General features: G+C 47.9%; 3 protein-coding genes across 6 annotated transcripts in view; 1 reads left to right on the top strand and 2 right to left on the bottom strand.

Annotated features, from left to right (window-relative positions):
- The window catches only part of Chp2 (calcineurin like EF-hand protein 2), a 3,750-nt gene extending 2,796 nt beyond the window's left edge, over positions 1-954 (bottom strand). Inside the window, exons 1-2 of one of the 2 annotated variants that reach the window (XM_075972107.1) lie at positions 889-954; positions 497-714 (exon numbers count right to left, since the gene is read on the bottom strand). In XM_075972107.1, the coding sequence (XP_075828222.1) occupies positions 497-563 (67 nt within the window). In that variant the 5' untranslated portion in view covers positions 564-714; positions 889-954. Of the gene's footprint in view, positions 1-496; positions 790-888 lie in introns of those variants that run through there. The other variant, XM_075972106.1, reaches the window with a different exon arrangement.
- Positions 955-27,750: 26,796 nt separating this feature from the next.
- Ern2 (endoplasmic reticulum to nucleus signaling 2) lies at positions 27,751-45,853 on the top strand. 3 transcript variants are annotated; one of them, XM_075972103.1, is made up of 22 exons: positions 27,751-27,882; positions 29,807-29,912; positions 30,817-30,850; positions 31,096-31,168; positions 32,158-32,230; positions 32,379-32,486; positions 32,770-32,871; positions 34,311-34,575; positions 37,084-37,162; positions 37,252-37,399; positions 37,510-37,631; positions 38,437-38,592; positions 38,795-38,933; positions 42,302-42,386; positions 42,551-42,740; positions 42,822-42,921; positions 43,002-43,198; positions 44,083-44,230; positions 44,322-44,449; positions 45,246-45,369; positions 45,445-45,512; positions 45,595-45,853. In XM_075972103.1, exons 1-22 carry the CDS (start codon positions 27,793-27,795, stop codon positions 45,841-45,843), a joined length of 2,784 nt encoding a protein of 927 aa, XP_075828218.1. In that variant the 5' UTR covers positions 27,751-27,792; the 3' UTR covers positions 45,844-45,853. The 3 variants fall into 3 exon arrangements, with proteins under 3 accessions (XP_075828218.1, XP_075828219.1, XP_075828216.1); XM_075972104.1 differs by having other exon boundaries at positions 38,792-38,933; positions 42,305-42,386; XM_075972101.1 differs by having other exon boundaries at positions 38,792-38,933.
- Positions 45,854-45,967: 114 nt separating this feature from the next.
- On the bottom strand, positions 45,968-56,708 carry Plk1 (polo like kinase 1). Its single transcript, XM_075972105.1, has 10 exons — positions 55,609-56,708; positions 54,766-54,934; positions 53,674-53,818; positions 52,952-53,045; positions 51,313-51,532; positions 48,093-48,248; positions 47,255-47,332; positions 46,891-47,045; positions 46,609-46,791; positions 45,968-46,462 (listed from the first exon to the last, which is right to left on the bottom strand). Exons 1-10 carry the CDS (start codon positions 56,014-56,016, stop codon positions 46,256-46,258), a joined length of 1,815 nt encoding a protein of 604 aa, XP_075828220.1. The 5' UTR covers positions 56,017-56,708; the 3' UTR covers positions 45,968-46,255.
- Positions 56,709-57,469: the final 761 nt, after the last annotated feature.

Raw genomic sequence — 57,469 nt, 5'->3', positions numbered from 1 at the left:
GTTACACCACCACCACCACCACCCCACCCCACCCCCCACCCCACCCATCCCACCCACCCCACCTCCTCCCCGCCGCCGCCGCCGCAAGCCCAGGTGCGAAGTAGACCCGCCTAGAAGAAGCTTGACTTAAGGAAGTCCTATACTGGAGACCCAAGAGGTTCCCAGAGCCCAGGTTCCAATCGAAGTCAGCCCCCTGCATCCGTCGTGTGCTCTGCCTTCAGCCTCCCTCGGAGCTCGAGGATGCCTGAATGAATCTGATCCATCAATCCGAGCTGCCACAAATTTGACTCTCAAAGACCTTAACTTCCTGCCATCCGGGACGCCAGGGTCTCGGTTTCTCAGCTCCGAAGGCTCGAATTCCTGGACTCAGACTCCAAGTCCTCTAAGTCCCTGCGATCTGGGATATTCTCCATTCTGGGAACCCCGTACACCACACTAAACCTCCTCCTGTGCCCTTTTACCAACTACTGGACTGCCCCTACCCCCGCACACTCACAGCCGGTCTCTCTGAGAATTTGGTCCACATCGGGAATGCGTGCAACGTGGGAGCTGCACGAGCCCATAGCGGAGTCACGGCGGAAGCTAGCAGCCAGAGGAACCAGGCGTCCTCTCCTCCCGTCCAGGAGGCGCGGCCGGCCAATGGCCCCAGGGCCGAAGGTCACGGGCCTGGCCAGCAGCCAGAACCCAGGCGTTCCTCGCCTTCCACCTACGACCCTGGAAAACAGAAAACAATGCCCGGGGTAGCAGGTCAGAGGGGAAAACTGAGAACAACCGGTCGTTTCAGCCCGGAGATTGAGGTCGCCTGAGGCTGGGCGATGCCAGGGCCCCGCCTTCCTCACACCCCGTGCTAGCCAGCTTTCTCCCAACCCTCCCCAGACACAAACCCACCTCCTCGACGGGACCTCCCAGATCCTCTCAGTCAGCAGAGCTCAGTTCTTGTCCCGCTGGGTGGGATGAAGACCTTCTTCTGGGGACAGGAAGAGTGGGCAGGGAGAGGGGACGGCTCCCTGGGCAGGAGGGGTGGTGATGGGAAGTCCCGGCTCCACTAAGTGGGAAAGCTTAGACAAGAATCCTACCTACGCCCCCTTTACTCCACACAAGCCCACGCATGATGGGTCTGTAGTGTTTCCTTTTGTTTACACAGGGTTATTGTGTGGCTGAGCCAATTCTCAAGATCAACGAAGTCATGTGACACCATCACTTCGGAGGCTGAGGCAGGAAACTAGGCATGAATGCGTGGCTACTCTGAACTACTAGTTCTAAGCCAGCCTGGGCTTCATTGTTTGACCTTGTCTCAAAACAAACAAACAAATGTGCAAGATTTACCCCAAATCCAGGTTCCTGGGTTCTCTCAGAAATCAGAAGTTCTGGGGGCTAGTTGCGTAGCTCAGTGGGACAGCAACTGCTTGCCATGCAAGCCCAGGGCCCTGGGTTTGATCTAGTGCAGTGGAGGAGAGAAATTTCTACAAGTTTTACTATCTCTCACTGGAGGCTATCTGCCATAGGCCCCCACGGCCCTGTTCTCTCCCAGTGTGCCCCGTGGGGCCCCACAGAACAAAAGGTGTGTAATGCCTTGGGCTTCTGACCAGTGCCCAGCACCAGCGAGCTGAAGTCTGTGACTTGGCTTAAAATACTAAAGACAGAAATCACGCCTCTGGTTCAATCAGGGTGTACACAGGACTTGCTGTGCACTTTGTGTGCCCCGGCTGGACCTTCGGTTCACATGTGTTTTGTGAAGTACTGGAACACACACCGTCCTATTTTCTTTCTATTTTAGAGTTGTATTTGTGTTTTATGTATATGAGGGCTCTGATGTATCTCTGCAGGCCAGAAGAGGGCACCAGATCCTATTATAGATGGTTGTGAGCCACCATGTGGTTGCTTGGAACCGAACTCAGGTCCTCTGGAAGAGCAGCCAGTGCTCTTAACCTCTGAGCCACCTCTCCAACACACAGTGCCCTATTTTTTTTATAGTTTTATGGGAACATCACAGCTGAGTCATTTATAAAGAAAAATGTTTAGGGCTGAAGAGATGGCCCAGCAGTTTCTAGCTCTTGCTCTTTTAGAGGACATACGTTCAATTCCCAGCACCCACATGATGGCTCACAACTGTCTAAAGCTTTAGTCACCAAGGACCCAATGCCATCTTCTGGCCTTGGGGACCAAGGCATGCTTGTGATACACAGACACACAGGTAGGCTCAACATCCATACACATAAAAATAAATTTTTAAAAAAGAAAGGACAAAATTTAGGTGTGGTGTGGTATCACACACCTTTAATTCTAGAAGAGGGAGGCAGAGACAGGTAGATCTCTGTGAGTTCAAAGCCGGCCTGTTCTACCTGTTCTCTACATCAGGTTCCAAGTCAATCACGTGTACACAGTCAGAAGCTGTCACAAATAATAATAATTAATGTGAAGTGGTGCACACCTGTAGTCCCAGCAAATAGGAGGCTGGGGCAAGAGAACTATCAATCCAGAGTTGTGGGTTATCCTGTGCTACATAGTAAGTTCTGGACTAGCCTGGGCAACAGAGTGACCTTCTGACTCAAAAAATTTAAAAAAAAAGGAAAGAAAGAAAAGATAAAGAGGCCATTCAGCTCTGGACTGGGAAAGTCAAGATCAGGTGGCTTCGTCTAGAGTGTCCTTGATGGCACAGCTCAGGGTATCACACGACAAGACCAACAGACCATCCCAGCCTGGTGTTGCCCTGTTCTTCTCATAAAGCCACAGACCCAACCTAGATAGCGCAACAGGTCTGTCATCTTGACCTCTCAGGAGGCTGAGGCAGGAGGATCACAAGGCCAAACTGGTCAACTTAAACGCTTTTCCAGGATGTAAGCATAGGGGGCTGGAGAGGCGGCTCCGTGGGTCAGAGCACTCGCTGTGCAAGGGTGAGCACAAGGATGAGGGCCTGAGCTCAAATCTCCAACATTCACAAAAACTGCTAAGCATGGCCACACGTGTAGGAACGCCCATGCGTATATACACACTCTATTTGATTTTCCTTTGTAAAATAAGAAGAGTGGAGGGCGGAATTCTGGGCCAGAAGAGTACTTACCAGCAAGCGCGTGGCCTTAAGTTCAGTCCTCAATGCTGCAAAACGTAGGTATCTAGTTTTGAAACTACCCCGCCATCACCATTTTCGTATACATGCACATTTTCATGGGAGAAGAGTGCAGGAATTTCGTTACAGGGGTTCAAGCTCAAATATCCATTTGGAAGACAGAAGCAGTCTATTAGTCTCCAGACAGAGATGGAGGCTTAACTCCAAAGAGACTTGAAAATATTGATCTAAAAAGTGCTTCTCTTTCAGGCTAAATAACTGACAGAAGAGATGCTGATTCCCTTTCAGATTTCCCCCAAGGACTAAAGAATGTGGGAAGCCACCCTCTTCCCCCACAAAGCCCAACAACTCTTCAAGCCAGAGTTGGGAGTCGGACTGAACCTGGGAAGCAGTGAGTCCCTGATCGTGTGCAGAAGTCTCCTCCACACACACACACACACACACACACACACACACACACACGCTCAGAATTTGTTTTAAGGTTCCTGCCATGCTTTATGATGTTCCAGTTAAAAAAACAAACAAACAAACATCCAAGAATATTGCAGAAAACATAAAACTCATATCTCTCAATGAATATGCCAACTAAAAAAATGGACAGGTGGGCAGTGGTGGCATACACCTTTAATCCCAGCATTCAGGAGACAGAGCAAGCAGTGAGTCTGAGGCCACCCTGCACTACAAAATGAGTTCCAGCACAGTCAAAGCTACACTGATAAAGAAAGAAAAGAATATCAGTGCCGGGATAGGGCACTATGAGTTCCTGACCCTGAGGCTCCTAAAACACGAAATACAAGCCAGGCAGTGGTGGCACACACCTTTAATCCCAGCACTCAGGTGGCAGAGGCAGTCAGATCTCTGAGTTCGAGGCCAGCCTGGTCTACAGAGTGAGTTCCAGGACAGTCATCACTACACAGAAAAAAAATCAATAATAATAATAATAGTTATTATTATAACAAATGGACAGAGGACTAAAATGGAAATTTCTTCAAAGAAGATGTATAAATGTCCAGATAAATGCAGAAAAAGACTCTCAATATCCCTGGTCATCAGGAGATTAAGAATCAACCCACAGTGAGATATCACTTCACGCTCACTGGAATGACTAGAATTAAGACCAACAGAAGCAAAAGAACCTTGCAAGTCTCAGGGAGGAGATGGAGAAGTCAGACCCCATGCATTGCTCGTAGAAGGTAAAACGGTGCAGTCATCATGGACAACAAGACCAAGATTTCTCAGTAAGTAAAAACTATCACGTGCTAAATAATCCTCTCCTGGGTATACACCCAAAAGAATTGAAAAATGCGTGTTCACTGGTCAGTAGGCACAACAGCAAAGAGAACGACCATGTGACTCAGCTCTATGCCTTCTGGGTATTTTTTGCCTGGAAGATTCGAATCTGCTCATCACAGAGATGCTTCCGCATCCATATTTATCAGTGCACTGTTCACAAAAGCCAATATGGGAGCCAGCTTAGGTGTCTATCCACACATGAGGATGAAGAAAATGTAGTGTATCTGTGTACAATGGAATTTTATTCAGTCATAAGAAATTTGATATTATGACATTTCCATAAACGTGGGTGGAACTGGAAATCGTTATGTTCTTTAAAATAAACCAAGCTCAGATAAACAGATACTTCATGTTTATTACGTGTATCAATTATTTATTGTGGGGATTCTGTGTATGCACATGCCATTGCATGTATATGAAGGTCAGAGGATGACTTGGAGCAAGCCATGAGGGTCAAGCCAGTAAGCAGTATTCCCCCATGATCTCTGCTTCCATGGAGGCTTAAGAGTTCCACCACCTCCCATCAGTGCCACAATCTGGGGACAAAGTCTTTAACACAAGTGTTCCACACAGCATTAGACCAAGCAGGCCTGAAACTCACAGAGATCCACCTGCCTCTGTCTCTTAGTGCTGGGATTAAAGGCGTGTGCCAGCCAGCTTAAATTTATTTTTATTTACGTGTATGTATATGCAGCACACACGTGCCAGTGCCTACAAGAGGTCATAAGAGGGCAGTGGATCCCCTGGAACTGGAGTTACAGGCAGTTGAGACCCACCCAATGGGAGTGCAGGATCTCACTAATAGCCCAGCTGTCCTGGAACTTGCTATATAGACCAGGCTGACCTGGAACTCACCAAGATCCACCTGTATCTGCCTCCCGAGTGCCATGATTGAAGGCGTGAGCCACTGACACGGAAGCAGGCCTCTTATTTAAGGACACTGATGCTTTGGTGGCCACCAAAGGTTGTCTGATGGCGGCTTAGTGCTTCTGAGAGGACACAGAGCCTTTAGATGATGGGAGCTAAGGATAGTAAGTTAGGTCACTGAGAATGTGCTCTGGGAGCAGTATTGAGACACCAAGACTGTCTGTCTTTCAGTTCCCACCACAGTGAGGTGAACAGTTTTGATCTGCCACAAACCCACGGACTGAAACCTCAGAGACTGTGAGCCAAAATGAACTTTCCCTGCTTTAACTTGGTTCATCTGGGTTGTTTGTCAAGTGATGGAAGTACAATACTAGGCACAGACACAGACGGTTAGTACTGCCCTAAGGCCCTATTTCCTGCTATCATTAACACCAGGGATTAGTATAAGTAGAGTTTTTCTTTGGGACTTCCTGCTCCCAAATAACCACACAGAGACTTATTAATTATGAAAGCTCGGCCAATAGCTTAGGCTTATTTTTAGCTAGCTCTTATAGCTTAAGTTAACCCATTTCTATTAATCTATGTGCTGCCCTAGACTCAGTTACCTCATCTATGTAGGTCCATGCTGCTTCTTCCACTCTGGCTGGTGACCCCTGTGCCTTCCCACCTTCTTCCTCCCAACATTCTTTCTGCCCCAAAAATCCTGTCTAGCTATTGGCCATTTAGCTGTTTTATTAAACCAATCACAGTGACACATCTTCACACAATGTAAAGGACTATTCCACAGACCGGGCTTTAGATTTTTGAGGGGACCCAAACATTCAGACCACGGTGGATGCATCGCATACAGAAAACCTACAAGCCATGCCCACTGGGCTTCCCACCTAACATTTATGCGCCCTTCTCTCCCTCTTGCCCCCTCATCTCCCCAGTGCATTGTATATCATATATAGATACATATATCTATATATGATATATTTATATCTTCATATTCTATATGAAAACCAATGAACCACACCAACAGCTTCCGGTTAGGAAATTTCGGGTTTTCGGTGTCAGGCACTAACCTGAACCTATATTAAGAAGAAAAGAGCTGATTGACTGAAGCCTAAGGGAAGTTGAAGGGAACGTGTTTTAGACGCAGCAGCATCCAGGGGTTCCAGCCACGTCATTGGATTCTGTCACTTTCCCCCTTGATGAGCCTCACGGGCACGCAAGCTCACATGGCCAGAGTTTCTCTACATAAAACTGCTCCTCAGCTCATCAAGTAGAAATTCCCTTGATCGCTCAGTGTTCACTTTGTGTTGCTATAACAGGATAGCACAGGCTGCGTCATCTATAAACAATAGAAATGTATTCAACTTGCAGTTCTAAAGGTTGGGAATGCCCAGGAGTGGGCACCGGCCAGTGGTAAGGACCCTCTTGCTTTCTTGTTGTGTCATCCCATGGCAGAAGGACAAGTGACAAGTCAGGGGGCTGGGAGGGAGCAGGGTATGTGAATGAGAGGGAGAAGGAGAAAGAAAGAAGGGAAGAGGGAGGGAGGGAGAGAAAACGAGCGCACACTCTGCTTTTATAACCAGCACACTCTCAGATAGACTTCCAACAACAGCTAACCCATTCATGAGAACAGAACCCTTATAAGGTAAAACACCTCTCTTTAAGCGCCACCCCAATGGCTGTTGCCCTGGAGATTAAATGCCCAACTCACAAACTCAGAAGAACATTTAAATCACAGTTCCTAACATCCAAACACACCCTGAAAAAGAACCCCCACCGACGTCTGCAGGAATCACTGAGGTGGAGCTCTGGCCTCTCTCACCTTGCAGTGAAGGTGACATGGGCCTTGTGACCCACAGGCCACAGCGACAGGGAGAGGCAGTTCCTGAAAGCAACATTTTTTAGCCTAAGAGGAAAGGATGCTGAGCAGACTAAACAGCAGATGTCAACAGAGTGGACCCAGTAATAACACAATGTTTACACTCGTTGCTCCACAGTTTCCAAGCAGGGGAGCACGAGACTCAGCAGGAACTGTGAATTGGGTTATGCAAGAAACAAGAGGCCCAATTTGCTTCAAAGATGCCTCCTGCCCTGCCTTGAACACCCTCAAGGTCACTCATGTTTAGAACCTCGGTAAGCTGCAGGAAGAGTTAGAAGGGACTGGGGAACTGCGAAAGACTCTTAAAAGAATGTAATAGGGGCTGGGGAGGTGGCGCAGTGGTGAAGAGTGCTTGCTGAGCAGCTAAAAGGACTTGTTTAGATGCCAGCACTTACATAATTAGTCAGGCATGATCTCCCACGCACCTGTAACCTTGCAGTGTTTTGGAGCCACGGGATGAGGTGGGACAGGAAGACTGCTGATACCTTCCTCTGGCCTCTACACAACCACACACCACACACACACAATAAAGAACACAGTACAGGCAGGCACAGTGGCACATACCTGCAATGCTAGCATTCAAAGAGACTGAGGCAGGAAGACCCCCCAAGTTCAAGGTCACTTTGGGTTACGTAGCAAGATACTTTCCGAAGTATTTGTGTGTGGTGAGGGAGTGGCATGCTTTCATGGTTTAAATTAATGCAAGCAATAGAAAGTCTGCAGTAAAAAGTGCCCCTCAATCCTATCAAATGCTCTTTCCAAGAGGATTGACAGCACATTTGCGGAGCCTGCTTGTGCTTCTTGGCCTCCTGGCTAAGATCCAGTGCAGAGGTTTTCCTCACACCCTCATGCACAGAACCGTCAAGAGCAAGGAATCTCACAGCCTTGGAGTCTCCTGGTACTCACCAGCTGCAAGACGCTCGGGAGAAGGCTGGACTTGGTAAACATGAGCACCTGAGCGCTGAATCTCCAGCACCTGTGTAAGCCACACGTGGCAGCCCATCTCTGTAATCCCTGCACAAGGGAGGTAGAGGTGAGCAGATCCCTGGAGATTGCTGACCAACCAGCCTAACTGAATTGGTAAACTCCGGGCTTAGGGAGAAATCCTGCCCAAATAAATGGCGAAGAAACAATTGAGAAAGACAGCCTCTGGCCTCCCATGTGCACCCTCATACCCACATGCATATAAACACGTGCAACACCCACAAACATACATACATACATACATACATACATGTAAGCATCTCTATAGAATAAACATTTAGAAATACGAGATGCTAGGGGCTCAATTAAAAAGAGTTCAGAGGCAGTGACAACTGACAGAATGCCTAAAATCCAACCTAGGGTCACCTTCTATAGTTAAGGAAGAAAAGAAGGGGAAAGAAAATGGAGGGGAAAGAAAAACAAAATGGGTCGAGAGAGACAGGAGAGGGGGCAGTGAGCAGCAATTATATACTGTCCTCTGGTGGATTCGAACGGCAGTGCCCTAACTCAGTTCTCACAATGATTTGTTTGAGAGCCATGAATTGAGCAGGGTTCTCTGGACAGTGAGATTAGAGAAGAAAGCAAAGTAGACACAGACTCAGAGCCTAGAGTCATGGGGAAGTGCCAGACATTAAATCTGTTCATCCATTCATTCATCCATTCCTTCATTCATCCAACAAAGATTTACTGACCATCTACCATATACCAGATACTGTGATAGAAGCTGGGGATACAGCTATTAACAAACACACAGCGACCTCTCCCCCTTATATGATGCTTATAGTCTGACAACACACACAGACACAGACAACACACACACACACACATACCATTATACAGGAGACTAGACTGTGAAAGTAGATATGAAGGAGAGAAAAGTAAAGCAAATAGAAAAGTTGGGGAAGATGTGCGGTTTTAACAGAGAAGTTAGGACAGGTTTCAACTAGGTAATATATGAGCAGAGCCTCAGAGGTGAGGAACCTAAACAGGCAACTCCCCAGAAGTATTTCAGGCAGAAGAGAAAACACTTCGTGTGCAAAGGCCCTGTGGTGAATGGGCAAACGCCTCCACGGGCTATCTAAATGGAACGTTGGGAATTTAGGAAACACTGAAAGGAGTGGGCCTGGGCTGAGATGAGATCAGAGCCCCTACCCCAGGAAATGAGTTAGTAAACCCCTCTGGGGGCTTTGTTTCTACTCAGAGTGAAACAGGAAGTCGTGGATGGTTTGAGGAACAGGAGAAATGAAATACACAAGTAATCACTTTGCAGAGGGAGTTCATCTACGGTCTCCTCAACAAATCACCACAGACTTTGGGGCTTGGAGAGATGCCTCAAAGATGACTCAGAGGTTAAGAGCACATGTTGCTCTTGCAGAGGCCTGGAGTTTAGCTCCCAGAGCCCACCCATGTCAGGAAGCTCACATCCTCCTGAAAGTCCAGGTTCACTCAAGAGATCAATGCCTCACCTGACCTTCACAGGCACCTGTGCACGTGAGGCAATCGCTCACAGAGGCATGCATGCATAGACATAAATAAAAGCAATTGGGGGGAGGGTTGGTTTTTTCAAGACAGGGTTTCTCTGTAGCTTTGGAGCCTGTTCTGGAACTAGCTCTTGTAGGCCAGGCTGATCTCAAACTCACAGAGATCCACCTGCCTCTGCCTCCTGAGTACTGAGATTAAAGACGTGCATCACCACTGCCTGGTGCAAATTCCTTTTTAAAAGACAGTCACTATAGAGTTGACAGCTGTTCTTCACAATACAAATTCATCATCTTGTATTGGGGCTCACTGGGCTGGAATCAAGAAGCTGGCAAGCCTGAAGCCCTTCTGGATCGAGAGGAGAAACTTCCTCCGTGTTTCCTTCAACTTCTAAAGGTTGCCCACGTTCCTTAAGGCCTATCGCCCCTTCATCCACCCTCAAAGCCAGCACCTACATTACTCCAACCCTTTCCTCCATCCTCCCATGTCCAGCTACAATGGACCTGCCTCTTTCCCCAAGGATCCACTGGTTCTGTTGGACTCATAAAGAGAATGCTAATCTCCAGGTCTGGAAAACATCTGCAGTATCTATCCCTTTGGCCATGTGAGGTATCATATCTTCAGGTTCCCAGAGCATGTCCTGTCTATTACACAGTTACAGCACAATGAGAAGATAATATTAGGAGAGAATGAATGTGAGCAATCTCACCTGCTGGGGGATGAGAGAGTGTCTCGGAAAGGGAACAGCTTCAAAAATGTGCCCCTAAGCCAGGTATTGTAGCACATACCTGAAGGCAGGAGGCAGGAGGACTATGAAATTAAGGCCAATCTGAGCTATCCAATGAGATCCTGTCTCAAAAACCGAAAAACCAGGGCTGGAGAGATGGCTCAGAGGTTAAGAGCATTGCCTGCTCTTCCAAAGGTCCTGAGTTCAATTCCCAGCAACCACATGGTGGCTTACAACCATCTGTAATGAGGTCTGGTGCCCTCTTCTGGCCTTCAGGCATTACACACAGAAAGAATATTCTATACATAATAAATAAATATTAAAAAAAAAACCGAAAAACCTGTCAGGTGGGGGTGGCACATGCCTTTAATCCCAGCACTCAGGAGGCAGAGGCACTCTGTGAGTTTGAGGCCACTTTGGTCTACAGAGAGAGTTCCAGGACAGTTGGGGCTACGCGGAGAACGCGGAGAAATCCTGTCTCTAGAAACCAAAACAAATAAACAAAAAAGAAGAAACTGAAAATCCAGATCTGCATCCCCAAGAAAGGGGCCATCCCTCTCCAAGCCAAGTCCCCTTCAATGACCTGAGTGACTGCCAGCTGGGTCCTGGTGCCTCTGGACTTTCTCCGTCACTCTCAACCCGTACCAGTTCACTCTAGTACAGAGGGAGCAAGGGCGACCTTCTCCCTTAGCCATCGGAAAACCAGATCGGAACTAGAACACAGCCCTACCTGCAGATACAGACGAGGAGCACCAGCTGTGTCTTCCCTGGTGCTGCAAGGAGGCTCCTGTGCAGCCTATAGACACCGGTACCCAGGGTCTGGCTCACTTCCCACAGGTGCCCATCACCATCCTTCCACATCTGGCTCCAAGGTTACAGATGTTCTTATGCCATAGAATTCATTCCTGTATGTGACCCACAGACTCCAAGACTGGATGGTAAGCTTGATCCAAGCCACAGAGCCTCCCTAGAAGCTAGTCCCAAGTCACAGTAAAGTCAGACAAGGGGCATCTGGCCAACCACAGTACTCATTCTAGAACAACACTTTAGGAAAACCTTTCTCCAGTTCTCTCAGTTCTGATGAAGGTACTGGCTTGCATTAGGAGATTAGGCAGCCTATCCACATGCCTTGAGATTAGAGTGACTGCATCATTTTCACAGGTGGGGCATTTGCTCTGTTTGCAGGGAGCAAGGGTCTCATTCAGAATCCACTCCAAAAAAAAAAGTCTCTACCACTAACATAAATCTAATGACAGTAATTTCAAAATGTGTGTGTGTGTATATACAAATAAGATTGATTTTTCTTCATAAGCACACCTATGACCTCAGCATTAAGAAGGCTGAGGCAGGAGGATCACAAGTTTAAAGTTAGCCCGAACTATATAATGAGAATCTGACAAAAAGAAAGGAGACAAGAGGAGAGGGGAGAAAAAGGGAGAAGAGGGGAGGGAAAAAGAGAAAGAAGAGAGATGAGGAAAAAGAGAGGGGGGAAGGGAAGGAGAAAGAAAGGAGTTAAAGGAAGGGGAGGGGAGAGAAGGGGAAGAAAGGACAGAAGGAAGAGGAAAATTCTTCTTCAGCGAGGACCACTGTGTGAATTTGCTGGTGTAAGTCAGGGATCCACATACTTTCTCTGTAGAGGGTCAGACCGTAAACACCTCAGCTTTAACAGCCTCATGTTCTGCTCGGTGTTTACCCAGCTCTGCCCTTGCAGCATGAGAAGCCATAGACAATAAAAGAGAATGCTAATCTCCAGGTCTGGAAAACATCTGCAGTATCTATCCCTTTGGCCATGTGAGGTACCATATCTTCAGGTTCCCAGAGCATGTCCTGTCTATTACACAGTTACAGCACAATGAGAAGATAATATTAGGAGAGAATGAATATGAATTATTATAGGTAATAAAACGGCATTCCAACAGAACTTAGATTTTCCAAAGGAAATGGCCCTCTTTCCAGGACAATGGATGGCAGTCATGTGGAAATCAGGTTCCTAAGACAATATGAAATTAAAACAGCTAAGTGCAATCAAAGTCACCCATGTTCACACAACACAGCTGAGCAGAGACGAATGAATCCTGTGTTCCTAAAGCAATGTAGACTTGGATCCATGATCGTATGAGTGTGGTAGCCTGTACATGAAAGTCCAGGAGACAGAATTCAGACATCCAGCATCACCATTCTCATGGAAAGGTCTAGAAACCTCCATCTGCAACACTGGGCATATTTCACCCCTTAAGAGTTTAGATAATTTATGAAGTTATCACAACCAACAAGACTTTTTAAAGAACAATTGAGTCACATGTGCTTGCATGTGTGTTTCTGTGACACACTGTGCATGTGTAGGCTAGTGCGGGTTGGTTCTCTTCTTCCACCCCCCGGGGCCCAGAGACTGAATTCGGTCATCAGCCCCTTGGAAGCCCCTGTGCTCACTGAGCTGTCTCACCAGCCTAGCAAGACATTTAAAAACAAAACACACAATTCAATTTCCATCTTAGTAAAGGAAATGCAAATTAAAGCTACACCACGATGATTTTTTTTTCATTTTTGAAACTGGAAGGACTCCAGGTGTTGAATAAACACATTTGTGAGATCCCGGGGCATCTCACACAGGCAGTCTCTTGTCCATCAGCTGTAAGGGGTGAACGGGTGACTCGGCCTCACTCTTGCGGAGTTAGTTACTGGGGCACGAAATGACAGATGCGCACTAGAATCCTAACACTAGAATTCTAGGAATTCGCCCTAAGGAAACCTTTACCCACTTGTAAGACAACTTGTGAGCAAGGCTGTCTGATGCAGGGCTGTTCTTTCCAGCAAAAAATAAAAACAAAAAACCTGGAATCCACCCAGATAGCCATTAGGCTAATGGAATACGATGAAGCTGGGGGAAGAGGGGGTGCTTTCTACAGATTTTTATGGAAACACCTCTAAGATATACCAAGAGAAAAAAAGCTAGCTGTGGGCCAGTGTGTGTTCTTAAGAACCAATATTTTCCTTAAATGCTGGGAAAGCACGCAAAAATATCTACGTTTTTATACATGAAGGACTGAATCTGAAAGATACTTCTGATAAAGTGGGAAAGGACCGCCCAACTTAGACAAATGTGGGGTAACCATTAGCAAGGGTCTTTCTACGTCACACCTGTTTTTGTGGCTAAGTCTCAGACTACACTCTAAACCAGGCATGGTGGCAGGGGCCTGGAATCCCAGGACCCAGCAGGCAGGAAAAGAGAGTGTTTCGAATTCAAGGCTGACCTAGGTTTCGTAGCAAGCCCCTGCCTTACAAATGAATGACAGCAGAGGAGATGGCTGAGTCAGGAAAGGAAGCGTGAGCACCGAGGACCTACCTGAGCCCGCATCAAACACAGTGGCATGTGGTATAACTCAGGGTGAGATGGGACGGGACAGACAGGCAGGGCCCTGGCAGCTTGCTGGCCAGCTAGTCTCGCCCAGTTAGTGAAGTCCCACTCCCCCCACACACACGCACTTTTTTCTTTTTATTTATTTTATTCATTTTTTATTTATTAAGACTGTATAGCCCTGCCCAACCTGGAATTTGCTGTACATACCAAACTGGCTTCAAATTCACAGAGATTCACCTGCCTCAGGCTCCCGAGTGCCTAGATTAGCGGTGTGTGCTGCCACACCAAGCAGGAGGACCCTTTTTAAACAAAAGATGGCAGATGCCTGAGAAATAATACTCAAGACTATCCCCTGACCTCCATACAAATATCCACATACACAAGTGTACCCATCCACCCAAGAACATGTACACATCCACCCACATATTAAAAAAAGAATAAATTAATTTTTAAAATTTAAATTCAAAGGGATATAAGCTACCTAATAATACCTAATATGATCCTATAGAAAGAAAAAAAAGAAAGATTGGCTCCAATTTGAGATAAAACTATGTATTTTCAAAATGAAAGAACATAAAACTTCAAATGTATTTTAAAAGATACAGTCTGAGAATTTTATGATTTAAAAAATTAGAATACATTTTAGTCATAGGCTAATATATTTGACAAAAAAATGAATCATGTGTATATAACATTAAAATAAACATTCTAATTCTCAAAAAAAATTAAATTCAATTGAAAAATAAAGGTATTTTCACGCTATTACAAACCAAATGTTATTTTTAAGGTAACATCGCCAATATTTCATCCTCAATTTCATCTGTAAATATGAAACTTAAAGGAGATGTGCTAAATAAAAAGCAGTCAGAACAAAAGAGAATCCACGCTGGGGCCAACGAGATGGCTCCGCGGGTGAAAAGCCTGGTGGCTTGCATTCAATTGCACGAGTTCATTCGGTGGAATTAACTCCAGATGTTATCCTCTGCCCTCCACACACATGCTGGAGCGTGTACACATCTGTGCAACCGTATCCACATACTCCCAAGTACGTGAAAGTAAGCGAATGAATGCAGGAAGATAGTTTAAATAATTATGCTACATATAAACCTTGACAAAATGTGGAGTCAGTGAGACAGCTCAGCAGATGAGTCCACTCGCCGCCACCAGGCCTGAGGATCTGAGACTCTGAACTCATCACCTTAACCCATGCGGCGGAAGGAGAGAGCCAGCTCCTCCTGCAAGTTGTCCTCTGGCCAACACCAATGCACAGTTGCCGCAGGCACCCACACCAGCACGTACACACACACACACACACACACACCACTAAAAAAATGTTTTTAAAAAGATATGAACTCTACAAGATACAAATTAATCCATAGGGACAGGAAGCAGACTAGATGACCTTTGTTTCTGATGGATCTTAATGATATAACATGTTCATGGTGTCAAAACATACCAGTCTCTCTCTGTCTTTCTGTGTGTGTGTGTTGTTGTTGTTGTTTGGTTTGGGTTTGGTTGGTTTTTCAGATTTGTTTTAGGGAGCCGGACATGTGGGTCAGCAGTTACAAGTGCTAATTGCTCCAGCAGAAGCCCTTGTTTAATTCCCAGCACCCACAGCAGAAGGCTCATAATTACTTGTAACTCCAGTTCCAGGGGATCTGATGCTCTCTGACCTCTGTGGGCAAATGCAAATAAATGAAACTTATTTAGGCACCCATATATTAAAATTGTGTAGTTTGAATGAGAATGGTCCCCACAGGCTCCTATGTTTGAATACTTGGTCCCCATTGGTAGAACTCTTTGAGAAGCATTAGAAAGCATGGCCTTGCTGGAGGACATGTGTCACTGGGGGAGGGCTTTGAGAGCTTCGAAAGACTCTAGCCATTCCCAATGTGCTCTCTCTCTACCTCCCACATAGAGATCAAGATGCGAGCTCTCAGCTATTCGCTCTGCCATGCCTTTGCTCCGCCATCGTAGATGCTGTCCCTCTGAAACCAAAAGCCCAGTGAAACGCTTTCTTCGATAAGTTATCCTGCTTGTGATGTCTTTTCACAGCAATAGAAAAATAACTAAGACAATAAGAAATAAAATACATAACTCTGTTGTTAAAAGGTTAAATTTTTAATGTGTATGGTTGTGAGCCTGCAAGAGTATGCGGATAGCACCTCTGTGCAGGAGTCCTCAGAGAGCAGAAAAGGGTGTTGGATCCGTAGTTACAGGGGGTTGTGAGCTACCATGCAGGGGCTGAAGACTGAACTCAGAGCCTCTGTTTGGAGCAGTAGTGCTGAACCACCGAGCCCTCTCTCCAGTCTAGGTTGTGTATTTTTAATATGTGCAATCGATTGTCAATAAAATATGTTAAGATGAATTTCATCTTTTTTTATTTCAATTTCATTTTATTACATTCTATAATATACACATACATAATATTAGGACAGGAATCATGTATAAATTAAAAAATAATAATATAAGCATTGAAGGGTGCACAGTCAAAAAGTTTCTCACTGAAAAAAGCCTGTAATCATATAGGAATCAAAGATTAAAATCAATTTCAAACCCAGTTACAGTCACAGACACTTATCCGCTACATTGTACTGCCCCCTGCTGTAAGTAAATGATGCTACACCCTTGACCTCCAGCGTACGTACACACAGAATTGTAAAGATGGGAAAAGAATCCTAAGAAGCTACTTAGAACCTCTGTGGGGGCGGGGACGGGTGACAGAGCGCATGAGCCAAGGGTAAAAGGGTAGCTCTAGATCTTTCTAGCACGCCATCTCAAGGGAGACAAAATAAAAACCATTCAAAGCCGTGCCATAAAAAACAAAAATGAGGAGCTGGGGAGATGACTCAGCTGTTCAGGACACTTGCTGCTCTCTCAGAGGACCCCAGCTCCATCCCCAGCACCCGCAGGGCGGCTCACAGTCATCTATAGCTCCTGCAGAGCCAAGCTCTCTGGTGCCCTCTGTGCAGGCGAGATTTTCATACACATACAATAAACCTTTAAAGAAAAAAATGTGAAACCAATAGACCAAACTGTGAACTTAAAGCGCGCAGACCTGGAAGGCCTGGCCCAGGAGGACACAGAGAGAAAGTGGCTTCCGGGAACCAAACATGCTGCCACCTTCGTCCTGGCAACGCAGAACTTAAAGTGCAGCCTTTGCAAGAAAAGATTGCTGTAAGAACCATTCATGCAGGAGCTAGAGAAATGGCTCAATGGTTAAGAGCACTGGCTCTTCACATGTCCTCATGTCTTCAGAGCAGGGTATGGCCGCTCACAGTCCTGAATTCTATGCCCAGCAACCACAGAGGGCTCACAAACGTCTGTAATGGGATTTGGTGCCCCCTTCTGGCATGAAGGTGTACATGAAGATAGAGCATTCGTGTACATAAAAGTAAAGCAATAATTTAAAAAAAAAAAAAAAGAAAGAAAAGAAAAGGGAAAGAATTGCTCGTGTTACAGTCCAAAGGGTCCTGAAACACTGGGTTCGAGATACTCACAGAGTTTTAGACATTATCTGTTGGCTATCGTGTCCACACACTGATGAGTCAGCTCGTTTGCTCTGTTTAGGGTACGCTATGGCACACGGCTGAGAATTCACTCATGTCAGATACTGCTCTGTGGTGGTGTCCAGTACAAGGCAGGGACCCAGCCTACAGGGACCGGCAATGAGCCTAGGACAACCCTGGAGCCTACGAAAGAACAAGCCTATAATGATCACGAATAAACACTACCCCTACATAATCCATTTCCTGCTTCCACATATAACACTCACAACAATGCTGTTTAGTCTGAGAGAGAGAGAGAGAGAGAGAGAGAGAGAGAGAGAGAGAGAGAGAGAGAGAGAGAGAGAGAGAGAGAGAGAGAGAGAGAGAAGGAAAGCAGAACATGTCCAGAGAGTCTTCTCATTGAGAACTTTGGGGCAAGGTAATGGCAGGTCACAGTTAACCCCAGCACTCAGAAGGCTGAGGCAGGGGGTACAAGTTTGAAGACAGCCTGACCTACATGGGGAAATCTTTCAAAACAAAAAGATAGGGGAAGAGGTTTGGAATGGGGTCCACTAAGGGTCCAGCCTGGCTCTATAATTTTGCTTCCAAATAATGTGTGAACTCTAAACATCTCTGGAACTCAGTTTTGTTGTCTATAAAAATGGGAACAATAGCGGTGATTTTTCTCATAGGATTGTTTTGAGAAAACTCAAAAGGTACTTATGAGAGGCTCTTTACACAGAGCCCGGCACAGGCTAAGCACTTGGCATTATTGTTGTTATTATTGTTGTTGTTGTTATTTTGAGACAGAGGTTCTCCGTGTAGCCCTGGCTGTCATGGAATTCGCTTTATAGACTCGGCTGGCCTTGAACTCAGAGATCTGCCTGCTTCTGCCTCCCAGGTGCTGGGATTAAAGGCCTGGGCCACCGCATCCAACTAGTCATCATTATTTTTTTATTTTGTTTTTTGTTTGTTTGTTTGTTTGTTTGAGGCAAGGTCTTGTTAAGGAACCCAGGCTGACGTCAGACCCCCACACCTGAGCCTGAGCCCAAGTGCTGGAACTGTGGGCATGTAGCCGTGATTAACCAACCACTCATAAAATGTCTGAAAATGTAATAATGGACACCCAGGCACACGGAAAAAGTGCCCAGACACCAGCATCAAGAAATGCAACATAATCAGACCTCCCACAGCACAGTCTTCCTGGTGCCTCGGGTTGCCAACCCCTGCGCCTGTCTCTCCCTCCTTTCCCACCCATGCCCAGGGTGACCAGTCTTCTTGATTATAGCAGCCTGAAATTTTTCCTTCAAAAGGATAATCCTGCAGTTTGAGAAGTTACCACTAGAGGCCTCCCGTGAGGCAAGGCAGAGGCTCTGCAGAGGTCAAGAAGAGCTGGATTTGATTCACACTACTTAGGTAAATTACTAAATGTCTCTGCAACATGGTTTGTTCGTCTGTAAACTGAGGACAATAAAACTTCCCCTGTAAGTTAGTTAACTGATATGTACATATATATATATATGTACATATAGGTATGTGAAGAGGAGGACCTAAGTTATTTTTCAGCAATGACTTCTTAACCTAAATATCACAGAGATCCGACTGTTGGGATTAAAGGTGTGCCCCACCATGCCTGGCTAGTGATGACTGTTTTGATGTGCAAAAGGTGTAAGGGAGATTGTGCAAAGACGCTCTGAAGGGTGCCCAGGTGTTCGAGCAGTACTGGCTGGGTTTGGAAGCATGGATGGATGTGTTGGTTTGTTTTTGTCAACTTGACCCATACTGGGAAAAGAGAACTTCAAATGAGAACTGCCTTCATCTGATTGGCCTGTGGACAAGTGTGTAGGGTCGTTTTCTTCATTGATGATTGCTGTGAGAGGACACATCCCACTATCAGCTGTACCATTGCTGGGTTCACGGTTCTGGGCTGTAGGAGAAAGCAGACTGAACAAGTCACAGAGAGCAAGCCCATAGGCAGCATTCCTCTGTGGCTTCTGCTTCCATTCCTGCCTCTAGGTTCCTGCCTTGGCTTCCCCTGATAAACCTGTGAGGACAGACATACCCTTTCTCCCCCAAGTTTCCTTGGGCCATGCTGTTTATCACAGCAACAGAAACAAGACTAGAACAATGTATTTTCCTTCCTGGTCTTTTGTTTTGTTTTGTTTTGTTTTGTTTTGTTTTGTTTTGTTTTTCAAGACAGGGTTTCTCTATGGCTTAGGAGCCTGTCCTGGAACTAGCTCTGTAGACCAGGCTGGTCTCGAACTCACAGAGATCCGCCTGCCTCTGCCTACCAAGTGCTGGCATTAAAGGCGTGTGCCACCATCGCCCAGCTGGTCTTTATTATTTTTGTTATCTAAAATACCCAGAGGCTGGCTGGGTTTATTTAAAACAAAAAAAAGAAAAACAGGCTTAGGGGCCAGCAAGATGGCTTAGAAGATAAAGGCACTGCCACAAGACCCAAAGACCTAAATTCAATCCCCAGAGCCTACCTGGTGGAAGGAGAGAAGGAACTCCGGCAAATTGTCCTCTGACCTCCACACATGTGCATGGCACATAGGGACACACATACACAAATAAATAAATGTGCTTACAATTTTTTTAAAAGAAATGGTGTTCAGCTCACAGTATTGGAGGCCACACAGTGTGAGGCTCCAGCAGGAATCTATGATAGGTTATGGGGTATAGCCAAGAGAAAGGATTACACCTCACATCACAAAGCCAGGTACTGAGGTCCCACAATCCTTCCCTGAGCCACTCTCCAAATGGCCAGAAGACTTGTCACTTAGCCCCATCTCTTAAAGCCCTCATCATTCACAAAATCACCATTCTGGGGACCAAGTCTCCAAGACATGAACTTCTGGATTGACAGACCTCCACACCATTGTGATGGACATTAATATTGTAGCAAACAGCTCCTTCACTGGGTGAGGAGCACAGCTGCACATCAAAGCCACGTAAGCGCATAGTGATGGGTGCAGAAGGAAAGCATCTTCTGCTGTTTTTGGTTGACTGGTTTTTTTCAGAGGTCTCATTGTGTGAGGCTTTAACTTACAATCCTCCTGCCTCAGCCTCTCAAGTGCTGTGATGGCATGCATGTGCCACTACTTCCAGTTTTATTTTCTAGTTTTGAGGAACTGTGATTTTTTATTTGCTGTTGGTTTTGCCCTTCATTCCTATAGTACACTCCCTGTACCTACTAAGGCACAATAGCAAGCCAGTACATTCCATTTCATGTTTCTCTCTCTCTCTCTCTCTCTCTCTCTCTCTCTCTCTCTCTCTCTCTCTCTCTCTCTTTCATAAATTCCATTTCTAGGAAATGAACTGTCCTATGGAAAGTTCCACTGGCAAGGATCAGAGGATGGACTCCAACCTACAGCTCTCAAGGAATTTAGTCCAACACTCCACAAAAAAGAATTTTTTTCACAACCACAAGAAGGAGTTTGGAAACGCCTTCTTCCCTGGTGAATCTTTTCAACCTCAGGCCTGCAAGCACATGGTTACTGCATTGTGAAGCTCTTAAACAAGAACCCAACTGAGCCATGCCTATGCTCTGGATTCTAAAACAACTGTTGTTTGGTTCTGTCTCTGCTGCTGTTTGATAAAAGGTCTCATTATATAGCTTAGGCTGGCTTCAAATTCCCTACGTAACCCAGACTAGTTTTAAACTCTAGCTTTCCCTGCTTCCATTTCCCAAGGAGGATCACAGGCACATGATACCATACCTGGCTCAATATCGTTGCTCTGACAGAAATTTGCTATGATATGTCTATGGGGAAATCTCTTGATGGCATTAACTGAGGTGAGGAGACTTGCCCACTTCAGGTGGCATCATTCCCTAGGTAGGTGATCCTGAACTATGTATAAAAGCAAACTGAGCACAAGCATGCATGCATTCCTTGCTCTCTGCTTTTTGACTATAGAGGTAACGTGACCAGCTGTATCAAACTCCTGTCCCTGTAACCTCCCCACTGTACAGACTATAATCTGAAACTGTGAGACAGAGTAAACCCTTCCTCCCCTCAATTGCTTTTGTCAGGGTATTCACACTAAGACGGGGAGGAAGGGTCTGGGCTCATCATTTCAGAAGCTTCCATTCACACTTACCTGGCTCCATTGCTTGAAGGCCTGTGACAAGGTAGGCTACCATGAGAGAAGGGCATGGCGAAGGGAAGCTGCTCACCTCATGGCGAAGGAAGCAGGGAGAGATGGGGAGTGTGCTGGCTACTCTTGGCTGTCTACTTGACTACATTTGGAATGAACTACAGTCCAGAAACGGAGGGCACACCTATGAGAGATTATTTTTGCTTGGTTTAAAGTGGGTGAATCCTCTTCTAGTCCTGACCTTTGAGGTCAGGTAGAAAGACACACACCTTTGACCTGGACTAATTCAGGCCACACCTTCTGCTGGGAGTCTATATAAGATGGAAGCTTTTCTCTTTGCCTACTTGCTCTTGCCTTACTAGTAAGTGCATTCCTTCATTGGCATTAGAGCCTACTTCTTAATGCCTTAGAATTCTGTGGATGGGTGGCAGGAGGCCGCCAGTTCATTCCTGGCTGCTCAACCCCAAAATAATCACACAGAGGCACGCATGCATATACATAAATAAAAGCAATTGGGGGTGTTGGTTTTTTTCGAGACAGGGTTTCTCTGTAGCTTTGGAGCCTGTCCTGGAACTAGCTCTTGTAGACCAGGCTGGCCTCGAACTCGCAGAGATCCGCCTGCCTCTGCCTCCCGAGTGCTGGAATTAAAGGTGTGCACCATCTGCACCAGGCCAATCCTCTCATATCTTAACTAGGGTACAAGACGTAGACTGTCCAGAATGGGACGACTATTGGAATAATCTCTGTAACTTGCCAATTACCTATGACCTGGATATTTAGAATGTGTTTCTCACTTAATGTTGTTCTTTGCTTATGTTATTACCTTTTCTTTCTTCTGCACAATACTTGATAGTTGTTCTTATTGTAGATAGTTTTATAGTATAGGATTATAACTTCTTATTTTGAAAAAAAATGGGAAAGTGTTGTGGGATTTTGATCTGTTTGGCCAATGACCTTTGGAGAAGCAAGCCCTAGGGCATGGTCTTGTCTGCCTACATGACCACTTAAAAGCTGAGGGGAAAGCCAGGTAGTGGTGGCACATGCCTTTAATCCCAGCACTCAGGAGGCAGAGGAAGGAGGATCTCTGTGAGTTTGAGATCAGCCTGGTGTACAAGAGCTAATGCCAGGACAGGGGCCAAAGCTACATAGAGAAATCTTATCTCAAAAAACAAAACAAAACAAAAAGAGCTGAAGGAGAGGGGTCATGGGGTCATGCACGCTCTCACTTTCTCAGTTGAATGATTGGACCTCAGCTAGCTCAGTTGATAGGGCGTGAGACTCTTAATCTCAGGGTTGTAGGTTCAAGCCCCACATTGGGCACCACTCTGTTATAAAAAGGAGCGGTAGGCTTCTTCCCTGCCACCTGGCATAGCTTATGCCCGAAATAATCACACAAAGATCTGTATTAATTAAATTGCTGCCTGGCCCATTATCTCCAACCCCTTATTGGCTAACTCTCACATATTGATCTAACCCATTTCTAATAATCTGTATTGCCACTTGACTGTGGCTTACCAGCATGAGTCTAACCAGTGTCCCTCTCGGAGAGGAGAGCCATGGCGTCTGCCTGACTCTGCTTTCTTTCTCCCAGCATTCTGTTTGGTCTATTCCACCTATCTAAATTCTGCCCTATCAAAAAGCCAAGGCAGTTTCTTTATTTGACCAATGAAAATAACACATAGAAGACCCTCCTACACCAGTACCCAATCTCCAGGGGTGGGGACCAATCCTTAAACACATGAGCCTCATTTTAGAGTACTTCCTACCCAGGTATTTCTCTAGTTTTCTCAGCACAATTTATATACTAAAATGATGCTAATAGTATGGCTTCATCATATTTTTTGACATCTAGTAAGACAAGGTCCCCTCTAGTCTTCATTTTCACTTTCCTTAACTATTTTCTGTAATTTCCTTTTTTAGACAGGACCTCACTCACTATGGAGCTCTGGCTGGTCTGGAACTCACTATGTAGATCAGTCTGTCCTGGAACTTGCCTGCCTCTGCTTCCCAAGTGCTGGGATTAAAGGCATGCACCACCACACCCAGAAATCATTACTAATGACTAATCATTACTATTTCCAATGATCTTTAGCCTTTAAAACCTGAATTTCATAAGAATTTCATTTACTGATATTTGGGGAGAATGGATGTTTTCACTCTGTTAACTCTCCCTGCACAGAGAAGTTATCTTTCCACTTGTTCATGGTTTAAGTCCTTCATAAATATTCAGAATTTTCTTTACATAAATCCTGTGCCTTTCTAGTTTAACCAACTCCTAAGCATGTTCCCTTCATTGCACTTACGATTATAATATTGTTCCCATTTGTATTTCCATTTTAAAAGCCACCGATGCATGTACAAACATCCTTCAGTATTCACAAGACTGACTCCAAGATTTCCAGGGATAATGACTTCAAGTTAATAATATAAAATGACTTAGTATTTGCATATAACCTATATATATATATACACCTTAAATCACCTCTAGTTTATAGTACCAAATACAAAATACAACGTAAGTTTCATGTGAATACTTGTATACCGTATCATTTAAGGAATAATGACAAGAAAAATGTCTGAGCATGCTCAGTGGAGATGTTTTTCAGGGATCTAGAGAAATGGCTCAGTGGTTAAGAGCACTCGCTACCCTCCCAGAGGGCCTGAGTTCAGTACCCAGCACCCATGTCGGTATCTTCAGCTCCTGGGGCACTGACCACCCTCTTCTTCACAGTTGGTTAAATCTGTGGCTGCAGGCATCCAACTGTGCGTGTATCAGGAACACTTTAGGGCACATGCTTAGGTGGGAGGTGGTGGCAGGAGCAGAACATCACTCGTTTTGGTTTGCTTGTTTGTTGCAGTGCTGGGGATAGGGTCCAGGCCAGCGCCCGTACAAGCTATACACGTACCACTGATCACCATCCGACCCTTGAGCTCATGTCTTTAAAACTTCATACAAATGTATAGACTTTACACAACTATTTTTAAAGATTTATTTTAGATAGATAGATAGATAGATAGATAGATAGATAGATAGATAGATAGATAGATAGATAGATAGATATTCTGCCTGCATGTATCCCCGTGGGCCAGAAGAGGGCACCAGACCTCATTACAGATGGTTGTGAGCTACCATGTGGTTGCTGGGAATTGAACTCAGGACTCTGGAAGAGCAGCCAGTGCTCTTATCCTCTGAGCCATCTCTCCAGCCCCTACGCAACTTTTTTATTTTAAGTTTTCTTTATGTCAAGTTGAAAAATATCCAGTACCATCTGGCTTGCTTCAGGCTTTATCTAGGGTAGGTTTAAGTTCCACTGAGTTCACATAGTGCCAGAACGTTGTGTGTCCTAGCTGGTATCCCCTGAAATGACCATGGTGTGTCATTGAGTCCCATCCTCAGTGTCTCTGCTGCATTGTTTTTCTTTCCTTTCCTAACTTTGTCTTTCTCCTTATCTGTCCATGTCCCTCTCTGTGTCCCTCTAGTTATCTGTCTATCTATCTATCTATCTATCTATCTATCTATCTATCTATCTATCACCTGCCTCGCTCTGTCTTAATCTATTTGATGTTGCTCTAAACAGAAGTTCTCAACCCTGTTCTCAGTCATGACTCCTTTTGTCAAACCTTTAATTCCAAAAATATTTAGATTATGACTCATATCAGTAGCAAAATTACTTATGAAGTAGCAATGAAAATAATTTTATGGTTGGGGTCACCACAACATGAGGAATTATATTAAAGGGTCTCAGCATTAGGAGGGTTGAGAACCACTGCTCTAATGTCACAAACTAGATGTCTTAGTTATTGCTCTATTGCTGTGAGAGACACCATGACTGTCTCAGTTGGGGTTTCTATTGCTGTGATGAAACACCATGACCAAAGAGCAAGTGGGGGAAGAAATGGTTTATTTGGTTTACACTTCCCTATCACTATTCATCCTCAGAGGAAATCACAACAGGAACTGAAGCAGGGCAGAATCCTGGAGGCAGGAGCCAAGCAGAGGTGATAGAGGACGCTGCTTACTGACTTGTTCCCCATGCTTGCTCAACCTGCTTTCTTAAAGAACTTAGGAGCAGCTGGGCAGTGGTGATACATGCTTTTAATACCAGCTCTTAGGAGGCAGAAGCAGGTGGATTTCTGTGAGTTCAAGGCCAGCATGGTCTACAAAGGGAGTTCCAGGAAAGCTAGGACTGTGACACACAGAAACCCTGTCAGAAAGAGAAAGAGAGAGAGAGAGAGAGAGAGAGAGAGAGAGAGAGAGAGAGAGAGAGAGAGGGCTGAGTCCTCCCCTATCAATCACTAATAAAGAAAATGCCCTACAGGCTTGCCCATAGCCCGACCTTATGGAGATGGTTTCTCATTTGAGGTTCCCTTTTCTCAGATTGATATAAAACTATCCAGCACAATGACCAAAGCCCCCTCTTATAGAAAACAGAATTTAGGGGCTTGCTTCCAGTTTTAGAGGGTTAGTACACGATCATCACAGCAGAAAGCAGACAGGCATGGTGTCGGAGCAGTGGCTGAGAGCTTTACATCCTGATCCACAGGCAGCAGACAGGAAGTGAGAGGGACCTCAAAGCCTACCCACATTGGCATGCCTCCTTCAATAAGGCCACACACCCAAACCTTTCCCCAACAGTTCCGTTAACTGGGAACCAAACATTCAAGTATATGAGCCTGTGGAGGCCATTCTCCTCCAAACCACCACACTAGGTAAATTACAAAGCAATAGGAGTTTATTTGTGACTGGGAGTGAGGGTCAGTTGTAGAACGCCTGCCAAGCTTGCAGTTAAAACTCCAGGAACATAAGTAGATGCATTCAGTAAATCCTTGTCTCATCATTTTCTCAAGCCTAGAATTATATGCTGGGCTCTTTAATGACTCCAAAGACAGATATTTTCTTTTTCTACTTTTTCATCCCTTCCCTGTAAGCAGCCTCTCTTGTATTTGAGAAAGGCTTTTCTTCTACAAAAGAAAAGAAGGTTCAAGGGGGTAAAAATGTGTTGATCTTTCAACTTTGGTCTTGCCAGAATTACAGGTATAGAGGGAAAACCAGTGAGGGGAAGCTGGGTCTGACTTTTCTACATGGGTGCTGGGGATCTGAACTCGGATCCTAATGCTTGCACTTACCAATAGACCCAACTCCACGGCCCTGAAAAATTACATTTTACTGATATATGTGTCATATATATATATATATATATATATATATATATATATATTTACCCCAGAGGAGGCCAAAAAGGGCTGGAAGTGAGAGACCTGTCCCCTGAAACTCGGGGGAGGAAGGTAAAGGTGTGTATGGGGGAAATGTGTGGGGTTCTAGCTGCAGGTATGAGACAAAGGATTTTGAGGGATCTGGTATGCCATTGCCTTCAGCAGAAGGGCTGCGGCAACACTGTTAGGGTTGAGCAGGTAAGGACGGGGAAGAGCTGACCAAGGGAGTGTGGCAGCAGGCAGGGCTGACATTTCAGCACCCTGGAATAAAGGTAGAGATGACCAGCGGAATCTTTTGTTTGTTTTGTTTTTGAGACAGATGTTCTTGTAGCTCATGTTGGCCTTGAATTCACTATGCAACCTTGAATTCCTGATCCTTCGGCCACTGATACACATAGTGGCAAAATACACAGCACAAAAATATTTTATTTTCAAAATAGTTATAGCCATATAAAATTCTCTTCCGTCTTTATGTCTGATGTCTTTGTTTGTTTGCTCTTCTCCATTTTTCAGTTAGGGTCTCATGTAACTTCTAAGATGACTTTAAACTCATGAAGCCAGGGATGACCTTGAGCCCCTGACCTTGCCCAGCTTTGATGTCTTAACCATGTGATCTAGAAGCTCTACAAAGACAAAGAACTTCTCTATCTTGCTCAGCAAGGTAGCGTAGTGGATCGTGAAATACCTGTTGGACAAATGAGTGGCTCCATCAGTTAATCCACAGTTCATAACAGTTCTGAAGAGGCCAGCCACAGGTACTGAGGTCAAGTGTCTGAATGTTAGCTCCAGTTCTGAGCCTGAGCCTTGCCTTGGTAAGAAAGGATGAAGAATCTATACAGTGTCCGGAGAGAGGGTTAAGGGCACTTGTTCTTGCATAGTACCCAGGTTTCATTCCCAGCACCTACATGGCAGAGCCTCACGGTCATCCTAACTCCAATTCCAGGGGATCCAACACCATCTTCTGACCTCCTTGGGCACCAGGCACGTGTATGATGCACAGAGATACATGCGAGCAAAACACCCCATTGAATAAGATAAGTAAATCTTGAGAGAGAGAGACAGAGAGAACCAACACAGACCTTGTTAGTTCTCCACAGTCCACCTCAGCAAAATCCTTCAAACTGGCAGCATTGAGTGCCAAGGAGGAAGGGACGAACCGCGATAGGTAGGTGCGATAGGAAGGGCGGGGGCCACCACAGGGTGAGGTTTCACCTAAGACTCTGCTTCCCCAGCTGGCACTGCTGGGGGCGGAGTCTCCCCCGAGGAGAGAGCTCGGCTGTCACCTGGAGCCACGAAGTGAGTAGAGGGAAGCTGGCGACTTTGTGATGCCCACAGGCAATGGCGAGCTCAGCCTGGGGGTTCCCACCGTGGTCTCCCTTCGGGTTCCTGCTGCAGCTTGCGACTTTGCTGGGGACGATCGGGCCACAGGTGAGTGCAGGGCCAGGTGACTGCGGATGTAGCTGGTCAGTAGGGACGCCTGCCTCTCCCTCCTTCGCCCAAATCAACGCCTAGAGAGTGAACCCCTCATAAACTCGGGGAGATGCCTCTTACAGCCTGCATGGGAAGATGCGCCACTCAGCCGCTTCGGGAGCAGAGATGGCAAGGGGGCCAGTGCGGAGGAGACAGTAGACGGTAAAGCCAGGCCTCTAAAACCCTTTGAGAATCCAGTTGTCTTGAAAGATATGATCCATTTAGAGTCTTCTGCTGTGAAACGAACTGGTTCAAGCTCTGGCGCTGTATACTGCCCCTTCCCTTTGTGTGCGACTGGATCACCACCCCCTACCCTCAGACTCAGAACTTCTAGGACAAATGATCTATCTTCAAGTGTAGAGATCTGGTCCAACCTGCCTGCTGGGAGCCAATCAGTTTACTCTGCCAGCCTGGGGTCTCTCTCTCTCTCCTTTTCTCCACCCCTCACTCCCAGTTAAAGGGACGGGGTAGAATTAGGCACTGGGAGCCCCTCTCCCAGCTCAGGCTCCCTCTGCAGTTGTCAAATAATAATGGGAGCCTGGTATGTCCAGACCTGACATTTCGGGGCGGGGGGGGGGGCGATAGAAATGAGAATAATAATGAAAACCTGGATTTTTAAAATTAAAATTTTCATCCAGATAGCGGTGGCACACACCTTTTAATCCCAGCACTCAGGAGGCAAGGCAAGCAGATTTCTGAGTTCGAGGCCAGCCTGTCTATAGAGTGAGTTCTAGCATAGTCAGAGTTACACAGAGAGACTCTATCTCAAAAGAACTATCAATCAATCAATCAATCAATCAGATCTCTGGTTAAAATAAAAAAAAAACACACACTGTTAATATTGGGCATGGCATTCCATCCCTTTAATGCCATTACTCTGGAGGCAGAGGCAGTAAGATTGTTGAAAATTCAAAGCTGCCTGCTCTACACAGCAAGCAACAGGAGACCTTGTCTCACAAAACAATAGCAGAAAGACAATTAAGAGCAATATTTTAAGTACTGAAATGATCAAACAAAATTCTCTTTGGGGCAATCGATCAGGAGGCAGCCTTTCCCCTGGCCCATTTCTTTGTCATGTTGCGGATGGCAAGACTGAGGCCCACAAGAGAGGGTCTAGCTGGTGGGCTCCTGACTCTCCAGCAAATACCACTGGTCCCACCCCCAACCTGAGGGTCCTGAAGCAGGATGTGGGCTTTGAAGGGGTGCGGCTGGGCCACCCGGATGTTAGGATTCCTGCTCTGAGCTCAGCCTCACCTTGTTTGCTCAAGGAGGGCCCGGGGCTGGCAAGTGAGTCCAGCAGGGGCCAGATAGAAGGTAGAGCCAGGCCTCCTTCCTGTAGCCATCAGGGGACTACAAAGCTTGGCACCGAAAGCAGCAGAGCCAGTCCAGGGAGAGAGAAAGGGTCTTCTGAAAAGGGGCACATGTGTGACTAAGGAGAAGGAAACCACGTCCTGGAGGAGACTCTACACCCACTTGTGCCATTTCTGACCATCCTGTGCCCCAGACTCCCTGACCTGTGCAGTAGGGATACTCAGCTCCTGTCCCAGAGGTAGGCTGCATGCACCAACGAAGCCCTTTTGTTCGCCACTAAGTCACAAGGACCTGAGTTTGAATCACCAGCACCCACAGAAAAGCCTGATGACTACGGGCATGAATGCCACCCTAGTGCTGGGTGGCAGAAATCAGGGTTAGCGGTGGGGTGAGAGAGTGTTTCCTGGAGCACACTGGCCAGTCTAGTAGAATCAGTGAGCCTCAGGTTCAGTGAGAGACCCTGTCTCAATAAATAAGGTAGAAAGTGAGGACTCGTAGTCACTCTGGCGTGCGGCAAAAGCAAGGTGGTCCTGAAACCCTCAGACGAGATGAGTTTTGTTTCCCATTCCAGGTCCAGACTCTCAGGCCAGAGAGCCTTCTGTTTGTGTCTACCTTGGATGGAAGTCTCCATGCACTAAACAAGCAGACGGGGGACTTGAAGTGGACACTGAAGGATGGTGAGCAAGGAGTAGCTACCTATCTCTCTAAGTGGTAGAGTGGGCAGTCACCTTGGCATGGAAGATAAGAGCATGCGCACTAAAGGGTTAGGGAGACGGCCCGGTTGGTAAAGTGCTTGCTGCACAAGCACAAAGCCCTGAGTTTAGATTGCCAGCACCCACATCAACAAACAAACAAACAAATAAAAACAACCACAGGGGGCTGGAGAGATGGCTCAGTGGTTAAGAGCATTGCTTGCTCTTCCAAAGGTCCTGAGTTCAATTCCCAGCAACCACATGGTGGCTCACAACCATCTGTAATGAGATCTGGCGCCCTCTTCTGGTCTGTAGGCATACAGACAGAACATTGTATACTAAATAAATAATAAATATAAAAAAAAAAAAAAAAAAAAAAACAACCACAGCCGTGTGTTTCTGGACACGCGCACTGGGAAGGCACAGATAGGAAGATCTGTGGGACTTCCTGGCTGGCCAGCTTCAGGTTCAGTGGGAGACGCTGTCTAAAGAAAAGAAGACACCTCTGACCCTCACACACACACACACATGCACACACGTACACACACACGCACACATACACGCACATGCACACACACATACATGCACACATAAACGCACATGCACACGCACACAGTGCCCTCACACAGGCACTAGAGTCCAGCAAGTCAGTGTCTGTAGGAAGCTTCAGCACTCGCCAACTGTGTGGTCTTGGGAAAATTATTTCAACTCTCTGAGCCTCAATGGCTTTGCCTGCAAACCCGGGCAAAGTAACATGACAGAGACTACCCATAGAACTCTTGCCACCTGCTGGGTCTGCCTCTGTCACAGGGTAAATGCTGGTGTGCTTTAGCTATGCTTTCCAATAGGGTCAAAAAGAGACTCAAGTTCCATGTGTTTGTCCCCGCAGACCCCATCATCCAAGGACCAATGTATGTCACAGAGTAAGTGAACTGGGGCTTCTTAAGGAGAGAGCGGCTGTGGCAGCCATAGTTGGATGAGGGTTTTGGGAGCCACATGTGGGAGTCTTAGGGGAGAGACTTAGTCTTCTATGATGTGTAAAGGCCTCTGGCTGCTCCAAGGTGTCTCCCACAAGGGTCGGGTCTACTAGCTGAGAAGGTGGAGGGACAAGGCCTTCACAAAACCAGGACTACACACCCAGCCTTCACTATGTCCCTCTGCTCCACAGAACGGCCTTTCTCTCTGACCCAGCTGATGGCAGCCTGTACATCTTGGGGACCCAGAAACAGCAGGGACTGATGGTCTGTTTCCCCTCATGGCCTGGGATGGGTGTGGGCAGGACTCCGTCAGCCAGAGTACCAATGGGTGAAAGGACAGCGTGTCAGAGTGGGGTGTCCTTTGATGCTATAAGTCAGGGCTCTGAGCACTGTGGAAGGCTGTCTACCAAAGTGGGGAGGGTCTGGCTGTGTCTGCAGAGCAGAATATCAGACCTCTGAGTGTTCCCGGGGGCATCTCCAAGACTAAGAGGGCAGTAAGGTAAAAACTGTATTGGTTAGCTTTTGCTAAATAACATATCACCCATGAATTAAAGTCTGCTAGTCTGGACTGAGTTTGCTCGCGCATGCGTGTCAGCTGAATGGCTCTATTTCTAAAAGTTGGTGATTTGTATCTGCTCACCCCACTCAGTGCCCCCTTGTTAAAACCCATAAAAAACCTGAATGCAGGACTCTCACATAACCTAGACTGGGATCTGATTCCTGACAAATCAGAGCCAAAGGACGGTGAGAGAGCAGACCCCCATTCACCATCAACACTGAGTCCAAACAGCTCTTCGATCTTGCTGAGTCTTTTGTGGTCACTGAGTTTTAAAGCCTGTGTGTGTGTGCACGTGTGCGTGTGGATGTCTTTGTGGGTGTGTCTGTGTAGGTGTGTCGGTGTCTCTGGGCTGTATGTCCATGTGTGTCTGTTTATTTATTTGGAGGAGGTCATCAGGTGGAATCGAGGGACTCATGCGGTGTCTTAGCCCCCAGTGTGGGGTTTTCTGCAGTTCTTGAAGAGGCCCTATAGCAGAGTGACTAAGGAGGCTGGCTCTGAGACTGGGCTGCCTGAGAGTCGCGATCTGAGTTACTGAGCCTCTCCCAGCACCAGTTTCTCCTGGGAAATAGAAAGGACAAGGTGCCCAGTGGAAGGGTTTCTCTGGGCTGCCCTCGGGAGAGTATGGCACAGCGGTGGCACAGGAAGTACTCACACACTTCTGAACCTCTCCCTTTTTGGAATCTTTACATCTCAGAAATTGCCATTCACCATCCCGGAGCTGGTCCATGCCTCTCCCTGTCGCAGCTCTGATGGGGTCTTCTACACAGGTGAGTATCTCTGCAGCCTGTGGGTGGCAAGTCCAGCCAGTAGGGATGGGGACCTAGGTCATGCCAGGCCAACTTGGCCAGGGACAAAAGGGCACACACACCTTCTCCTATGCTGTCTTGAAAGTTAGCTCACTGTCCCCCTCCACAGGCCGGAAGCAGGATACCTGGTTTGTGGTGGACCCTGAATCAGGGGAGACTCACATGACACTGACCACAGAAGGCCTTTCCACCCCTCAACTCTACATTGGCCGAACGCGTAAGTCAGATGTTCCTATGTTCGGTGAAATCCCCTCATTTTCTTTGCCCAGGCCTGACAGTTGCTATCCATGTTGAGTTCAGGCTTGTCAGTCAGTCTGACAGTCATCAATACACATTGTACTAGTATGACCGAGGAGCTAGAGGTATAATGATAAACTTGATCATTAGGCCTCCGATCCAAATGCTCGGGAAGCCTCCAACCCTACAGGAGGGGACAGTCTCTGGAGTCGGACTGGGGAAGTTTGACTACATTCCTCATAACCTCTGTTTCTCACACGCAGAGTACACGGTCTCCATGCATGACCCAAGAGCTCCAGCCCTGCGCTGGAACACAACCTACCGCCGCTACTCAGCACCCCCCATGGAGGACTCACCTGGGAAATGTGAGTGTCACCTTTCTTGGCCTAACCTAGGATCAAAGTCCCCAACCTGGGAAGTCCTGAGTGACATCAGGACCGAGTCCCAGCACATACTGATCCACCTGCATGATGCCCCCTCACATGCTGAACGATACAGCCTGACAGGTGACCTGAGATGATTCTGGGTACCAGAACTGATGCTCACATAGCCCGAGAAATACATCTGAACTTATCCATACCCCAAATTACCCCAGCCAGGTAGCCTGAGGTGACTCCAATCCCATCCATTCCTAGCTGACCTCAATATGGTGAGTGACCTCTGCATATGGCCCAGAGTGACTCCTCCATATAACTCTTGCTACCCCCTTGATATTATACATCCACCCTATCATCTTCCCGAGTGTCTTAGTTAGGGTTCCTGTTGCTATGAAAAGAAACCATTTTGACTATGGCAACTCTTAAAAAGGAAAACATTTAGCTGGGTGGTGATGGCACACGCCTTTAATCTCAGCCCTCAGGAGGCAGAAGCAAGTGGATGTCTGTGGCTTTTGAGGTCAGCGTGGTCTACAAAGCAAGTTCCAGGACAGGTTTCAAAGCTACATAGAGAAACTCTGTCTCAAAAAAAGAAAAGAAAGAAGGAAGGAAAGAAAGAGAGAGAGAGAGAGAAAGAAAGAAAGAAAGAAAGAAAGAAAGAAAGAAAGAAAGAAAGAATGAAAGAAAGAAAGCATTTAGTTGAAGTGACTCACAGTTCAGAGGTTTAATTCATTATTGTTATTGTGGGGAGCATGGCATCTGAGAGCATGGTGTCATGCAGGCAGGCATGGTACTGGAGAGAGAGCTGAGTTCTTACATCTTGACTCACAGACAGCAGGAAGTGGTCCAGGTCACTGGGCATTGCTTGAGCATATATGAGACCTCAAAGCCCACCTCCACAGTGACACATTTCTTCCAACGAGACCACACCTACTCCAACAAGGCTACACCTCCTAATAGTGTCATTCCCTTTGGGGACCATTTTATTTCAAACCACCACAACGAGGAACCTCACAGGTACTCCTAATTGACTCCTCAAACTTTGACTCCATCACTCTTCATGAGGCACCATGCAGGCAACTGTGACATATAAGTAACACCAGCAAGGCTCCTAACTGGCCCCATCAGGTTCTATGTGCTTGCTAAAGGACCCAGCACTTGACCTTGGCAAACATCAGTCTGACCAAGTCTACGATTGATGAGCTACATCTTAAGAACTTTCCTTCAATGACCTCTCATCATAGCTCTTTCAAATGACCCAGACTCACAGACACGCCCGAGTCAACTTTAGATGGCCCAGCCAATCCCTTCCCATTTGAAACAAACTGTCTCCCTCTACGTGACCTCAAATGACCTTTGCACACCCAAGCTGCTCTCTGGTGTGTCCAGTGAGATCTCTCTGACATCTCCCCAGCTGCCTTTCTTGACAGACATGAGCCACCTGACATCCTGTGGGATGGGCCTGCTGCTCACCGTGGACCCCGGAAGTGGAACTGTGCTGTGGACGCAGGACCTGGGAGTGCCTGTGATGGGCATCTACACATGGCATCAGGATGGGCTGCGCCAGCTGCCTCATCTTTCTCTGGCTAGGGACACTCTACATTTTCTTGTCCTCCGCTGGGGCCACATCCGACTTCCTGCCTCCAGATCCCAGGACACAGCTGCCCACTTCTCTTCCTCAGACATCCAGCTTCTGTAAGTGTCCACATCTAGAGCCTAAGGAGGGAATTTCTGGAGGTGGTACAGCCCCCGTCAAATAGCCAGTCATGATATTCAACTATGAGCCACCAATACAGCTGAATCAGGTGTCAAGATAGGGTTCCTAGGACTCAGGGATAGTCACCATTTAGCAAGTGATTGGGTAAAGTCTGTCCTCGGAGGAGACTCTGAGTCCCAACCTGTTTGCTCTATAAATGCTATATCGAACTGATTGTTAAATACTCCAAGTGTCTCCTTGCCTTATGCTATCCTAAGACACAGACTGGAGAAATCAGGGGTTGCCCTCATTCCATTTGCTCTACAAATGCTAAGTGGGCACGTATTGTATGCTGGTCATTTACTAGGCTCTGAAAATCCAATAGCAAACAACAGAGTCAATGTTCCTGCCTACGGGAATCTCAGAGTCTGGTAGGGGACAGACATATAAAAGAGAACTATAACATGGGTATAACATGGGTATAATTAGGGTAAAGAGACAGACAGGTTGTGGTGGCGATGCATAAAAAGATACCCAGACTGAGACTGGAAACAAGAGGAAGCCATGGAAAGCTTCCTAGAGGAAGAAACATCTAATGTAAGGCCTCAAGGATCAGCAGAAAATGGGAGAAGGCATGGCACACGCGGTACAGAAAGAAAGTTAAAGACTGAGCCATAGGTCTAAGCAGCCTCATGCCCAGGGCTGTAGTAAAGCCAGGATCACATCTAGAAGGCTTGAACATTTTTTTTTCAAGGCTAAGGAACGGTCCCTGGAGAGTTTCAAGCCAGGAAGTGGCTGACTCGTGTTTTCATTTCAGAAAGATTATTCTGGTGACAGTATAGAGTATCTCTGAATGAGTAGGAAAATCATGATACCATGGGACTGGCCATGGTGCTGCAGACCTTTAATCCCAGCCCTCAGAAGTCAATGGCATGTAGATCTCTATGAGTTTAAAACCAGTCATAACTGCCTGGAGACACCACCACCACACACACACACACACACACACACACACACACACACACACACACCCCACAGAGGTGCTAGAGAGACATACTTAAGTACTTAAGAGCTTTGACTGCTCTTCCAGAGGACCCAGGTTAATTCCCAGCCCTCACATGGCCACTAACAACCATGTGTAACTCCAGTTCCCGGTGATCTGATGCCCTCTTTCAGCTTCTATGAGCGCCATGCATGTGTGTAGTATACAGACATACATGCAAGCAAAATTTCCAATCATTTTCAAAATAAAATGTATTACACTGGAAAAAAGATGATGCTGCAGGCTGGAGCAGAAAAACTCAAGGTACTAAGTAGAGGGTGACAGAGAGGAAGGAGGGGGGATGAGGAGGATCAGGAATGTTTAGAGAGTTCAGCCTTCTAGAAGTTCCAGGCTTCTAGAAGTTCTAGAAATTCATGGCTGCTATCATTTTCAGAAGTTCAAAGCACTAAAGGAGGAAGAGAGAAAAAAGCAAAGGGTGAAAAGAGAGATGATGAGTTCCAGTTTAGGAAACTGAGTTCTTATAAGAGGTCTGGGCCAGATGTGGTAGTGTAGGCCAGTAATCCAGTACTCAGGGTGCTGCTGACAGAGCGGCATGAATGTGAGGCTAGCCTGAACTACGTAGTAAGGTCCATCTTTTTAAAAAAAGTGAGCCAGGTGCCTTTAATCCCAACACTCGGGAGGCATAGACAAGCTGATCTCTGTGAGTTTGAGGCCAGCCTGGTCTACAGAACGAGTTCCAGGACAGCCAGAGCTACACAGAGAAGCCCTGTCTCAAAAAATCAAACATACAAAAAGTGAGAAATATATTGAGAAAACGTTGCTATAGATTTTGTAGCAGTTAGTTTTGTTGCATAGCAAATACGCCAACACTTGGAGTTGGTTTTTTTTAAGATTTATTTATTTATATAGCATCCTACCTATAGGCCAGAAGAAGGCACCAGATCTCATTATAGGTGGTTGTGAGCCACCATGTGGTTGCTGGGAATTGAACTCAGGACCTCTGGAAGAGCAGTCAGTGCTCTTAACCACTGAGCCATCTCTCCAGCCCCAACACTTGGAGTTTTAAAACAGCAGACACCTGCTGCTTTCCAAGATGTTGGGGGCCATCCAGGTCATTTTTCTGGTCTCTAAAAAATCAACTGGTGACTTGGTGGAGGCAATGATCTGGGACAGTGGCCCACCTATCTAGTACTTGGTGGGCCAGTTGGCCGAGTTAGCATCAAATAGAATGGTTCATTTATATACCATAAGGTCTTTTGTCCCTTTTGGGAGGGTAGGTTTCCTTACACGGTAGTCTCAGGGCTTCAGAGAACAGAACCAAAGTGGGGGAGGCAGGGCAACTTGAATACAACCATTCAAGCATCTGCTTTTGTTGTCTTTCTCTTATTGGCTAAAGCAAGTCACATGGTCAATCCCAGAGTCCATCTGGAAGAAGCTACAGGGACATAAGTAATGCTGAAGCCTCCCACCAGAATCACTCATCCTTCCTTTCCCTCCCCTTTAGGATGACGCTGTATGTAGGGAAAGAAGAAGCTGGTTTCTATGTTTCCAAAGCACTGGTCCACACTGGGGTGGCCCTCGTGGTGAGAAGGGGGCCTCTGAGTGGGATGCAAAGAGGGATAGAGCAGGAAAGGGGTTGATTTCACATGTGGCTCTCCATCTTCTGCCGTAGCCCCGCGGACTGACCCTGGCACCCATGGATGGCCCCACAACAGATGAGGTGACGCTTCAAGTCTCAGGGGAGCGAGAGGGCTCGCCCAGCACTGCTGTCAGATACCCCTCAGGCAGTGTGGCCCTGCCCAGCCAGTGGCTGCTCATTGGTGAGATCCCCTGACTTTAATCTGGAGTAGATGAAGATTTATAAACCCAGTTTCTGAGTTGGAATGCTGACAGCATCCTCAACCCTCTGGCTTTTATTCCTACTACTTAGGATACCATGAACTCCCACCGGTCCTGCACACCACCATGCTGAGGGTTCATCCCACCCTAGAGAAAGGGTCTGCTGAGACAAGAGCCCCAGAGGAGTCCCACGCTCCGGCTCTCTTCTCTGAGGTTAGTGCTGGGATGCCAGCTGCTATGGGTAGACCCAGAGACGTCACGCAGTGCTTGTACCTCTTCCCCAGTTAATATCACGAAAGTTCCCAGAAAACAAACATGTTGTTGGTGCTACTACCAGGCATGTTAAAAATGTCAAAATGATATTGGCTTCCTAAGTCACAGAGCGTGGTTTCCAGGTGAACATTGTAAAATATTCATCAAGTGAGAAATTGAAAATAGAAAAAACTATAAAGGTGTGCTCTCCTGGGGGAGACTGGAGAAGCGCTAGTGAGTTGTTCAAGGTTAGAAGGAGCGATGGTTTTCAGATGCTGGGAGTTTGCCCCAGACCCACCAAATGTCTGATCCTAGAAGTGCATCTTGTAGTTTCAGCAATAGTCCAGTGAGCAAATGGTTCCTTTATTTCTTTTTTTGTTTGTTTTCGAGACAGGCTCTCTCTGTGTAGCCCTGGCTGTCCTGAAACTCCCTCTGTAGACCAGGCTGGCCTCGAACTCACAGAGATCCACCTGCCTCTACCTCCCGAGTGCTAAGATTGAAGGCGTGTGCCACCACCCCAGCTGAGCATGTGAACTTTTAATGATGTTCAAAGAGATGCTGCCCTTCTAATAGATTTGGTCCACTCCTCTCATGTGCACCTTGCTGTTTGAGATCATGGCCAGCACTGCAAGTCCATCATGCAGGGACCCCCACATCCCCACACACACACCTTCAGCTAAGCCCTGCCCTGAACCCAGTGATCAAGAAGAATTGGGAGTTTCACAGTAGGAGGGAGTACCAAGAGTGAAAGCTGCTCTGTTTCTAGCTCCTGAGCCTGAGGAGGGAAGAGCCTTGGGATTCTGAACCACATCCTGAAGAGAAAGCTTCAGACCCCAATCCACGGTTGGGGTCCCAAGACCTGCTGGCTGCTAGCTTCACAGCCCTCCTCCTGGGAGCCTGGGTCCTCTACCTGATGAGGCAAGTAAGTCCAGCATCCTGACTTTGTCCAACTTAGAGTCTTCCCAGTCAGAACTCTGCTTCTCTCTTGCGTGACTTCAGCTGCCTCTGCCTTCCTCTCAGGAAGCCCTGCTCCTGCTGCGCTCTATAAGTCCAAGCTCTGTGGTAAACCCAGCCCCAGCACGGGCGTGGGGCTTACATTCACCAGAACCCATGTGTTACAGCAGCAGCAGAGCCCTTCCGCACCTGGAGACCCGCAGGACCCCTCATCGGACGCTCAGACACAACCTTCAAGGGCCACCCTGCATAATGAGAAGAGATTTCAAAACCCCTCAGAGCAAGCCAGGCCATCCCGTGGCCCTGAAGGTGAAGTTGAGTGAACAAATCTGGGGAGTCCAAAACAGAGAAAAGGGAGAGGTGGACAGAATTTAATTTCAAAGTCAAATTGTTAGAAGTCACAGATGGTGGGATAGGTAATAAGAGGCAGTCCCCTCAAGTATATCCTATTATAGTTTTATTGTTATTTTCAGGGTCTCTGGTTGCGGATAGAACTGTGTGTAGATCAAACTGTCTCCAGCTAACTTTTGAAGAGTTGCCTCTGAGCATCTGTTTTCTCACGGGTCCAAAGGGAATACTAACACCCACCTCATTGCATCACTGCCCTGTGAGAAACTGCCATGATCATCGTTACCAAGTCAGTGCTGGGGACATACCTCAGCTAGGAGAGTGTGTGCCTAGCATGTGCAAAGTCCTGGGTTTGAACCCCAGCACTCATAAACCAGGCATGCTGGTACATGCCTATAATCCCAGCACTCAGGAAATGGAGGCAAAAGGACCAGAAGTTGCCAGGCGATGGTGTTGCACGCCTTTAATCCCAGCACTTGGGAGGCAGAAGCAGGCAGATCTCTGCGAGTTCGAGGCCAGCCTGGTTTGCAGAGCTAGTTCCAGGACAGGCTCCAAAAAAAAATCACACTTAGGTGATGTTAATAATTGTTTTACTTGGGAGGCACAAGTAGGCAGATCTCTGTGAGTTTGAGGCCAGCCTCGTCTACAAAGGGAGTTCTAGGACAGCTAGGGCAGTTACGCAGAGAAACCCTGTCTCAAAAAATTAATAAAATAATAATAGTTTTAAAATAATGTTTTTGGAGCTGGGTGGTGGTGGCACACGCCTTTAATCCCAGCCCTCGAGAGGCAGGCAGACCTCTGTGAGTTCAAGGCCAGCCTGGTCTACAAGAACTAGTTCCAGGATAGGCTCCAAAGCTACAGAGAAACCCTGTCTCAAAAAAAAAAACAATATTATTATTATTGTTATTAATATTATTATTGGCAATGGTAGCAGTAAATTCCCTAGGCATGGTTTTGATTTTGCTTCTACCTTCTTCTCAGTGCTTCTTGGTTTAAGCCTTAGCCCACAAAGACCCACCGGTGTCTGCTCAGTGCTTGGTGGGTATAGTCTGTGCATCTATTGCTCACTCTAGTCTTCTGCTCTTCGGCTCTGAGCCAGGCTGTTGCCTTTTGTGTCTTTGAGAGGGGGTGCTGGTACCTCCACATTGCTGCTCAACCTGTTTCCCCAAGTCAGATCCCCACGTGCTGTCCACGTACTTAAGCTGATGTCTGCCTGGCTCCTGACTTGAGCTTCCTGTATTCACCTCAGTCCTCCACTTCCTTGGGCCTCAGTCAGTCCTCCGAGTCAGTTCTAGCAAAGCCCGACCTCTGAGCTACATCTCCAGCCCACGGGCAGCTTTTTCAAACGCTCCACAACAAACCCCAACCCTGAGATGTAGTTCTTGTTGTTGACTGCACTGAATCCAAGTAAATATCCATTCCTGCACTTCAAAACCCATTTCCTTGGACCTTCTGACTCTGGAGCGAGTCGCCTTGTCTTTCTTTTCCCAGGGATGTTCTTGCCAATGCCCTATAGTTTGTTTTGTTTTTCGAGACAGGGTGTCTCAGTGTAGCTTTGGAGCCTGTCCTGGAACTCGCTCTGCAGACCAGGCTGGCCTCGAACTCACAGAGATCCGCCTGCCTCTGCCTCCCAAGGGCTGGGATTAAAGGTGTGTGCCACTACCGCCCAGCTAGTTGTTTGTTTTTTAATAGCGAAATGTGTGTGTATGCACATGTGTGTGCGCACATGACGGGGCATGTTTCTCATCATCTGTGATGTCGGGTAAGATGTTGAGTGTCCTCATCTTTCACCCCCCACATTATCCTCTTGAAACAGGGCTCCGATCTAAGACAGGAGCTAAGCTAGCCAGGAAGCCTCAGAAATGCTTCCGCCTCCAGTCTCCACAGCACCTGGATTCCTGGCACATACTGCCATGCTTGGATTTTTACATGAGTTCTGGGGATTTGAACTCAAGTGCTCTTACCTGCTGAGCTATCTCTCCAAGCCCAAGAGCATGCAACTCTACTCCAGTTTATTAGCCGCCTCACCCCTGCCATTGATGCAAGGTGATGGGAATTCCTGCTTTGGAAGTTTCTCCACTTCCTATCTAGGTCAATAGGTAGTAGTACACTTACCTAGCATATGTGAGGCTCTGGTTTCGATACCCAGCACTAAAGTGATGGTGGGGAATTTTTTGTTTTTTTCAAGATAAGGTTTCTCTGTAGCTTTGGTGCCTGTCCTGGAACTAGCTCTTGTAGACCAGGCTGGCTGCCTCTGCCTCCCGAGTGCTGGGATTAAAAGCGTGCACCACCACCACCATCTTGAGCCCCACATATGGTTTAGCCTTGTTATTCTAAAGGCCAATTATTCCTTACCCACCCACCATAGGGAATGTCCTCAATGCTTTGAGACCAGAGCTCAAGAAACTCAACAGATTACCTAGAGCCTGCTTCTATTTCAACTAATACTTTCACTTAAACTCTTTGGGGAAAGAACTCTACGTGATATTCATTTCCTCTGTCAGTGTGTGTGTGTGTGTGTGTGTGTGTGTGTGTGTGTGTGGACCAGGGGACAACCTCAGGTGCTATTTCTCAAGAGCCATATACCTTGGGTTCTTTGTTGGTTTTAGTCTTTTGAGATAGGCTGGTGGCCTATGAGCCTCAGGGATCAGCCTGTCTCAATCTCTTCACTCGGTGCTGAGAATACAACTATGGATTACTACGTGCAGTACATGGATGCTGGGAGCAAGCTTAGGTTCCCATAGCAAGGCAGGTACTTTACGGACTGAGCCATCTCCCCAGTCCCAACCTCACCCATCTTAGTTGCACACCAAGACTTTTGAGGGCACTGCCATGCTCTAGGTGTGCACTGTAACACCCAGCATCATCCCTCCTTGTTATAACTCTCATCATGCATGTGTTTACTTGCATTCATCTTTTTATTTGAAACGATTCGACTTCAGTGAAAAGAATTGTTACAAGTGTTAGAGATGGGAAGACTGCAGAGAGAAGAAGGGGAAGAAACAGAGACAGGAGGTGCTCAAAAGAGAATCACGTAGCCAACATCACCCATATATCTGCTTGGTCCTCACCAATACAGATGGTATCAGTATCAGCTCTGAGTCATTCATCTAGCTACACCAATAGCAGCACCAGCCACTGGAGCCATGTGCCTAGCATCAGGGTCCTTGCTCTCAGCTACCGCAGCACACTCAGGAAGGGTGGAAGTCTGGAGAAAGGTCAAGGCGGAGGGTGGGTCTGGACTCTGGCTGGCAGAGGAAGGCAGGGAGGATGACTGTGGGCAGTGGGTAGAGATCACTAAGAGGACAATGATCCCTTTCCCCCTGTAGCAGAGCAGCCCACCGTAGTGGGGAAGATCTCCTTCAACCCCAAGGATGTGCTGGGACGTGGGGCAGGTGGAACTTTTGTTTTCCGGTGAGTAGCAGGTAGAATCCAGGCTGTAGCTATATCACTTGCAGCCCTTTTGACAACCACCAAAGAACAGGCATTCTTCCAGACCCCCAGATTTGGGCACAGGCCCCGATCCCGCCCCCCACATCTGCTCTCTCTGAACCCCCAATCCTTGATCCACCTCTCAGAGGGCAATTTGAGGGACGGGCAGTAGCTGTGAAGAGGCTCCTCCGGGAGTGCTTCAGCTTGGTTCGGCGAGAGGTGCAGCTGCTGCAAGAGTCTGACCGGCACCCCAATGTGCTCCGCTACTTCTGCACGGAGCATGGTCCCCAGTTCCACTACATTGCCTTGGAGCTCTGCCAGGCCTCCTTGCAAGAGGTGAGATAGGAGCTCAGGGAGGGAAGAAGGGAGGGAGGCCTGGGGCTGGAGAGTGACATTTCTGTCCCTCCCTTATCTTAGTATGTGGAGAACCCAGACCGAGACCGCTGGGGCCTGGAGCCCACTATGGTGCTACAGCAGATGATGTCTGGCCTGGCCCACCTACATTCCTTACACATAGGTACCACTTCTTGTTTGCGGTCCCCAGTCCCCTGCTCTTCCCCATCGGCTATCACTCACTCTCTACCTTCCTTCCTGTAGTACACCGTGACTTGAAGCCAGGCAACATTCTCATGGCTGGGCCTGACAGCCAGGGTCAAGGCAGAGTGGTCATTTCTGACTTTGGCCTCTGCAAGAAGCTCCCTGCAGGCCGGTGTAGCTTCAGTCTCCACTCTGGCATTCCCGGCACAGAAGGCTGGATGGCACCAGAGCTCCTGCAGCAGCCCCCAGACAGCCCGGTAAGCCTGCCCACCAGCCACAGGATTTTCTCTGTGCCCATTCATCTATTCCCAGGAGATAATCCACTTCCTCTTCCCTAAGGCAGACTCCACCAGGGACTGTTATGCTGTTCAGAGGACAACAAGCAATGCCTGTTGTCATTTTGGCTGGATTGCCTCTGTCATCCTGAGGCCAGGGATGCTGCTAAAGCATGCCACAGTATATGACTCAATATACACCCACCTTTTCCCTGAGTTTTCTCTTCTGTATCAGTACCACTCAGGTTGAGAAACCATGTCTTAGAAAATGACTTGGTAGCCTGTAATTGTGGCACTCAGAAAGCTGAGGCAGGAGGATTCTGAGTTCAAGCTACATAGAGAAAAAAAGATGCTGGCTCTCATCTGTTTTGACATGATGAGCTAGGTAGAACATGGGGCCAGTATAGACCTGGGGTTAACACACATGGGGGAGTGAACTAACACCACAGTAATACAAAGGACAAAGCAGCACCTGGCCCCTGTTGAGTTTGGGACCCCAGGACTCTAAATCTGGATTCATGGTGAGCGGGTAAAAGGGTCACCAGGAGAGTCACACCCATTCCTAAAGACAAGAGGAAGTAGTGATAAGGGAACTGGAGACCTAAGTGCCTAGGGACTTGATGCACTGGTGTTAGGTGCCTGCCCATACAGTATAGTTTTCATATTAGATCCTGCCTATACAGTATAGTTTTCACATTAGATCCTGCCAGTATAGTTTTTACACTAGCAGTCAGTATTTTAACATTGGAGAAAAATCCTATACACACACGTGTGTGTGCACACACACACACAGAGCTCTACAGGTCCAGAAGGGATTTTTAGAAGGCCCACTTCCTCCTTCTCATGACCATCTTTCTGGCCCCCAGACCAGTGCTGTGGATATCTTCTCTGCAGGCTGCGTGTTTTACTACGTGCTCTCTGGTGGCAGCCACCCCTTTGGTAAGAGTCTCTACCGCCAAGCCAACATCCTCTCAGGGCATCCTTGTCTGGCTCATCTGGAGGAAGAGACCCACGGTGAGGAAGGGAGAGCCCAGTCAGACTATGGGAGGAAGGAAGCGTAATGCTAAGCACCTATATAAACCATCCCTTCTCTTCTGCCCTCCAGACAAGGTTGTGGCATTGGACTTGGTGAAAGCCATGCTGAGCCTGCTGCCCCAGGATCGCCCCTCAGCTGAATGGGTGCTGGCCCACCCCCTCTTTTGGAGCAGAGCCAAGCAACTCCAGTTCTTCCAGGTCAGATGGAGATCTTGGGAAGGGTCCCCCAACCTCCAAGTTTGGGTCCTGTGTTAGTTACTGTCCTATTGCTGTGAGGAGACACTATGACCAAGACAACATACAAAAGAAGTTGTATTTAATTGGGGACTTGCTCACAGTTTCAGAGGGTGAGTTCATCATCATTTTGGTGGTGTGGGGGCAGTAGCTTAGAGCTCACGTCTAATCCACAAGTTGCACACCAATAAAGGAAAACTAGGCCTGATGTGGACTTTTGAAACCTCAAAGCCCACCCCCAATGACATACCTCTTCTAAGGCTACACCCAATCCTTCCCAAACAGTTCCACTAACTGGGAACTAAACATTCAAACATAGGAACCTATGGAAGTCATTCTTATTCAAGCCGTCACAGGTCCTGAACAAGAAATGAGAAGTCAGAGTAGCTAAGAAAAGGCAGTCTTGTCACCATGGACCCCAGAATCTGTGCACTGGCTCTAGCTTTGCCTGTATGGGAATGCGGTGTATTCTCATCTGCAGTCACCCACAGTATAGATCTCCTTCCATTTGTGACCTTGGGCAAACGACCACACTTGACCTGCAGGCTGACTTCCTATACAACAGAGGCGACAGTGCTTCCCTCAAGATGGGTGGTAGCGTGAAGGTAAAGCACAGGGAAGCCACACTCTCCATGAGGCAAAAGCCCCTATCATCCGAGGTCAAGGGCTAGCACTACTTCAACATCAACCACATAACACAGCCCTAGCCCTGGAGCCTTGGTACTGTCCACAAGACTCAGGAAGCTCTGTGGGATCCTAGGATGTCAGTGACTGGTTGGAGAAGGAGCCAGAGCAGGGACCCCTCGTGATGGCGCTGGAGGCAGGAAGTCACAAGGTGGTCCGGGAAAACTGGCACAAGCACATCTCGGCACCACTGCAAGCAGGTAGGGCCATACTTGGGTGGGCCTGAGGGGGAGAGCCAATGGGGACGCCTCTGCAGCCCACTTCTCTGCCCGCAGATCTGAAAAGGTTCCGATCATACAAGGGGACATCAGTGCGAGACCTGCTCCGTGCCATGAGGAATAAGGTGTGTTCTAGAGCCTGGGCGGGACGTGGATCAGGGATGCCCTGCCATAGCTGACCCAGGTCTTTGTCCTGCCCATCCTCAGAAGCACCACTACAGGGAGCTCCCAACCGAGGTACACCAGGCACTGGGCCAACTCCCTGCTGGCTTCATCCAGTACTTCACACACCGCTTCCCAAGGCTGCTGCTCCACACTCACCAGGCCATGAGGACCTGCGCTTCTGAGAGCCTCTTCTTGCCCTACTATCCACCAGCTTCCGATGCCAGGAGGTCCTGCCAGATGCCACAAAGAGCTAAGACAGCCAGAGACCCCAAAGGTGGACCGAGGAGTTAAGCCTGTGGCTCAATCTGGTCTCGGGAGTGTGTCAGAAAATGACAGCAGTTTAGCAGCCTGAGGTTGCTGGAGCAAAGAAATACTTGGGGATCAGGGCACCCTCAAGAAACACAGGATAAAAAAAAATGATGTACATATATTTAATGTATATAAAGCTAAGAAAAGGACAGTCCCAAATTCAATAAAAATATCTATACAATTGATACAGAGGGCTGAGGGCAAGGGAAGAGGTTGTAAACCCATACCCAAACATGTACAAAAATAACTTACACAGCAACCCCTTCAACGGGGGGCACTGCTCCCCACCCAGCCCCCAGGGCCAGGGGCATTGAACAGCAGCCCCAGGAGCCTAGCAGTGTAGGCCCAGACAGAACTTGCAGAGTGAAGGGGAACCAGTCCGAGGGACAGAGGCTTATGAGGAAGCCTTGAGGCGGTTGCAGGCAGAGCGTGAGCTCAGCAGCTTGTCTACCATGGTGCGGGCATAGCGCAGCCGGCTAGCCAGCTCCTTGCAGCAGCCATATTCCTCCAGCAGGCTCAGGCGGTATGTGCGGAAGTCCCTCTTCTCATCGATGTAGGTCACTGCTGCCATCAGGGGGCACAGGATAAGCTTGGTGTGGTCCTAGGAGGGAAGAAGTGAATGCGTGAAGAGCTCAGCTGGTGCCTGAGGTGGAGGCAAAAGGGGAGGAAGGCACCCCAGCTGCTGAGAGGGACAGCACTCCTGCCCCCACCCAGGCACCCCAGCTACAGGCCCCGGCCCCTGCACACCTGGAAGAAATTGATCTGTACGGTGCCGTTGCTAAGGTGCAGGATGATGGCGCTGCGCGTGCGGAACCATGTCCGCAGGTAGGGCAACCGAGCCAGCTCATCTCCTTCCCGGGGCGTGATGTTCGCCCCAGCCTTCAGCAGGTGTTCACTCATGTAATTCCGGAAATACTTGAGGAGAGTGATCTGGTTGGGAAAAAAGTGGGGTTCAGGATTGCAGAATGAGGGCCTGACTGAGGCAACCCCCGTATCCTGCCACCCCATCCCTCAGCAGCCAGTGCTCACCTTCTTCATCAAGGAGTTAGGGTGAGAGCTCACAGTGAGGTAGGACTCCGTGCCGTCGCGTTCTATGTACTGTAGGCTGTCACCGTCATTGTAGAGGATGAGGCGGGTTGAGTCATTGAAGAGCACCCCCACACTGTTGTCACACAGCTGGTACCCTAATGGCAGATGGAGGGCTATCTCAGAAAGGCAGGAGGAGGTGGGCATAACCCAGTAGTAGAGTGCTTGTGTAAGGCCCTAACAATTCTTGGTAACATACAGAGACACACAGAGACACGCAAACAATACAGTTATCACTCACTTGTCCACTCAAAAGCTACCATGGCCACACCGTCCCCTGCCCATCCCACGTTCTGGAGACACCTACCAAGTCCATACTTGTCCGAATAGTCTACCCACTTGCTGACCCAGAAGATGGGGATGCACGCAGGATCCTCGGCCTCCTCTGGGAAAGGAACAGAGCACTGGTTAGGCCAGCCCCTTCTCTGTCTTCTCAGGCAACCCTCCCCAGGGCTGGAAGGGTACCCCATGAAGCCTGGGGAGGAGCCTGACAGCACAAACCTAGACACCCAAATGGAAAAGTGCAGCCCAGGACGTCAAGTCCTGCTTCATTAAGTGGGTCCCTTTACCCTGGCCCAGGAACTGTGGTAGGTGCGGACAGGAAAAGAAAACCCCAGGCTTCTGGAAGGGCCCATGCTCCAACCAGAGGGATGAAGAGTGATCAAAGCCTCTAAGCTGCTCTGTCATTAGCATCCGGGCTGATGGAAGCCAACTGCCCCAGATCAAAGTGATGAAGAACTGAGCAGACCCGACAGCTCCTGCAACGCTAGAACCAACTCAGTGCGTACAAGTCTCCACTGCAAAAGACACAGGTGTGTTGGGAAGAAATGTTATAGAGAATTAAATCAGGCTGGGAGTGCTGGCAGTGGGTGTCAGGCTGGTGGTGGCGGGCACAAAGTCCCGAGGCTGGAGCTAACTGGAGTCTCTGAGGACCAAGGGATTAAATTCCCTAGGCAGGAAGGAGACACAATAGATGCAGCTATGCAGAGAAGACCTACCATCCACCCACAAAATGAGGTGAAGCAGAAACAGGCAGAAGGCACACCAGGGAGGCCCTTGGGTGTCATGCTAACGCATCTGGATTTTGAGCTGTAGGAAACGGATGCCCAGCCTCCTCCAGATGTGCGGTCCCCTGCGGTACTCACCTTGCCGCACCAGCCCTCGCTCTGAGGGCTTGGAGGCATTGACACTGATCAGCTGCTGCAGCAAGTCACTAAGGTGACACTCGATGGCCTCACTTGCCTCACGAACCACTGGTTCTTCCTTTTCCCGGGAACGGTCAGGCAAGGGGTTCTCTACACCTGAGAAGGTGACATGGTCATTGGCCAGGCACAAAACTCGGGGAGGGAGCACAGAACTGCCTGTCACAGCTTGCACACATGAATGCACTGCTGTGGGGGACTGAGTCAGTGCCAGGTTTGTGGGTCAGGTATGTGGTGCTTACTGAGAGGCCAAAGCCTCAAGTGCTCAGGTCTCTGCTCCAACAGTCTGGTCTTCCAGGACAGCAGCTGTGGCTGTCACTCAGGGAGGCAGCATGAAGGCACCAATTCAAGCAAAGAATGAGGGGCACCTTGTGCACCCAGAAAGAAGAGATGAAGCAGTGTAACCCTTTTGCTTTGCATGCTCACAGATAACTGAGGCTAAGGAAGTACACACTGAAGCATTAAGTTGGCCTATGGTGGCCGGGGGCATGCCATCCTACGCTTGAACAATTTATTTTCCCAAACCAGCATATGTTGGTTCTTCTGTGATACAGAACATTTCTTAAATTTTCAATTAAAAACAACAAAAATCCCACCATGCTATATTAAGAATTTTTTTTTTAAATGAAAGCAGCAATATTGGAGGAACAGAAAAACTGACATTTTACAAGTGGAAGAAAATTGAAACAGGGTGTCAAGGGGGGTGCTTTTGGCAAAGAATGTGTGACGTTGTCCCAGATTGAGAGGGAAGCTTGTGAAGTAATCCTAGCTAGGAAGCCCAAACAGCAAGAAAGCCCAGGACAGGGAGAAGGCCGGCACAGCAGCCTCTGGACCTATATTAAGAATTTAAGTGTGAAATAAAATCAAGATCTGATTTTAAAACTAGTCAAAAAGGGGTTGAGAGATGGCTCAGCCATTAAGAGCACCAGTTATTCTTGTTAAGAACCTGGCTTTGGTTCCCAGCATTCACATGGGGGCTCACAATTACCTATATCTCCAGTTCCAGGGGACCCAACACCGTCTTCTGGCTTCTTTGGTCACCAGGCATGCATGTGGTGCATGTGTGCGCACACACACACACACACACACATACATATATATGCATGCAAAAAAACTCACACACAGTAAAAACAACAACAAAATGAGAGTGTTTGCAGAACATGCAAAATCAAGCCTGTCCAAATATAACTATTGGAAACAGAGGAGGACTACCCCAGGAATATATAACACATTATACAATTCTCTACTTTTGGATAAGCTTGGAAAAATGTCTAAAGAACATTCTCTTTCTATGCTATTTTATTTTAAAAAGATCCTTAGAATAGCAGTATTTTAATACCCGCCCCCAATAAGATAAGAATCCCTAAGTCCCGCACTACAGGAAAGGCTAACAGAAAAGGGAGCTCAGCGGTAGATCAATTAGTAGGGTGTTTGTCTAGTATGAAGCCCTAAACTAAGACTCTCAGCTCCCTATAAACTGGGCACGGTGGCCCATACCTGCAATCCTAGCACTTAGAGGCAGAAGGAACAGAAGTTCAAGGTCATCTTTGGCTACTGTGAATTCCAAGCAGCCTGGGCCATATGAGACACTGTCTCAAAAATTAAAAAGGAAAAATAAAAATTACACTAAGTTGCTATACCAACACCCACGTGTGGATGCTAAAATTGGTGGGCAACAGTTTTTCAAACAATTTCCTGTAAGACACTTATCAATTACTGAAGAAACAGCATCTGCAGCGGAGACAGACTTGTCTCCCTGGCACACAGAGAACAGCACATTCCCCGTGCAGCATTCTCGCTCAGAAGGCAGCCCCTTCCCTAAATCATGAAGATGCAATGAATCCAGCAGGAAATTCACTCATCAGCACCTTGTAAAAGAGTCAAGGTCACAAGACGTAGGAAAAACCCAGAGACTGTCACAGGCTGGGAGGAAACTAAGGAGCCAAGGTCACTAAACTGGAGTACTACTGGCTTGCATCCTTGTACAGAAAAGGTGATGCTAAGGTGGAATCTGATTGACTGACGTGAGGGCTGCAGTTTGTTGACAGGATTATCTTGTGGTTAACGTTTTAGTTTTGGTTATCATTCTATGGTGGAGAGATGCTGACTGTGGAGGAAGCTGGGGGAAGGGTATATGGGAATCAGCTCTATTTTGTTCCTAACAGTTTTGTACAGCCCTAAAATTATTCCAAAATAAACCAAGTCATTGAGACAGGGGTTAGGCATATATTTGTAACCCCAGCATTTGAGAATTCAAGATTAGCCTGAACCAAATCACCAAAACCAAGACATCACAAGTTATTTGCATAAAAATGTAAATCTAATTGTAACCGATGAACTGAGAATTTTATATTAAGTTGGTGATATATCCACACAAAGAAACAAAGCCCTTCAAGCTACTTCTCAAAGACTATAACACTTAATAAAATATATCAAGGACAAATAAAACTGCAAGATAAAAAAAGTAAAGCTAAATGCAGTGGCCCAGCACTGGGAAGGGGGCGGGTGTGAGGCAGGAGATTTCAAACCTGAGGCCAGTCTTGGCTTCGTAGCCTGTCTCAAAAAACAAACAAAAATAACAACAACAAAGAAGGAAGGAGGGAGGAACAATAACCACAAAACAAAACAAAACAAAAGAATGCTACCAGGTGAGGTGGTTCACACCTTTGATCCTAGCACTTCCGCACTGAGGCAGGCAGATGTCTTTGAGTTGGAGACCAGCCTGAGCTACATAGTCAGATCTTGTCTGGGGGGCGCGCGTGGGGGGGGGGAATAGAAAAAGAAATCGTAAGACAATATGGAATTAGACTACTGGTCACCGTCCTGAAGGTTATGCTGGTGTCTGTCAGTCTGTTTTCCAGTATACACTGAAGCACTTCCGGTAGAGGAAAGCCCGCTCTCAAGCAGTTGAAAGTAGGGCAGTTCCTGGCTTACCAGGCTGGCCTCGAACTCAGAGACCTGCCCACCTCAGCCTTCTGATGGAATTAAAGGTGTGCACTTTTAAAGGTAATTTTTCCTGCCAAGGCCAAGTGGCAGAAGAGCCCAGGGACCAGACCTCAAGGATAGGACCCAACTCTGGGGGCAGAGAAAGGCACATGCCCCCTGAAAGGCACTCTGGAAATCGGGGCTCTCTGGGGTCTACCCTACTGAGCCCGAGCTTTACCTTTATTGAGGACGGTGAGAGGCTTCCTGCTGCTGGGGTCCAGGCTGCTGGGAGCTATGGAAAACCTCGGTGGGATGGTGAGGCAGGTGATGGGGAGACGGGCGGGGATATAGCCAGAAGTGAAGAACTCGTCATCAAGCAACTCGTGAATGGTGGGGCGAGCAGTGGGGTCTGTCTGAAGCATCTTCTGGATGAGGGCGGTGGCCACAGGATTGATGTGCTGGAGTGGAGAGGCAGAGCCTAAGTGAGATGAGATGGGGACCCCACCCGGCATGTGGCTACTCCTGTCTCAAATATACCATAGCTCAGTGGCCAGGAGTTCCACCAGGTCCTCTGCTCTCAGCTTTAGCAAGAACAAATGTCACCCTACTGGTGAGAAGGACCATTTCCTGCCACTTGGCATTCAATATTAACTTGCGATGATTTCCCCACCTTGCCTTTGCAAAGGACGTTTAGTTATTCACCACCAGAGGGGCACCTGACAGCATAGGCCTCTAGGTTCCCAGACCTGTGTTGAAATCCTAGTTCCACCCCCTTGATTTCAGCTATGACAAATAGCCTGGACTTTCTGGGCCTACCAATGCATTATCATAGAATGGAAGAAGGGCACCATACCTGGGACACCACCAGGTGGGATGCTGGTTTATGGGCTAAAGCCTAGCACAGGCCCGTCAGTCAGAGCAGTAACTCTATGCTTTTTATACACCAGGAATACATTCCTGTGCATTAGTTCATTTGGCCCTCACAAAAACACCTAAGGACTCTCTCTTCCCCCTCCCTCTGTATAATTTGAATTGAGACAGGATGTCACTGTGTAGCTGAGGCTAATCTGGAACTTGCAATCCCTCTGCCTCAGCTTTACAAATAGTAAGACTACTCCACTATTAGGCTTCACCTGTAGATGAACAAACAGGCTCAGAGGACTGAGTGCCCCTGTCTGAGAATACCCACAGCCTAGCTGATAAAGCCAGGACTTAAACCATAGCAGTCCAGCTGGCTCAAGCCAGTCCATGCTGCCTGCAGTAAGCCGACCTTCTGAGTCTTGGCTACTCACGTGTACAAGTCAAGGACACCGACTAGAAAGTGGCCATAAGTCCCCAGAAATGGGTTATCCCTTCAAACAGATTTATGCCACCAGTTGTGAAAATAGACGTCATTTTGTCATAGGAAGCCCTTGGGGAAACTCCCACTTTGCCGATGGGAAGCCTGGTTCACAAGAGTCAAGCCGTCACCTGCTAAACACAGCTCAGCTGGGCGGAGATGGTCTGTGTCCCATGCTTAAGTGTGTCTGCTTCTTCTCCCTCCTTTCCCCCCTGCGCCTTCATCCATTCAGGAAGCTGGGCACGGAACTCAGTTGATAGAGTGCTTGCCCATAAGCACAAAGCCAAGTTCAGCTCTACCATAAAGCCAGCATGGTGGCATATGCCTATAATCTCAACACTTGGGAGGAAGAGGTAGGAGAATCTGACGCTCAAACTCAACATGCAGTGAGAAAGCCCAACCTTCAGACATATATTCTCCATGGCTATACTAGAGGCAGGGCAGGGCTGACTCATCTCTGTCCCTAGGATATAGCGGGCTGGGCTCAGTGAACAGCTTTTGGGTGTAACATAAAATTAAAACAGTATGGTGTCGTCACCTTGGGGATACTGTATTCATTTTTCTTGATCCGGAGGTAGGTCTCTTTTAGGCATGAAGTCTCAAAAGGTGGCTTGCCCACTAGCAAGGTATACCTGGAGGTACAAGGAAGGATTTTGCTTAAACTCCCAGGAAAGTCCAAATGCATCCCCCGATTAGGAATGGATGGGATGATCTCCAAGTCTGGCAGTGCCATAGCAACCAATGGCTAGGACAAGCCCTCAGAAGAATGCAGATGACAACACTCGGATACTTAGAGGTCAGGGATCCCCCAGCTCTGGCCTGCACTAACAGAGGACTCCAAGGACTCCAGAGGCCACCGTGATGGGACTTCTGCCTACCCAGCAGCCTTTCTGCTGACCTAATTCTCTCATTAGTGCTTCTAAAGCTTTATTGAAAGTCAGCCAGAGATTAAATTAAACCCAGGTTCAGAACTGAGATTCCACATTCCTAACAAGCCCTCAGGTGTTGAAGGTTTGGGTGTATGCATGGAGCTGGAGAAAGAAGTATGGAGACTTTCTTGTCCCTTCCCTGGACCGTAAGTCCAAGCTAGAGAAATCCTACAGCCTACGCCAGATAAGGAAACAGGGCTTCATGTGGGCAGCCTGCTCTCTGAAACAGCCTTTGTATAAGGAAGAAGGATCCAGGGGGTAAGGTCAACTGGGCGAAATGCTCAGAAAGCCCCGCGAGACCCAATAGCTCCTGCGTCCATTTCCAACTTACATGATGCACCCAATGGACCACACATCCACCTCAAAACTGTGCCCCTTCTTGCTCAGCACCTCGGGAGCTATGTAGTTGGGAGTGCCGCATAAGGTCTTCTTTCGTTCCCCTTCATATTCCACTTTGGTTGCCAGCCCAAAATCCCCTGGGACAAAGGGAAGAAGAGAGGGTGCTCAGCTGCCAAGTCGGGGCCATCTGTGGCTGCAGACTGCTGTTCAGGCCTGACCAATGAGAACCAGGGCCTGTGGACTCCAGGTCTGCTCCCCGAAACTTCCCCACTGTGCTGGTCCCGGCAGGCCCCCCCACTGCCCTGTACACTCTTCTCTAGATAGCAGGGCTAGGGTGGTAAGACAGCTCAGTAGGTAAAGGTGCTCGCCACTAAGACTGATGACTTGAGTTGACCCTGCGACCCGCACAGTGAAAGGAGAGAACTGATTCCTGATAGTTACCTTCTAGCCCCACCCCCTACATAAATGAAATTTAAAACGCTTAGGAGAGCAGAACTGGTTGCAGTAGGCAATCAAGGAAATACTCTTCCTGACTGCTGATGGTCAAGTTTAAAAAAAGTGACAGGGAGCTGGGCGGTGGTGGCGCACGCCTTTAATCCCAGCACTCGGGAGTCAGAGGCAGGCGGATCTCTGTGAGTTCGAGGCCAGCCTGGTCAATAAGAGCTAGTTCCAGGACAGGAACCAAAAGCTAAGGAGTAAAGAGACAGCCGAGGGGATGCTGCCAGTTTTGCTCCACAGCGTATCTCCAGACCTGCAGTTTAAACAGGAAATTGGCTGAGATGGACCAGGCTCAGCACTATGAGATAGGGTAGTGTTTGGGGGAGGCACCCAAGTACACCATTATTTTCAAAACCACTGTACTGCGGTACACAAAACAACACCAACAGCAAAAAACAATGCATCTGAAGGCAAGACAACTGGCCTGTGAGCCACTTGCTTTCCATTTCTGAACTAGAGGGCTTTCTGGAGGGCAGCACCTCCATTTCCCACCCGCCTTCCATTTCTCTGGCTCCCATTCTCCCACAGTTCCCCTCCTTGCCGTCTCTTGTATTGGCACCAGGCACCAGCAGGTCCAGCATCTCACCTATTTTCACCTCCAGATCCTCGTTCAGGAAAAGGTTGCCCAGCTTGAGGTCCCTGTGAATGACCTGATTGCGGTGCAGGTACTGGCAGCCCAGGACTATCTGCCGCAGATAGTAGCGCGCCTCGGGTTCCGTCAGCGCTTTCCTCCTCTTGTGCAGCTCCAGGAGGGACTGAGGAAGAGGAAAGACGTTACTGAGGCCCAAGGAAATGGATGGCCAGCTGGATGTGGCCAGGACTAGACCCTCGGGAGTCAAGTGTAGACGGATGTTTTCTGCCCCAACCGCCCGGTCCCAAATTTCACTCTAGGCCTGTTACTAGCTAACTCTTCCACTTAAATTAACCCGTATTTCTTGTGTCTTCGCAGGCTCCTGATGGTTCTGCCCATACATTGGTAGCTATCATTCACAGGACCTTCTCCTGTTAACTCTTGCCCTTACCCAGAGTCTTCTCTCAACCCCACTCTCGATTCCCAATCTAGGGGCTTCCTCCCCGGAGGAGACCCTCTCCTTTTCCTGAAAGCCCTTAAGTCTGACTCCAAACAGCCTCTTCTCCCTCCCCCACTCCGGAAGTTCTATATCCGCGGCAGCCGTAGCCTGGGACCCTTGTTAACCACTTTAAACACCCTTTTCCTTTACCTGTTCACAGCCTTGCGTGCAGGAGCCATGATCCCTAATAGCAACATGTCCCGGGCTCCGCTTGCCCTGAACCCTGGCTTCTGCAGCACGGAGTGCCAAGTACCCTCGCTAGAAGCCCAAGTACTCCTCTAGCCACTCCCAGGAGTCGGTGCCTCTTTGCCAGCAAGTTCCCGGTGTGGGCGCCCCAGCCCCGCAGCAGAAACACTCACCCTTCTGCGACAGAGCTCCAAAACCACAAACACAAAGTCGCTGTCTTCGAAAAAGCCATGGAATCCTACGACGTGTTGGTGTGCGAGGCTGCGGTGAATTGAAATCTCCATAGACATCTTCTCCTTCTGGTGGGGCTTGAGAAGCAACGACTTAGGCACGATCTTGCCTGCGAACACCTCCTTTGTGTCTGCGTCTGAGATCTCGAAGCATTTGGCAAAACCTCCTTTACCCAGAAAGCGGCCCCGTACATACTGGCGCCGGCTGCGTGGGTCCACTAAGATCTCCGGAATCTCCTTCGATAGCGGGGCGGCCACTGAAGCACCGGGAGCTGCATCCCCCGGGACTCCGGCTTTCCCGAGGTCGGCTGGTGCTCGAGCCAGCTTTCCAGCTTTGGCCGCTGCATTCATGCTCCTAGATTTTCTCCGCGGACCTGGCCCGGCCGGTGCAGAGGATCTTGCCCTGCTCCGTTCCTCCCCGAATTCAAACGCAGCGCTGGGAACGTTACAAGAGCCTGCGCGTTGCTGATTGGCCGCGGGGATTTAAAATACAAACCCGCCCAGCGCGCGGCACCATGGGAGTGCTCTACGGCGCAGCCGCCTTTAAACCCCACCAATTTGCAACTGAGAAACTTGATGGGCAGGGACTTTAGGATTGAAAGCACTTGGGATAGCCTGGGAAACCAGGAACGAACGGGATACGCGGAAATCCCCAGGGAGACAGGATTCGGTCCTGCTTTCTGCTCCTGGACCGGGTAATGCTCAAGTGGTTCATCTGCGCCTCCAGGGGCTTCCTCCATCCCACTTGACTTTCTAGATCTGAAACTCCAAGCCTCTTGACAGTGCACCTTCGCCCTCGACTGCCCTCTCCCCGGCTAGCCTAAATAAACCCAAACCTGAACAAACCCAGCACACCTGGCAAACAGATAGAACTTCAGAGCGTAGAAGACCGGCCCTCTGTGGCAATCACTGCCCCAGAGCTGAACGGAGCTCAAGCCGTCTCCTGGAAAACCCAGGGGCCAGCAGTACCTGCTACACCCGGGAACTCCTTAGGAGGGGCGGGAGTTCAAGATTACAAATTAGCCTTAGGTCAGCCTCAGCTACTTGAGACTTTCCCCCTACCACCCACCCACCCCCTCCGCGCGCCCACCAGGAAAGAAACTTCCCAGGCCCGACCGGCAGGTCAAACAAGACTTTCAGGTGATTCCTAGCGCGGTTAAATGCAAGCAGCACCAGATATCATGCCCGCAACGCAAAAAGGTTGCCTGGCTTGTCCTGAGTTGGCTCATCCAGAGTCCCAAGTAGAAAACACGTATTTTTTAGTCATTGGGAGGGATGGCTGGTTGGAAGAGCGCTAGCAAAGCAGCAGGGCCAAATCTGCCCAGCAGGAGAATTCTGTTTGGCCTTCATTAAAAGAAAAAACATTTACAACATGTAAAAAGAATGGCACAGTGCAGGTGTGTGGCTTTCCTAAAAAAACAAAACAAAAAACGTCAACTCTGGCCGCTGTTAGCCACTTGCCTGTCTGGCTTCTGTGGAAACTTTGAACACACCACCCAGGTACTTGACACCCAGTCAACTGCTTTTGCCACCCCGGACATGGGAATAGCGGCATACAAGATGGACTTTGCACCCAGATAACAGCTGGCTTTGATTCTGCTCAATTTTCTGGTGTGTAGCACTGGGCAAATTTACTCAGCTTCTCTGATAATTAGTTTCATCCTTTGTAAAATGGGTTGTGAAAATCCTTACTTTGTTGAAAGTTAAAAGGATTAAATGTTTTCTGCTGAGTGCCTGGCATTCCATAGATGCAAAAATAATAATGATTTTTTTTTCAGGCTGGAGAGGAGATGGCTCAGTGTTT

Source organism: Microtus pennsylvanicus, chromosome 5, assembly GCF_037038515.1.
Source record: "Microtus pennsylvanicus isolate mMicPen1 chromosome 5, mMicPen1.hap1, whole genome shotgun sequence".
NCBI lineage: Eukaryota > Metazoa > Chordata > Mammalia > Rodentia > Cricetidae > Microtus > Microtus pennsylvanicus.
Note: the sequence above shows the minus strand (reverse complement) of the source record. Positions and strands in the feature narration are given on the sequence as shown.

Coding starts and splice junctions, on each gene's coding strand:
- Ern2 (XM_075972101.1), top strand. CDS start 27,793: ATGGCGAGCTCAGCCTGGGGGTTCCCACCGTGGTCTCCCTTCGGGTTC. Junction 27,883..29,806: donor TGGGGACGATCGGGCCACAG/GTGAGTGCAGGG, acceptor TTCCCATTCCAG/GTCCAGACTCTCAGGCCAGA. Junction 45,513..45,594: donor TCCGTGCCATGAGGAATAAG/GTGTGTTCTAGA, acceptor GCCCATCCTCAG/AAGCACCACTACAGGGAGCT.
- Plk1 (XM_075972105.1), bottom strand. CDS start 56,016: ATGAATGCAGCGGCCAAAGCTGGAAAGCTGGCTCGAGCACCAGCCGAC. Junction 54,935..55,608: donor TGGAGCTCTGTCGCAGAAGG/GTGAGTGTTTCT, acceptor CCTCTTCCTCAG/TCCCTCCTGGAGCTGCACAA. Junction 46,792..46,890: donor CTAACTCCTTGATGAAGAAG/GTGAGCACTGGC, acceptor TTTCCCAACCAG/ATCACTCTCCTCAAGTATTT.